This window comes from Apium graveolens, chromosome 3 (assembly GCF_009905375.1).
Source record: "Apium graveolens cultivar Ventura chromosome 3, ASM990537v1, whole genome shotgun sequence".
Taxonomy (NCBI): Eukaryota; Viridiplantae; Streptophyta; class Magnoliopsida; order Apiales; family Apiaceae; genus Apium; species Apium graveolens.
Window position 1 is genome coordinate 177,088,495 of NC_133649.1, and position 72,089 is coordinate 177,160,583.

Genomic DNA, 72,089 nt, shown 5'->3' on the forward strand with positions numbered 1-72,089 from the left:
AGTTAAAAACTTGAAAACACTATTCATTGTCTTCTTCTTTGATTAAATGAAGAAGATTGAGAAGGAATTGATGGCTTAAACTCATGATATAGCCCTAACTAAGCATGAAGATGATTAGGGAATTAACTCACCAATTTAAGAAGCTTGGATCTTTGATTTTGAATTTTCTTGCCTTTTGCAATAGTAAAAAGCCGAGAGCTCTCAAGAACAAAGCCTTGGTTTCTTTTTGATTTTGATGAAGAATGAATTTTCTTGGCTTGGTTGATTTATTTTTGTGTTTGATTTAGTCAATTACCTATTTGCCCTTGATTTTGTGTGGTTAAAAAGCCACCACATCTCCTTCCTTCCTGAAAGGCATATGTCATAGCCTACTCGTTTATTCGAGTATTTAACTCAACTCAAATAAGAATGTAATAAGTAAATAGTGGATCAAGCATCAGAGAGATCTCACAAAGTAACATCTGTCAAAGAATAAAGAAACATTGTTCATCTGCAGACTTGAAGATTCACTGGAAGAAGTTCAAGAATTTGATCATGCCTCAGTGATATAAATCAAGATCGTGGATTCAATCAAGTGACAGAGATCTCGTCAAGGTATCATTTATTACAAGGATTCAATCAGAACAACAGAGTCAAGACATGAAGAAACGTCACGAAAGTTAGTCACTCATGAACCAGACAGTACATCGAGTGTCAGCATTGAAGTGACGGAATTGATTCATAAGTCTCAGTGACTTTCAGAAGATTGTCAGAAGAATGGTTGCTGCTCAGCGTTAGTATTAATTCTCCATTAATTAATTAAGTCATATAATTTAATTAAGAAAATAAATTATATCTGCAAGGATTAATTTATTAATTAATTGAATTAAATTGATTAATTAATTTAGAATTAATATTAAGGAATTACAGAATTTTAATTGGTTTTAATCTAATAAAAATTCTAACAAGACAATTAAATGAATTAGCATGACTTTCGGTATGACTATTGATTGTCATACCGATTGTCATATTAATACAATCAGTTTGCCTTGTTTCAATTTAAATAGATTTAAACCAATTAAAATTCTGTAATTCCTTAATATTAATTCTAAATTAATTAATCAATTTAATTCAATTAATTAATAAATTAATCCTTGCAGATATAATTTATTTTCTTAATTAAATTATATGACTTAATTAATTAATGGAGAATTAATACTAACGCTGAGCAGCAACCATTCTTCTGACAATCTTCTGAAAGTCACTGAGACTTATGAATCAATTCCGTCACTTCAATGCTGACACTCGATGTACTGTCTGGTTCATGAGTGACTAACTTTCGTGACGTTTCTTCATGTCTTGACTCTGTTGTTCTGATTGAATCCTTGTAATAAATGATACCTTGACGAGATCTCTGTCACTTGATTGAATCCACGATCTTGATTTATATCACTGAGGCATGATCAAATTCTTGAACTTCTTCCAGTGAATCTTCAAGTCTGCAGATGAACAATGTTTCTTTATTCTTTGACAGATGTTACTTTGTGAGATCTCTCTGATGCTTGATCCACTATTTACTTATTACATTCTTATTTGAGTTGAGTTAAATACTCGAATAAACGAGTAGGCTATGACATATGCCTTTCAATCTCCCCCTATTTGCTTGTTAGACAATAACAACAAATACCTAGAGGATAACTCAACTAACAAATAAGAAAAAGATATAAATAGTAATGTAAAGTAAATAGCAGAAAAGTTCTGGATTATATTTAACATTTTCCAGATTCCAAATGAAATTTACAAGTGAATACAAGATAGATGTTCCTCTAGCCTGAACATATAACTACATTAGTCTATCTTGATTCATAACGCTCTAATCATATTACATTGAGTTTTGAGCTAATTGACTTTAGTTGTCTTCTCTTCTGACTTCACCTTCTTCTAAATCTTGAAGCAATTCCTTGTCAAAAACACGATCCTTTTCTGAAGTGAAGCTTGCAGGTCTGACTGGTTGAACTCCAACTGTCTTCAACTTATTCTTGAGTTGATTGTACCTTTTAACATTCTTCTCACAATAAGCTTGAATCAAGTCAGCAGCTTGAGTCTTCAACATGGATGAATATCCAGCAGTTCTCAAATGATGTTCCATCCAGACCAGATGCTTAGCTGAGTAGTCTTTAAGAGATTGTACATCTAGCTGACAGATTTGAAGGCAATCAGACTTAAAGAATCTCACCTGATGAGGATTGTTGACCACTTGAGGACTAGCCCTGCTGGCAAACTCTTTAAGCCTTTCCCGAAGAACTTCATTCAACTCTGAGCTTCTTTTCACTTTGTTTAAAAGAACCCAAATCTCTGACAACGAACGATTCTCAAATAGATGAAGTGACACTTTGAATGATCCTTCACTCTGACAATATACAAAAATGCTCATCTCATTTAGGGATCTATCAAAAGCAGCTGTGATCCTTGAGACTTCAGTCTTGATAGCATTCATGTACATGTCATTGTTAGGATTTGAGATTTCCAGCTTGTCAAGAAGATGTAAGAACTGCCTATCATTGTTAGTGCATAGCTGAGGCATATCGAGTACTCTCCTAGCTTCATCCCACTTTCCACCAATCTTCAGTCTGACATCTCTTCTCCTTTCTTGAGCTTTAATGTCATGAAGACGTTGCTTTTGAAGAGTTTCTGTTCTTTGTATGTCTTTTCTCCTATCAATGATCTGTGAGACCTTCTTGAGTTCAGCTTCTTTTCTTTGCATCTCTGACTGCTCTTTCTGAAATTCTTTCTCAAACCTAGGATCCACTGTATCTTCTTCTTCCCAATCTTCAAAATCACTTTCTTCTTCAGCTTCAAATAACCCATCTTTATCTTCCTGAACTGGTTCAGTGGGAATGTCAAAAATATCGAAGTCATCCTGTTCTCCACTGTAGTAGGCATCATCAGCCTTTCCTTTATCTCCAGCAGAAGTATCTTTTTCTTTCCCTTTGGAACTACTCCCTTTCTTCTCCCCCTTAGTTGAGGGATCCTCTAGTGACTTTCCTTTGAAACCTCCACCACTTCCAGAGCCTGATCCTCCACCAGACGGTCCTTCAAAATAAGCTCTTTGTTCTTCATTAGGGCAATGAGAATTCTTGATCATGTAATATAAGTGCTTCATGCCTTCATTTAGATGTTCCATGCCCGTCTCTATCTTTAGAAATCTTGAGTTGTCCAGTGAATGATTCATCTCAACGAGGTCTTCAAGAGAAGTCATTCTTGTATGTAGGGAGCAGAAGTTGGATATGTCATCAGCCGATAAATTTGGAGTGTCCTGAATAGAATTGAGCTTTGGTATTACAGTAGTCTTTAAATCTGAGATGTCATTCCTTATGATTGCAAGCTGATTGTCGACAGAGGTGGAAGAAGAAGACCGTTCAACCACCTGTGCTTTGAATGTTTGAGCTTCAGCTTGACTTTTAGCAAGTTCTTCTTTCAGGGCAGCAATCTGAGCTAACAGGTTGATAGTATCAGTGTCTGTGTGTGCTCTCACCTGAAGTTCACTCGTATTTGGTTCACTCATCTCACGTGCATGTGTTTCTCTCAATATGATTGCTCGTGAGGAGTCTTCCAATTGCTGTTCTTGTGTACCTGTATTAAAAATCACCCTAGCCTCTTCAAGAGAGGTCAGTGGTGGTGCAATGGGAATTCGCGAGTCCCGATCCTCAGTCAATGCTATCAAATCTTTTGGAATAGATGTCTGAATTGCTTCAGGGATAGATTGACCGAGTTGCCCTCCACTTTCTCCAGATAAATCTGCGAGTGGAGAATCCCATAAGGGAGCCAGAGTTGTTGGATCTGGGAGGGGAGAAAATGACTCTATTAAAGATGGCGGAGAGTCAGATTTTCCCTCTGAAGCATGTGACTGCTCTTCTGCCGTAACTATGGCAGGCACTGTAACCGACTCTACGTGCACTCCTCGCTGGGTGTCCTGAGTATTATCTGGGGAAGTGTATGGTTCCATTGTGAGTAATGGAATTGTGCTTGACTCAGTACAAGATGCCATGGCCCGATGGCGAATTTCAATAGATGCATCCTGTTGAGAGAATGCCTCTAGTAACTGTTCATTGGCCATTTCAAAGTCCATGTCCTGTTGGGAGGACAAGGATAAGCTTTCAGATGCCTCAGAATAGGTTTTTCTTTTCTTAGGAGGAGGCAGAGCTGAGGGTTCACTCATATTTGACATTGTACTACTTCCTAATAATCTTCTGGGTAACATTTTAGACAGTGGGGGAGAGGGTGAGATAGAATGAGACTCTGTGTTTGGCTCTATGACCTGGGATTGAAGCTGTGGTTCTACAACTTCATGGTCAGCCCTATCAACCACTGAGGGTCTGTTAACAGAAGTAGGAAGAGAGTGAGAGAGAGTGTGAGGAGTTACTACCTGTAATGGAAGAGCCTGGGTGGCTTGAACCACTGGAGGTTGAGGTTGCTGTTCATGGCCGGGAAGATTAAAAATAGGCAAGGGAATATAATTGGCCATGAAAGCAGATACAAGTACTGGTACTTGCATAAATTTGAAGGTTGTGTCTTGGCGAGTGTAAATCTTTTTGCTAACTGGTGGGGGTTCGGTTACAGCAGAGTTAGCAAAAAGTGCTTTGTGTTCAGGGGTGAGTAGATGATCTGCTATGAGCATAAGAAAACGAGCATAGTAACATGATACCCTACGATTTGTAGAATGATCACGTAAAGCAGAAGTTAGACGTCTCAAGAGAATGGGAAAAAGTAGTTTGCCAAAATTGATCCTTTGATTGAAAACAACCGCAAGACCAATATACTGCAGGGTGGAAGTAATGTTATGAAAATTAGATTTTGTGCAGTTGGCAAACACTTTGGAAAGTGTATCGAAGAATATATCCCATTCAGACACCAAATTTGATTTAGAAAGTTTGGTTAAATTGATCACCCCCTGATAGTGAATAGCATTGAAAAAATTTGTGATATCATTTTCAGAGGGTAAATTACAGAAATTGTCAAGTGGAAAATTTAGCGCACGATTGACGACTGTTTCATCAACTACATACTGTGTGTTTGCCACGGTGAATGAAAAAGATTTTGAATCATCGGCCACAGTAGAGGTTGTGCAAATCAGTCTAAGTAGATCGACGTTTAAAATCACATTTGATTTAATAGCAGAGCTAACAATCGAATGATCATTTAAAAATCTAATCCAAGGCTTAAATTTTTCAACATCACATTTTTCCGGATTGAAATAACCAACTAGATTATGCGCGACAATTTGGAAATTGAGAGCCATTGTTTTTTATAAAATAATAATAAGACACAAGCTTTTCAGAATTTTAAGAATAATATTAAGAAAATTCGAATTAATTAAATTAATTTAATAATTCGAATTAAATTAATTATAATCGAAAAATTTAGACAGAAATGTATCTCGTTAAAATTCTTAAATCACTAACACAGTTTTGACACACCAAAAGACACAAATAAGAAATTAAAATTAAAAAGGAATTGAAGGGGCAAACTGAATTTACAGAAAATTCAACAGCACTTGTTTATGTATATACTTATATGTATATATCACTAAAGTGATGATTAAGTAAGCTGAGTAAAAACTCGAGCAAGGAAGGAGACAGATTAATGGTTTTTGTTCGAGGAGAGAGAAGAGAGAAAAATTAGGAGAGAAAAACTGTTCAATTTTTTGAAATGAACTGTGCTGATGAAAATGGTTTAAAAAGAACAACACATGCCTTTATATAACAGCTGGTATGACAATCCGGGATTGTCATACCGATTGTCATACCAGGCAAAAGAAGGAAATGAAATACAATAGAATAAGTATTAAAAATTATAACTGGTATGACAATCTGATAGTCATACCGATTGTCATACCAGGCAAAATAAAAATAAAATAGATATATATAATGTTTATAACTGGTAAGACAATCAATAGTCATACCGATTGTCTTGCCAGTATAAAACTAAACTGAAATAATAATTATATTCGCAAATGACTTTCAGCAAGACAATTTCAATTGTCTTGCCGATTGTCATTCTGGAAATAAAAGGTTTTCACACAGAATTAATATGAAAATAAGTATATATATATATAAGTACTGAAATGATTTTCAGCAAGACAATTCAATTGTCTTGCCGATTGTCATTGCAGTAGAAAACAAAATAAAATAAAAGGAACAGACTTCTATTTATGTACTGAAACTTTATTACAAAATAGTAAAACTGAAATAAATACTTAAAAATTTTACAGAAAATAAAGACAATATTTCAGAATTAATTATTTTTATTCCAAAAATAGATTTCTGTTGAATTTTAGCAAATAAAATTCATAGAAAAATATTTTTAGAGGAAATAAAATATTCTGAGATATTTTAAATTAACAAGTAGAGTAAATAACATAGATAAGATAATATATATTACATAGAAATAAGCAAGAAATATGATAAAATGATAAAATAAATTTGCAAATGAATTTTTCATTTATGAAAAATTCATTTGTAAATTCATTCAAGAACAGATTCCAGATATTAATTAAATTAATCACAAAAACTATTTAACATGCCCAATTTACCAACTAATCTGGTAAATGTGGATTCGTCAAGTGGTTTAGTGAAAATATCTGCTATTTGTTCTTCTGTTGGAACAAAAAATAGTTCAACAGTACCATTCATGACGTGCTCTCTAATAAAATGATACCTGATGTCAATGTGCTTTGTCCTCGAGTGCTGCACAGGGTTGTTGGTGATGGCTATTGCACTTGTGTTGTCACATAAAATAGGAATCTTGTTCAATACAGAGCCATAGTCTCGTAGTTGGTTCCTAATCCACAAGATCTGAGCACAGCAGCTTCCAGCAGCAATATATTCAGCCTCGGCCGTTGAGTTGGAAATTGTTTGCTGTTTCTTGCTGTACCATGAGACTAGCCTGCTTCCTAAGAATTGACAACTTCCTGAGGTGCTTTTCCTATCAACAACACTTCCTGCATAATCTGAATCTGTATATCCGACAAGGTTAAAATCAGATTCTTTAGGGTACCAAATACCCAGATTTGGTGTTCCCTTAAGATATCTTAAGATTCGTTTAACAGCAACGAGATGAATATCTCTAGAATCCGCTTGGAACCTTGCACATAGGCATGTAGCATACATAATATCTGGTCTACTCGCAGTAAGATAGAGTAACGAGCCAATCATACCTCTGTAGCTTGTGACATCTACCTTAATGGAGTTTTCACATGGTCCAAGCTTGACAGCTGTAGTTGATGGAGTCCTTGCTGATGCAGAATCCTCTAGATTGTATTTTTTGAGGAGTTCCTTGAGATACTTGGATTGACAAATAAATGTTCCATCTAACCTTTGATTTACTTGTAATCCAAGAAAGAACTTCAGCTCTCCCATCATGCTCATTTCAAACTTGCTTGTGCATTAACTTAGCAAATCTCTTACAGAGATTATCATTAGTAGACCCAAATATTATATCATCCACATAGACTTGGACTAATATAGTATCATTCTTATGTTTTTTAGAAAAGAGAGTTTTGTCTATGACACCTCTAATAAAGCTATTTTCAATAAGAAATTCAGAGAGAGTGTCATACCATTTTCTTGGTGACTGTTTTAGCCCATAGATAGCCTTGAAAAGAAAGAAGACAAAATCCATATGATCTGGATCTTCAAAACCAGGAGGTTGCTCTACATATACCTCTTCATCCAGCTTTCCATTCAGAAAGGCGCTCTTGACATCCATTTGATAAACTTTAAAGTTTGAAAATGCTGCGAATGCCAGAAATATCCTGATGGCCTCAAGTCTAGCCACTGGAGCATAGGTTTCATCATAATCAATACCTTCAGCTTGAGAATACCCTTTAGCTACCAGTCTTGCCTTGTTTCTTGTAACCACACCATCTTCATCTAGTTTATTCCTGAATACCCACCTTGTACCAACAGCTTTCTTGTGTACAGGCCTAGGTACCAGTTTCCAGACTTGTTGACTTTCAAACTGATTGAGTTCATCTTGCATAGCAATCACCCAATCTGGATCAGTTAGTGCTTCTTCAATTTTCTTAGGTTCCATCTCAGAAAGAAATCCTGAGAACAGACACTCATTTTGAGTAGCACGTCTAGTTCTGACTCCAACATCTGGATCACCAATAATCAACTCAAAAGGGTGAGCTTTATTCCAGACAGTCTGTCTTGGAAGATTTGATCTTGATGATTCGCCTTGAAATTCATTGTGATGTTGTGTCCTACTAGATGATCCTTCAGCATCTCCCCCTGAGTTGTTGCCATGTTGACTTGAAGATTCTCCGTCAGTAGCAGTGGTATCTCCATTGTTTCCAGAGTTTCCATCACTATTACCTTGAGTATTATCAGGATTAACAGGTTCTTCAACAGCAACAACCTCAGGTTCTTGACCATGTTCTGACTCTGAATCTGACGTATCATCAAACTTCAGTTTCTCAGAAGGATCTTCAGTTTGGATACTAGGGAGTTTAGTGTCATCAAATGTAACATTGACACTTTCAGTTACTTTGTGTTGATCAATGATATACACTCTATATGATCTTCTTCCATATCCAACAAAAATACCCTCATATGCCTTTGCCTCGAACTTACCACGACGATCATCTCCATCCTTGAGCACGAAGCATCTGGCACCAAATACATGAAAGTATTTGATAGAAGGTTTCTGTTCATTCAAAATCTCATAAGGAGTTTTCATGAAGTCTTTGTTGATTAGAGTTCGATTCTGAGTATAACATGCAGTATTGACAGCTTCAGCCCAAAAGTACATTGGAAGACCTGATTCATTTAACATCGTTCTTGCAGCTTCAATCAATGTACGATTCTTCCTTTCTACCACTCCATTTTGCTGAGGGGTTCTAGGAGCTGAAAATTGTCTGGTAATCCCTTTGTCTGTACAGAATCCATTTAGAAGTGCATTCTTGAATTCTGTTCCATTATCTGACCTTATTGCTCTAACAGGGACGTTAGAATCTAACTCAATCATCTTGATATGATCAATCACAACTTGTGGTGTTTCATCCTTAGAGTGAAGAAATAAAACCCACGTATACTTGGAATAGTCATCAACTATCACAAGACAGTAACACTTCTTTGACATAGAAAGGATATTAACTGGACCAAATAAATCCATGTGCAATAATTGCAGAACACCAGTTATGGAAGATGTGTCAGTGCCTTTGTGACTTGCTTTCTTTGACTTTCCTTTCTGGCAAGCCTCACATAGTCCTTCTGGAGAGAATTCCAGCTGAGGCAGACCTCTTACCAATTCTCTTTTGACAAGAGAATTCATTGTCTTGAAATTGAGATGGGAAAGTCTCTTGTGCCATAGCCAACTCTCATTTGACGATGCTTTTGCATAGAAACAATTGACTTCAAGATTGCTTCCAGAGTTCATGTCAGCTACGAACAGATTTCCTTTCCGTATTCCCATTAAGGAGGGTTTTTCACTTTTCTTGTGCAGAATCTGACACTTCAGCTTGTCGAATAAAACATTGTAGCCGTTGTCACAGAACTGACTAATGCTAAGCAGATTATGTTCAAGTCCTTGCACAAGATATACATTTTCAATGATAACATTTCCAGCTTGCAAACAGCCATATCCCTCCGTTAAACCTTTGCTGTTATCTCCAAAGGTAACCACTGGGCCAGCTTTCTCAACCACATTTGATAGCAGGGCTCTATCTCCGGTCATATGTCTTGACGATCCACTGTCAAGAATCCACACTACCGGTTGTACCTGTTTAATGCCCTGCAATACAAATGGATTAGAACTTCTTCGGAACCCAAGCTTGGCTGGGTCCGGCATACTTGTAAAATTGGCCTTTATCAGGCAAAACAACATTCTTAATTTCACTATTCTCAACATTCTCAATGACTGAACATTTGACCTTTAAAACAGCCTTATCAGATTTATGTTTAGGCTTAGGCACAAATGTCTCCTTTCTAGCTTTAGGAGGACTAGCAGTCTTAGACCTATCATGCTTTCTATTATTCACATGCTGACGAGGAGTAGTCTTATCATTAGAAGCATGCTTACCATTAAAATAAGCAAACAACAGATTAAAAGCACAAGACATACAATCAGGAACACCACATGCTTTATGAGAAGGATTAACAATAGGCAACTTATGCATGGTAGACATGGCATTTGTGCTATCCAACTCATGTGTGTCTGAGTTAGTCTCAGTTGCTTTCACAACCTTGACTGGAACTTTTGACACACTTGACTTGGAGACAGCTTTCCCATTAGCATTATCTTCAGCACGGATTTCTTCTTGAATAATAAAAGAGGTCTCATCAAATGGTTCAGCAATTGATTCCTTATAGAGGGGTTCATCAACACCCTTAAGCACATGTGGTACTTCCCTGCCTTTAGCACATACATGAGGAGGGGAGTTTATGCCTAATTTTCCAATAGCAGCATTGTAATCATAACCTATTCCATGTGTTTGATTAACAGCTTGCTTATTGTAAAACTCTTTGGACTTCGAACAAGAATTAAAGTAAGCTTTAACCTTAGCCTCAAGACCGGTGATCTTGTCTTTGAGAATAGTTTCGAGTTGTCTATAACAGTCAACTCTATTCTCTAGAAAAGATACTTGGTCTTTAAGTTTATCTTGATTAATGTGCACAAGTCTTAATTCATTGACCTCTTTCTCAAGGTCTTTGATTTGTTGATTTAACAATTCATTATCACGACGAGCACAATCTAAGTTACCTCTTAGATGATAAACCATTTCAGCATCAGAAAGTTTTACCTCTTTTCTTGACGATGAGGTGCTTGCATCACTAGCCATGAGAGCAAGATTCCCAACTTCTTCATCTTCACTGTCAGTATCATCCCAGCTTCTTCCCTTTGCCAGGTACGCCCTTTCAGATTTACTCTTCTGATTAGAATCGTAAGAGTTCTTCCTTGCTTGTTTTGGCTTCCTGCATTCTGTGGCAAAGTGTCCCAACTCATTACAGTTGAAGCATCGAATGGTGCTTCGATCAACCATCCCTGTTTTATACCCACCACTGCTGGTGTTAGAGGATGAAGATCCACCTTTCTGGAATCTGTTGTAGTTGGACTTGTACTTGAACTTGGGATTCCTTTTGAATCTGACATTTGAGAATCTCTTGACAATCAGGGCCATTGACTCATCCTCCAATTGCTCCAGTTCTTCCAAGGAATAATAATCATCTCCTGATTGATTTGTAGTAGGTGTATCAAATTCTGCTACTATCACATTATCTTCAACCTTGGAAGACTGTACCATTCTATCTGACTGTTGAGATTGTTGTTGATATAGTGGTTGTTGTTGTTGTTGTTCATCAGCTACCAGAGCAGTAGACGTGCTGACCACTCTTCCTTTCCCGTAAACTTCCTTCTGCTGAATCTGCTCCAACTCATAAGTCTTTAACACACCATAGAGCCTTTCCAAAGAAATCTCACTCAGATCTCTTGCTTCTCGTATGGCAGTGATTCTATGTTCGAGATGAGTTGGCAGTGTTAAAAGGAACTTTTTATTGACCTCCCTGATGGAATAGTATTTACCATTAATGTTCAGGTTGTTGATCAATGCATTGTACCTCTCAAACACTTCAGTGATTCCTTCTCCTGGATTAGATTTGAAGTATTCATACTCAGAGGTTAGGATTTCTAGTTTGTTCTCCCTAACTTCCTCTGTGCCTTCATTAATAATCTCAATAGTTTCCCAAATATGTTTAGAATCTTTACAATTCATCACATGTCTGTTCATTAGGGGATTAAGGGAATCTACTAAGATTAATTGAAGGCTAGCATCCAGGGAAGCTTCTTCTATTTCAGCAGGAGAGAAGTCCTCAGGATCCTTCACATAAGTTCTCGCTTCGGTGATCACCACATCATTCTCTATTACCTCTGGTTCAACAACCATAGGAATTTTTGGACCCTTCTTCAACACTTGCAAATATTTGGGATTAGCAACCTGTAAAAACAGTAGCATCTTCTTCTTCCACATCACATAATTTTCTTTATCGAAAAGTGGAATTTTAACGGTTCCAACTTTTTGTGTAGTCATTATGAATTTTTGAGTGAATAAAAATTCAAGAAGTGAAAGAAACACAAAAGTCTAGGATCTTGATTTGTACGTTAATCAGAAGGCTCTGATACCAATTGTTAGGTCCCAATTTGTTTGTAGAAGGGGGGGGTTGAATGCAAACAATACCGTTTCGTCGAATAAAATGCGGAATAAAATTGTGAAACAAAATTCAAGTTAAATAAAACTTTTATTAAACTTGAAAGGTGTTACAACTACGGTATCGGTTACAAGGGATTAATCTCAAATCAATTATTACAAATTTAGAATAAATTCGACATGAACTTTTTCTATTTTTGTAATTAAAAGATCAAATGCTAAAAGCGATTTGAGATTAAGTTCTAGGGATTTTAATCCGCTAGATAGATATACAAGAACAAGATAAGTATTTCTAGTTGATTGGATTTAACTTTACAATCTAGAAAATTGATCTTGAAGTTGCAGAATAGATGAAATATTTTTCTGCTGCTTTTTCTTTTGTTCTTGTGGTGTGTTCTGTTTGATTGCTGAATAGTTGGATGATATTCACTTCTGCTTCTTTTGTTTCTTTTTAAGTAAACAGCCGAATGCAAATGAACTGCAATGACAATCCTTTGAACCAGCATGACTTTCGGTATGACAATTGATTGTCATACCGAAAGTCATATTAATATCGGTATGACAATTGATTGTCATACCGAAAGTCATATTAATATCGGTATGACAATCAATAGTCATACCGAAAGTCATGCTAATTCATTTAATTGTCTTGTTAGAATTTTTATTAGATTAAAAATCTGTTATTAATCTTTGCAAGACAATCTGGATTGTATTAATATGACAATCGGTATGACAATCAATAGTCATACCGAAAGTCATGCTAATTCATTTAATTGTCTTGTTAGAATTTTTATTAGATTAAAAATCTGTTATTAATCTTTGCAAGACAATCTGAATTGTACTTGTGTAACAATCGGTATGACAATCAATTGTCATACCGAAAGTCATGCTGGTTCAAAGGATTGTCATTGCAGTTCATTTGCATTCGGCTGTTTACTTAAAAAGAAACAAAAGAAGCAGAAGTGAATATCATCCAACTATTCAGCAATCAAACAGAACACACCACAAGAACAAAAGAAAAAGCAGCAGAAAAATATTTCATCTATTCTGCAACTTCAAGATCAATTTTCTAGATTGTAAAGTTAAATCCAATCAACTAGAAATACTTATCTTGTTCTTGTATATCTATCTAGCGGATTAAAATCCCTAGAACTTAATCTCAAATCGCTTTTAGCATTTGATCTTTTAATTACAAAAATAGAAAAAGTTCATGTCGAATTTATTCTAAATTTGTAATAATTGATTTGAGATTAATCCCTTGTAACCGATACCGTAGTTGTAACACCTTTCAAGTTTAATAAAAGTTTTATTTAACTTGAATTTTGTTTCACAATTTTATTCCGCATTTTATTCGACGAAACGGTATTGTTTGCATTCAACCCCCCCTTCTACAAACAAATTGGGACCTAACACTTCCCATGTCATGCCTATGTCATGTTGTGATGTCATCCTTCCCTCTTTGTCCTCCTCTCATTGGTTGGGTGACATCACTCACTCTAATCCCTTTGATTAACTTCCTAATTGTTTGCCTAATGACCGCTGATCTGTTATACGGTTCGCTTAACTTTCGTTTTTGTTTATGGTTTGAGGGATCATACCCGGGATCTTATTACTTAGGTTCCCTTAACCTTTCTCAATATATTATATTCCTTTTATGATCCTCTCTTATAATCCTTTAATTTAAATCCTTCTTATCTTGTTACCTTATACTCAATTCTTTTCGTATCTAGTGGATTTCCAGGAAAAATCAAAGTGTTCGTAATTGAATTCTGACGATCTTTGCATACACTTATATACCATATAAAGTACTAATAAAATCTCAGAATATCCATATCAGAACCCCTACATAGTGTGGCATGAAAAGTTTTCTCATTCAGCAAAAACACTATTCATAAGTGTTTCAAAAATTTCCCAAAAATTGGGGTTATTACAATGATCACCACGTAGCCCGTCGCTGGAACGATCTACGCCTTGAAGGTATCCACATGAATGATCGCCCAGTGGATGGTGTGTGTACTAGCACGTTCTTGAGGCCGCCTTTCTTGCTCTCTCTATCTCTTTTTAAGCTGCTAGAGTTTATGTTTTATTAAATAAAATGTGTAACCCTATTTCTATTCAAAAAAGATATTATATAGGCAAGAGCTATTGGGCCTCCAACCCTAAACTTAATTTTAGAGTTATTATTATTATTAAATTCAAAATTCTAATTATTGTATTATTAAGTCTCACTTAATCATCCAATAACTTAATTTCGGATTTATTATTAAATTCGAATTTCCTATTTATTTAATTAATTAAGTCACACTTAATTAATAACAAATAATTCGAATTACTTACATTCAATTTAAATCCGAATTTAAATTAAATAATCCTCCAATCATTCTTTGTGCGACCCTTTAGGTTATTATTACGTTGTCAACAATTTTAAATCTAATTTAAAATCATAAACAATGAGCGGAATCAAGTAATACATCATTATTACCCAAGTAATAACAATTAAATCGGTGATCGATTAAACCTTTTGTTTATAATGTACAATGTACTATAATCCTTTTAACCATATATTATAGATTAAACTCGAGGCATGTTATGTGTCATCCTCTTCATAGTTTAATCCAGGTTTCCTTGATCGATGAGTAGAATATAACATCAAATCTACATTTGAGCATGGCCATGCATTTCATAGTCTAACTCAAACAAGAGGCCAATAATATTACTCCTAAAATAGGAGGGTTAAATCCTTTCTAGATCATTCATATTTCTCATATGATTCATAATATACTCAATATACACTTTTATCATCACCCGGTCAAAGGTAACTTTTAATGCAACCAAAGTATATTAATTCTCATATAGAAATATAATGATTTAAAGTCTAAGGACCAATACATCATTATCACTGTGAGAATTACTTATGACACAATAAACATGTAGAATCTCATATTGGGTCTTCCAGCACCATGTATTTAATACATGTGCCTGTGTTTTTTACTTTAGTATCACTATACCTATGATCAATGAGATGTGATCATCAGTCAACATTCACACTAGTCTTAATGCATTATCATTGTCCCTTAATAATAATACTCGACTATTGATCTTTAGGAATATCGATACTATTCTCATTATCTCATTTCTAAGTCACGTACTTAGAGATATAAAATTACTTATCATATTCCAAGGACATTTATTAATCTAACATCTTATCGCAGAAAATAAAGATATAATAAATTACTAAAGAATAATCCATATAATCAGAATTAATAATCCAAATGTTTCATAATATAAACATAATATTGTTGTAATATCCGGGATATGTCGTGTAATTATTTTTGCTAATAAATAATTATTATATGTGTTCAGTATCTATTCTGTGAATTATTTGTTAAGTGTTAAATGTGTTTGGATGTTTAAAAATATTATTAATTGAGTATTTTAATTTTTATATGTCCAAAATAAAATATAGATAATTTTCATATCTTCCTAATTATTTTTATATTGATTTATGAATTTATAGGAAACATATGGATTTTATAAAATCTTTTTCCGAGTATTTAAAATCTATTTTATAAAAACGGGAACCAACCGACGTCATCCGTTTTTACGTTTTAATAACCCGAAACTCTTCCGAGAACTCCTTCCTAACCGAATTGTAATATTCCGAGCATTTTCCATGTTTCGACTTTTTCGATCCGGCGTACGATTTGTCCTGCGCGGGTCCCGGCGCAACATTTTCGATACAATATTCGTTTCGGTAAATCAATAAAACTCGTATTTTCGATAAACAGGAGCTTTTTATTAAACTATCACAATTATCACCTCGTAATATGTGTAACCAGGCGCTGAGACCAAGACCGCAGTACAAATTGTACTGATTTGGATAATTATCACGAAAACCGATACCGTTTGGATCATTTTTTATAAATAAACGTACCGTTTTATATCAGGAATGATGCAACGGGATGCTAATTTTCCGTAAATATAAATAGCCTTTTACCGTATTTTATTTCGTATCAAAACCATTTGCAGTCAGCTAAATATATAATTTTCCAGAGGAAAACCCTAAACTCATAAACCTTTCTAAGAATCAAACAGCAAAACGAAGGTGTTATTGATCTCTGTTTTCAAAGCTTGAGTAACCAAAACGAAGGATTTGAGGAGTACTATCAGATTCTGAGCTTCGTTTTACTGCAAAAACTAAGGTTATTTTTTTATATTTTTATTTATTTTCAAATTATTTTTATTAAAAATATGAATTTCTGTTCGGATGATTGTTTGTATGATTTGATGATTGCATGTTGTAGTGCTTATTTTCCTGATGATTTTCATATGTCATACGTCTGATTTGGAGTCCAATAACATGCTCAAAAGTGGGTTTAATTCTCGAATTTTGAAATTAGGGTTTATAACCCGTATGAATGTTTTCAATTGAAATTTGGGGCTTTTTGATTTAGGGGTTATTAGTTGTTGATTTATAGTAGATTATGTTCCTTATGAAATTTGCAATCGATTGGTATATAGCTCGTTAACAGAGGATGTCTGAATCGAAGGGAGTTGTGTTTTGAAACTTTTCGAAGTTCGCCGGAAACCGACGATGTTGTTGGCCAATTTTCGGCCAAGTGTGGGGTTATCTGTCAATTTTGATTGCATGAATAAGTTCCTAGTGTTGTGTAGATTAAATTTGGAGGTGATGGTGGGGGGAGGATGCCGGAGGCGAGTTCTCCAGCCACCCCCGACGTTTTCCGGCGACTGGACTACAAAATTGCAGTTTAGTCCCTGTACTTTTGAAGATGGTGAAGTTCAGTCCCTGAACTTTCCAGACTTTTCAAAAATAGGATTCATGTTTTAAAAATATTCAAAAATCATATTTCCTATTTATTTTTATTATAAAAATTTCATTTTTAATTTCTGCAAAAATTATTATTTTAATTCCAAAAATTATTTTTAATTCAAAAATAAATCTGAACTAATTAGTTAATTAATTTCAGTTAATTTTTAATTGATTAATTGGTCAATTAATTTAAAAATTAATTGATTAATTGATTTAATTAATTATTAATTGATTTTAATTAATTATTTAATTAGATTTAATTACTTAAAAATGATTTAAAAATTCTGAAAAATAGTTTCAAGCTTTAAAATATTATTTTAAATTGTTTTCAAGGCTCGATAATTATTATAAAATTGTTTCGAAGCCAGAATTAGCCAGCCGAACCCTGTTTATTACACCGAAATTGATACAATGACCCTTTTTAATTCCGAAAAATATTTTAAAAATCATTTTAAATACCCGAAAGCTTGTTTATGACCCGAGACTTCTTTATAAATGTTATATCATTGATTATGTGACGTGTTATGTGCTATATGTGACTTTTTTGTTAACTGTCGGTCTATATATTCGATGTTTACTTGTTTATTACGTAATTTTCAATCCGTTAATCAGATTTGGGTGAAACGAGGGGTAGATAGAAGTATGTTTCAAATAGAATCGTATGAGTTGAATATTGATAGATGTTTATGATATGTGAGCAGAAGTGGCGAGGCGTAGAAAAGGAAAACAGGTAGTCGAGGAGTAAGACAGTGGTGATTGAAGGCGAGTGCAGTATAGTAAGCTAGTACCAGGCAAGTGTTCTGAACTTTCTCGAGATATATTATAGTGGATTGATAGTACTGTTTTATATTGCAAGTGCTTTGATGCACTGAACCCAAACCCTGATTCCAGTTATTGATCTTGAACCGTAAACCTTATTATTTCTAAACCATTGATTGTTGTACATCCAGATACGAACCACAAATTTACGATACTACTCCACAAATACATACAAACTAAATATCAAGCACTGAACCAGATTGCTTACACATTCAAACCATTGTATCTTATGCTTTGAAAGACCAAGTTTTTGAAACCCTGAAACATTGATTCCTTTGTTATCCAATTCTTTCATTACCTAACAACCAAGCTTTGAAAATGCCCACCTTACGAAGATTAAAGCCATTTCATTAATGAGTATCCATTGTTCTTAACGATTCTGTTTATTGCTTTATATTGTTTATTCTGTTATTATGTTAGAATTGGATTGTTTTTTATAAAATTGTGGGCCAGATTCGTGGTCAGACCATATAATGGCCAAGTTAGGCCAATGTGTGCCTTGGATCCAGTAGTTAGAGCAGTGCTGTGTGCTTTGCCCGGGGTTAGTGCGTGACTGATCAGCAGCCTAACCTTGGTTTTTAAAATGAAAATATAATATCCAATTCTAAATAATAATCCATTGTTCACTTGATATCATAACCATATTCACCTGATGATCATTATTCTCAGTTTTGTCATTGTGACTTGCTGAGCTAGTTAGCTCATTTGTGCGATGTTATTTAACCGGTTGGTACCGAGGATCCCCAGTCCAGTGTGAGAGCTAGGGGTTTAGGTTGATCGAGTTGAGCTAGTAGGCTTCTTTTGGAATAATTTAAGTTTGTAAAAGTTTGTAATAATGTTTAATACTCAATTCTGAGTTGAAATAGTTGGGATTCGAATGTTTGTAATATAAGTAAGTGTGTTGGCTTCTGTGCATACTTTAACCTATTATGATCTGTGGTAGTTGGTAAGTAGGGGCACTGCATATTATTCTTATTTTCTCTATCATTGTTATAAGCAGGTTATAAATAAGGTGTGTGTGTGTGGACCCCAAACTTCTGACCCAGGTTTGGAGGGCGCCACAATTGTTGTCTCTAGGGAACAAACACTAACAACATAGACGTCATAAGCTTTTATCTACCCTTTGTTTCACCCAAATCCGATTTACGGATAAAAAGTTATGACTAAAATAGTCAAACCATAACCACATAGGCATATAACGCATCAATCAGTGAACACGTAGCACATAACACGTAAGGTATTCGATCAAAATAATTTTTCAAAGAAGATTCGGGGTCAAAAGAATTTTCCAGGTATTTATTACGAATTTTTGAACATTTTTCAGAATTAAAATTGGACTCCGAATCATTTTATAATTAAATAATAGGGTTTGAACACCCGAATCTGACTTTAAAATAATTTTATAATAATTATTGAGTCTTGAAAATAATTTAAAATAATATTTTAAAGCTCGATACTATTTTTCGGAATTTTTAAATTAATTTTAAATAATTAAATCTAATTAAATAATCAATTAAAATCAATTAAAAATAACTAAACTAATTAATCAATTAATATTTAAATTATTTGACTAATTAATTAATTATTAACTAAAATAAATTAAATAAATAATTTATATTTAATTTTGAATTAAAAATAATTTTTGGAATTTAAAATAACCATTTTTGAATTTTTTGGAAATTAAAAAGAATTTTCTGAAAATAATATAAAAAGAAAATACAATTTTTGTAATTATATAAATAGCAATCTGATTTTTGGAATTTTTATAAACAAAAATCTAAATTTTATAGATTTTAAAACCGAAATATTAAATATGCAAATCAGGGAAACTTCGGGGTACTAAACTGTAGTTTTCCCTGTCGTCTTCCCTGTTTACCGCTCCGGTGGCCGGCCGCCATTAACGGCGGCCACCAAGATTCTCCGGCCACCTTGCAAAGTGCCCCGAATAATACCAAAATCACAGGGATTGACGTACAGACTCCGGCGATTAACTGGAAAAAGACGCCGAAGTTTACGCCGCCGTTTCTCAGCTTTTTCCGGCGAACAGCTTCCAGGCATCCTCGAATCAACTTGTACACACCAATCGACTCATTTTTAAACAATCTATTCATTGGTACTACTCATTTATTCCCAGAATCAATAGAAATAAAACCCCCAAATTTCAATGGACTATGTTCTTGAACAAGAACCCTAATTCACAAATTCTAAAATCAAACTCAATTTTCTATATGTTATTGAACTCCAAATTAATCATATAATATACCAAAATGACCAGGAAGAAATAATCTACACGATTATGCCATCAAATCATATCAAAAATATCAAGAACAAAAATTCATATTTTAATTCATAATTAATTCGAATTTAAATGATTAAATCAGAAAAATACCTTGATTTCTGGACAAAAACAAATGGTTGATTCAGAAAGAAGATTTCGAGAGCTTCATTTTGATATATTACACGCCTGAATCGGAGTTCGATAACGCCTTCGTTCGTACGTTTGATTTTCAAGAATGTGGTTTTAATTTTACATTTTCTCTATATTTTACGGGGTTTACTGACTGATTGTGATTATACGAATAAAATGAAATAATAAAAGGGCTATATATATGTTTGGAATATTGGCTCATTTTGGATCATCTTGGATCGTTAAATTAGTTGCTTAGCCACTAAGTAACTGCATAAACGAGTATTGGATCGATAAATTAGTTACTTAGCCGCTAAGTAACTGCAAAAACTATCCAATTTAGTACCCGTACTGGATAATTATCCAAACCGGACTTCTTATGAAGCACTTTATATGAAAATAATGTAAGAATATCTCGTCTTTCGAAAATACGGGTTTTGTTGATTCACTGAAATGATTATCGTATCGAAAATCTTGCGCCGGGCCGCGCACGGGTCAAACGGTAATCCGGATTGAAAAAGTCAAAACACGGAAAATATCTGGAATTACCAGATTAGGTTAGGAAGGAGTTTTCGGAAGAGTTTCGGGTTGCAAAAACGTAAAAACGGTTGAAGTCGGACAATTCCCGACTTTATAAAATAATTTTGTAATTATTCAGAAAATAATTAATAAATTCATGAATCAATATAAAATCCTTTAACAGCCCAAAAATTACCAGAAAAATACCATAATTATCTATATTTTATTCTAGTCATAATAAAATTAACAAACTTATACTGTATCACATGTAAGCATTCACATATTCACACCAATCATCAGATAATTCACCAAAAATCACATAATAATCATATAAGAATTACTTATTAATAAAAATAATTACACGCGATATCTCGGATGTTACATCGTTCCCCCCTTAAAAGGATTCTGTCCCCAGAATCATATTAAGGATCACATAATGATATATTCAAGTATCTCACTTCCGTTTTCTTAGGTTGATCTTTCAACCCTACAACTTTTCATAAAATTTTATTCGCAGCATTACTCACTACTTTACAGCCTCTTATTGGCATCATAATCCATCTGATGCTCATATAATCCAACCCAAGTCTCCATTTTATATATAATGGAGCTAAATTATTCTTCCTGAGTGTACACGTATAAATACCTTATGAATCTGCTAAAAGTGTGGCGGTGAAGCCAACTTACTTACACTTATCCTGACTATTTTACTGTCTCAAAAGGACTAGCGTAATTCTTATTAATTATCCTTTCTTCGTAATTCTAGTAATTCGTGCTCATGAATGTTTGTAATAGCTACTGGTTATTGAACCCTATTCCCACATGTTTCTCTTTTCTGTTAACTTAGTTCATAATCGCTTCCAATCGCATTCCAGGCTCTTTAATCGTTCTTTTAATCTTCTCGTCCATCTGCAAATGATATACTGAACCATGGCGTATTCGATTTCTAACGTTCTCGATATTACTCCAGGGTTAAGAATTAACGAGAAAATCTCGACTGAATATGACTGACCCACAAACTTATCACCATATTTTATTTTCCTTGAATCACAATCGAGGATGTTTATCGAGCGAAGATCTCTTACCATTTTAAAGAAAGTACACTAACCTGGAGGCATCACCGGCATATTTTTAACCCATATCATTATTTATTTTGATTCTAAGGAGTTCTCATACGAAACTGATCGCAATGCTTTCCTTGACGTCTAATCACATATAACGTTTATTCTTTCCTTATGCCATACTATCAGAAAATTTTCTTTGACATCTATGTCTCGTATCATACCTTCGGAGTAGCTTGAATCTCTTGAGTTATCATTGTTCAACCAGATTCCTATCTTTTTAGTTTCGCTTTACTTAATATCCGTTCATCTAGGAGTAGTACATACCATTCTTGTTCGACATAATTTATCGTATTCTGAATACTCTCGTCAAATTTTAAATCACCCCATATTGATTATCTACAATTAGTTTCTGGATCTGATGACATATCGCCATTTCTTCAAGCAGCGACTAACCCACTTAAGGGATAAACTGTTTATTACTAAATGAGAATGATCAGGTTTAAACACCCTATCAATAATAATGCATTTAACGCTTTCCTCACCTTTGGTTCTCATGTGACATCACCATAACGTTTCTTGGAGAAATATACTCATCTAGTCTTTGATGTCTCACCTTAACTCCTTGATACGTGTAACATTTGCTAATCTATCCCACTATTTCTTTCTTTATATCTGGCCACCAATAATTTTCCTCTAAATCTCTATATTGGAACTTCATGGATGGACCGAATGTCTTGAGTTGTAAGCTTTTTGTAAAGTTCCATCCTTCAATTCCGTCACTAGTGGAATCTCAAATTCTGAAATAAAATCTGGGAATGCCTTGATCATCTTTTTGAGTATATATATATATCTTTTAACGGTTAATATCTTAATCTATTATTTTCCCTTGGCATTTCTTTACCTTTTCTAGCAATTCTGGCTGAAAAGTCATACTATACATCTTTGCATCGTTAGGTTTGCAAACTCTGGCTTCCAATTTTCAACTTTTGAAATTCCTTGTATAATTCTTCTGACACTGTCAACATGTTCGGTCTTTCCTTTCTGATTAATGCATCTATTACTACGTTTACTTTTCCTGAAATCTTATGAAATTTCTTTATCACACTTTTTGATTCCACTTCCCTTTCCATTTCCGTTCTTCATTCTCATAGCTTATCCAAAACCAAACTCTTGACATTAATACTCATTTTGTTGTCATATCAAATTAGATATTAATACGAACTTTGATGCTCACAACATCCCATTCTGAAGTAAACATCAATCATCTGTATTAATACCACTTTCGATATTAAAAACAACCTAAGTATCAAAATCAATCGGAAACTGAATTAAAATTGTATCTCACACTTTATCCCAAAACAGAAATACTTGACAAATCATTATTGTATGATTATCAGAAACAAGATGTCCTTTGATAAAACTTTGTTGCAGATGATAACATCTCCCTGACTATCTACTGAAATCCATACCGGTGTAGTTATTAATTTCTGCTTTATTCCATCTCCCTTCTTCCTTTCTTCTCGTTGTTTCATCTTAAATCTTTAGCTCCTGAAAACATGCTCCTCACTTGTCCATACAAATGACTTTTTATTTATCTTGTTCATTATGACAGGCGTATTCACCCGCGCAAAAACTCATACATTTGCGACAATTTCTGAATTCTGCCAGCATCCTTACTTCTCCCCAATTCCTCCTTATTTTGATTTCGAATTTGAAAGTCACATCAAAATTTGACTTAATCTACTTGGAATCGATTTCCATCTAACTGACCATTAATTGATAAAATTAACCAATTAACTTACATAATTGATCAATTGTACCAAGTGATGACTAGCTAAATGAAATCAAAAACCAATTACATATAGTCGGATTGGATGTAACAACCTCCCTCGAGAACTAAGATCACAATTATTTGGAGTATCATAGGAATATCAATAACATACGAAAGTTTACTTTCTATCTTTAAAAGCAGGGTAATCTCTGAAAATTTGGGCAGCATCTCCTTTATATTATTGACTACCAGTCGGACTCAAGCCGACACCAACAATCAATTAAACAACCAACAATCAATCCTCACGTGTACCAATCCACTACCATTTTCTAAACTCACCATTTCACCATCTCATGTAATGTTAATCAGCACAATCCATATTTTAGTTCAGCCTAGGATTATAGCGAACGATTCTGATGATACCATGTCCTTTCTCATATCTTCTAATTATAACAGAATATCAATACTGAGTATAATTAAAAATTATTCTAGAATTCTTCTAGTTCATGTTTTAAGTAAAGCTCTTTACTTAACAATTCGTCCATTCTTGGCAATACACACTTGTTCTTATTAATTAACTTGTTCAACCTCTGATGACCAACACCTGGTCTCAACCAACACTCTAAAAATCTTGTGAATGAGTTCATTTGGTTTTAGTGCTTCACATCTTAAAAATTATTGTAGTCAACCGACCATACCTTCATCTCCCCTTATGTCTTTCCATATTGAACCTTCTTTGCTGACCCTGCTACAAGCGTAAATTTTACCACAACTCATTTTCTTGAGTGGGAAAGCCCAACCATCCCTTGATGCACACACTTAAAGTTTATCCGTATCTAGCATTTCTTTGATCTTGAATCTTCATGATAAATATCTCCCACATGATTAAGGTATGCTTCATTTTCACAATGTATTACTTGATTATCTGGTTATTGTTAAGAGTTTCTTCATTCGCCTTCACTGTCCAATCGATCATTTGCCTCATCTGATACATGGAGCTTTACTTTCGTGTTTCTCTAGTTAATTTACCTCATACAGTTTGCTAATTACTCCAATTCATGCCAAAATCTCAGACTCGAAACGTATCATGTATATAGATTTTCCACCTTTGATTTGATGCTCTCACAACTGTCCCGTTATCGGTATAATGATTCTTCTCTGCACGTAAATGTCCACCATTCATCGGCTTGCAATTGTCCACACTTGTTACGTAACTCCGTCTGCTACACGGGTTCATTTCGCTTCCTTTTTAAAACATTCAAAGAGTAGACCATACACAAGAAGGAATTTGTGTAAATGATTCCGATTGAAAACTTTTTGTAAAGGATAAGAGTACAAGGAAACAATTGGAAAATTCATGAATCAACAAATCAGGTTTTAAGAAGAAAGAATGAATAATGATTTGAATAGGAATGAGACAACCATATTAGTACTCAAGATGGCCAGTCTTTCATACCATATGGCACACAACACATGATTAGGTGGCGTCCCACCAGACTTTTTATCATTTCGACAGATCGTCACACCATAACAATGCTTGTCCCAATTAAGAAACAATGTTTTGAAGAAAGAATGATTTGAAAGGGATTCAAAACTCACCTTATAAAGCTGATTATGAAAGAAGTTTATACTTTAATCGAGATTTATAAGAATGATAAGAAAGAATGATATCATTGGTCGCCATTCGCATTTTATCTGTTTACAGCTTCAACGCTTGTCAGATCAATAGATCCCATGCCGAGTCGTGTATTAATTTTAGAAAGTTCTCTGAAATGCTTTCTTGAATCGATTGTTAAAATAATTTTGCCATTTATTAGATTTTGTATCTTTAGCATCATGCTTACACGTTCTTATACAAATTTATTTGCAATCGTACGAGGTTCATAACTTCAAATTTCACTTATGCTGCTAATCGTTCAACTTGTCGCCTATTTTGCTAGTAACATGCTTCCTTTAGAAGGTCTAGAGATTTCCTTAATCTTCTTTGCTCGTACTCAGCTTCTCGTGAATCGACATATTCCTCGTGCTCTAATCGTCTCAGCAATTGGATAAACAGTTTCTCCGTAATAGCGGGTCCACTTGTCCTTCTAAACGAACCATACTAATTTTTAAAACAAGTATTCGTCTGGATTATCTGAATCAAACAAGAAACTCAAGTAGTATTTGGACAACCAAGTTTTCAAAACTTATTTTGTTCCAAGGAATTTTAGAAAATTTTTGTGAAGAAAATCTCTTTGGTAAACTGGTTAAAAATTTTGAAAATAATACACATGGTCGTCATTACTATATGAGTTGATTGTCGTTCTCCTCAACTATCCCAAGGAATCTAATTAGGAAAATAATCAGATAAGAGCCCATTCCTTTCCATATATCTTCTACCCCTTATTGGGTCCATTTTGCCTTCATTGGTCAACAAAACTCCAGTTACAGTTGCATACTATCTTATTCGTAACTTCACTTCTAGTTTTCCATACTGGTAACATTCCCATCCTCATCTTTTACGGTTACTAAGTATAACAAATCTATCTGGTAATCATCAGATTTATTTTATAACACAAGGTTGATTTATATCACATTACTTCTATACGTATCATGTTTGATCATATCATTATCATATAATTTCAGGAAAACTCTCGATTTCCAATCCTCTCAAATTTCTTTAAAGATTCATCTAGCTCACTCCACAAGATAATCGTGGGTGACATACTCATTAGTAGCTCCCTATAACCTAATAGCGGCTATCTTCCGAAGCACACGTATCTTCACTCTAGGTTCTTCTAACATTTCTTAATGCCTTGTATACTCACCATATGTTATAGCTTTCGAATCCATCCTTCTAGGTGTTGTCACTTCATAAGACGAGTTTTGAACGGATGTTATAGAACAGAATGTAGAGTAGATAGAAAAGATGCACACACGACTGAATATCTGGTAGAACTAGAATAAGCGTGTGGGGGAAATTCTCGAATAGATAGTCTCGCATCAGGGGATGATGTAATAATGTTAAAAGGTATAATCGTCACAACAGGAGGTGACATGCCGGATACCGGTGGACGAGCAAGGCGAGAATCAGATGATAGTCTTCCGAATGAAGGCTCTGAATGATAAGACGATTCAGGGATAAAAGAATCTTCCATCACCGCCATCTGAAAATCGCGTCGCTAGATAAGGATGTCGAATTTCATCATAAATCCCACTAAAACCTACTATTTGATCGCACCCAACCTTTCGACGTTCCATCTTTCTATTTTCTAATCTTAATCCTAACCCTCTATCTATTCCCGACAATCTAGGCTTGTTTCAGTGACTTATAACCTGTAGCTCTGATACCAACTTGTGACGCCTTCCAAACCCGGGTTAGAAGTTTGGGGCTCACAACACACACCATAATATTTAAACTTGTATATAAAGTATTATATGCATTGTCGCTTCTGTACACAACCACGAATTGCAACAGGTTAAAGTATGAAAACAAGCCATAATCTTAACTTTTATTACATCATACAAAATCCCAACTAATTCAACTTACGATGGCTAAGGATATCGTATTTACAATCTTACACAACTCATCGATAATATAAGCTCCAGCTAGCTCGATCCAACTTAACCGGAAATCCTAGCTTGCACACTGGACAAGGAATCCTCGTTACCAACAATTTCCTTTCCCACTATTAAAAACATAAAAATTTTGCAAGAATGAGCTTACTAGCTCAGCAAGTAATAATAGCAGCAATTGAGGTTAAACAATCACCAATTGGAATAATTCAGAAGAATCAAGTTTCTGAATAAGCAATGATTACAATTGGATATTCAATTTTCATTTTAAAAACCAAGGTTAAGCTGCTGATCAGTCACGCACTAACCCCGAGCAAGGCTCCCAGCTTTGCTCTATATACTGGATCCAAGGCACGCATTGGCCTATTATGACCACGAATCTGGTCCGACCATGAATCTGGTCCACATTTATAAAACCATCCAATTCTAAAACAATTCAAAATGATAACCAATATAATCAATAAGCTGAATCATAAACAACATTTATCTTGAAGCATAGGGTTATTCACAATACTATGTCGGTATAACAAGGAATTCAAAAAGATTGCCTTTCAATCAAGGAAAGAATCAGAAAGTAGAAGACCAAGGGTTCAAGGATTCTAAGAATTGGTCTTCTGTTAAACAAGGGATAAGGGTTGGTATGTTAAGAAATTAAATATCAGAATCAGTATATGGTAGATATGTATTTGTGGAGTAGTATCGTATGTGTATGGCTCATATCTGGGAATTCAACAATCAATGGTTTATGAAGAATAAGGCTTATGGCTCAAGATCAAAAGGAATCAGGGTTCAAGGTTAAATAGTTTAAAGCACTTGCAATATAAAACATGAATTATTTTGAATTATAGCGACATATTATGAAAACAGTTCGAAAATATTTGCAATATATCTTGAAGAGAAGTTCAGAATTACTTGCATTATTATCGACGATTTCCACTTTACTTGTACTCATCTAACAGTTTTACTCATCAACCACTTTTCTTCTCTTTCTATGCCTTGCTTCTATTTATCAATCACTTTTCTTCTCTTTCTATGATTTGATTCTAGTTATAGATCACTGGTTTCCTTTTCTATGCCTCGCTGACTCTGTTAGGCATCACAAGTATCTATCAATTATTCATACTCATATTATTTTAATCGTCACATAGACGTCAAAAGCTTTTTACTACCCTTCGTTTCACCCAAATCCGATTTACGGATTAAAAGTTATGACTAAAACAGTCAAACCATAACCACATAGGTATATAACGCATCATTCAATGAACACGTAGCACATGACACGTAAGGTACTCGATCAAAATAATTTTTCAAAGAAGATTCGGGGACAAAATGATTTCCAGGTATTTATTACGAATTTTTGAACATTTTTCAGAATTAAAATTGGATTCCGAATTATTTTATAATTAAATAATAGGGTTTGAACACCCGAATCAGACTTTAAAGTAATTTTATAATAATTATCGAGCCTTCAAAATAATTTAAAATTATATTTTAAAGCTCGATACTATTTTTCGGAATTTTTAAATCAATTTTAAATAATTAAATCTAATTAAATAATTAATTAAAATCAATTAATAAATAATTAAACTAATTAATCAATTAATATTTAAATTAATTGACTAATTAATTAATTAATTATTAACTCAAATTAATTAAATAAATAACTTAGATTTAATTTTGAATTAAAAATAATTTTTTGAAATTTAAAATAACCATTTTTAGAATTTTTGGAAATTCAAAACAATTTTCTGAAAATAATATAAAAAGAAAATACAATTTTTGTAATTATATAAATAGCAATCTGATTTTTGGAATTTTTATAAAAAAAATAATAATTTTATAGATTTTAAAACCGAAATATTAAATATACAAATGAGGGAAACTTCGGGGTACTAAACTATAGTTTCCCCCGTCGTCTTCCCTGTTTACCGCTCCGGTGGCCGGCCGCCGTGGCCGCCATTAACGGCGGCCACCAAGCTTTTTCGGCCACCTTGCAAAGTGCCCCGATCGATACCAAAATCACAGCGATTGACGTACAAACTCCCAGAAACACAACCCCTACTTCAAATCATTCAAAACTTCGGCGATTAACCGGAAAGAGACGCTGAAGTTTACACTGCCGTTTCTCGGCTTTTTCCGGCGAACAGCTTCCAGGCATCCTCGAATCAACTTGTACACACCAATCGACTCATTTTCAAACGATCTATTCATTGGTACTACTCATTCATTCCCAGATGCAATAAAAATAAAACCCCCAAATTTCAATTGACTATGTTCTTGAACAAGAACCCTAATTCACAAATTCGAAGATCAAACTCAATTTTCTATATGTTATTGAACTCCAAATTAATCATATAATATACCAAAATGACCAGGAAGAAATAATCTACACGATTATGCCATCAAATCATATGAAAAACATCAAGAATAAAAATTCATATTTTAATCCATAATTAATTCCAATTTAAATGATTAAATCAGAAAAATACCTTGATTTCTGGGCAAAAACAAATGGTTGATTCAGAAAGAAGATTTCGAGAGCTTCGTTTTGATATATTACACGCCCGAATCGGAGTTCGATAACGCCTTCGTTCATATGTTTGATTTTCAAGAACGCGGTTTTAATTTGACATTTTCTCTGTATTTTATGGGGTTTTACTGACTGATTGTGATTATACGAATAAAATGAAATAATAAAAGGGCTATATAAATTTTTGGAATATTGGCTCGTTTTGGATCGTCTTGGATCGTTAAATTAGTTGCTTAGCCACTATGTAACTGCATAAATGAGTATTGGATCGATAAATTAGTTACTTAGCCGCTAAGTAACTGCAAAAATGATCCAATTTAGTACCCATACTGGATAATTGTCCAAACCGGGCTTCTTATAAAACACTTTATACGAAAATAATGTAAAAATGTCCGGAATTACCAGATTAGGTTAGGAAGGAGTTTTTGGAAGAGTTTCGGGTTGTAAAAACGTAAAAACGTTTGAAGTCGGACGATTCCCGGCTTTATAAAATAATTTTGTAAATATTTAGAAAATAATTTATAAATACATAAATCAATATAAAAATTACTTATTAATAAAAATAATTACACACGATATCCCGGATGTTACAAATACCATAATTATCTATATTTTATTCTTGTCATAATAAAATTAACAAACTTAAACTGTATCGCATATAAGCATTCACATATTCACACCAATCATCAGATAATTCACCAAAAATCCCATAATAATCATATAAGAATTATTTATTAATAAAAATAATTACACACGATATCCCGAATGTTACAAATAGCATCAAAATTTGAGCATTTATTCGCAAAGGCTTTGCTAATACAATCGAAAAAGAAGCTCCACTCCCTCCTGATGTAGGGCCTCTTCAGTTGTCCCAGCTTGGACAAGGACTTCTAATAGCCAAGATTTGCCATCATGTTTTGAAGAACTGACTCCCCAACTTGTGAATTGTATGTACAGTTTTCTGGCAGATGCAATGCTTGTCGAACAGTGGACAAGGTTACCAAGTGCTCATCTTCCCCTGTTGTAAAAATGATGCTTGGGGACCCACTTTCACCACCATTATCATAGAATCCAGTCCTCCAAAACTCCACAATTTGCTTGCCTGAGAGAGTTTGTGGTTGGGTCAGAGCATGCCCAATTTCACTTCGAGCGAGAAAATCTTGAATGAAGTGAATTTCTGAAGGAGCCTCGTCCTTGTTGAGAATAGCCAGATAGTTGTTGGGGACAAACTTGGCACCATCATAGATAAGATCCTTTGGTGCCATTTCTGTGAAAATTAAGTGAATAGTTGTGTGTTTATAGAGTGTTTGATAAAATGCGTGTGAGAAAATAGCTTCAGAGAATAATAGAGAGTGAGAGAAAATAAGAGATATTAGAAAAGAGTAAGAAAGTAGGTAAAAGATTGTAAAATCTTTTATCTCTCGTATATATATTCTCTCCACTAATTACAACGGCTAATTTCTGAAGCTGAGCCGATATTTGACACCTGGCATGTTAGGTCACACACACTGTAGAAGGGGGTTGAATACAGTGTATAGCACAATCAAATCCAATTCAAAGAACACAAGTAACAAAAAACAAACTTTATTAAACTCTGTTACAATGTGGAACTGTCCTCTCTCAGTGATGAACAAATATCACGATAGCTGCTAGAGTTCCAATAAATAATATTCTCGATAATGATAACACATATAGTGTAAACCCTATTTCTGTGTTTATATACTACACAGTTACAAGATAATCACAAATTGATATGGAATATAATTCTGCTTCCTAAAATATATCAATTAGTTATCTTTTCTTCCAAGTATTCCATTCTTCACAGAATTCCTTCTTCATGCATATCTCTTCTTACGTTTGTCTTGATCTTCTTTCCTTTCAATCAGCCGCCTTCCTTATCGGAAAGTTTCCTTTAAGTCCTGATATTATCTCCTGATAAATATCTCCTGAACCTTAAGTACTGATAACTTAAGTTCTGACTTCAGTATAAGTGTTGATTTCAGTTAAGTACTGATTTGTCCTGTTTAAGTAAGATCTGAAAACTAAACACAAATCATATTAGACATGACATTATCAAATATATCTAACAATCTCCCCCAACTTGTAAATTAGCATAATATACAAGTTTAACAGATATTTGATGATGTCAAAAACATTAAGTACAAATGCATGAGAATTTGACTAGATAACTATAACTTACAGTCCTTAAACCTTTACCAACTTTAACTTTTGATAACAACTTCAGTCTGTATACACATCAGAATTTGAGCAGTTGTAGATCTTGACTTGGCTTCACTTTCTGATCTCATCAATGTCAGGAGTTGTTCGGAGATAGTTCTTTAACACACATCTCTCAGTATATCTGAGTTCATCAATCATTCTCCTTTTAGCATCTTTGAGTTCTGCAGTATCTTCACCAGTTTGGAAGATAGCATATCTTCACTCTAGGTTCTTCTAATATTTCTTAATGCCTTGTATACTCACCATATGTTATAGCTTTCGAATCCATCCTTCTAGGTGTTGTCACTTCATAAGACGAGTTTTGAACGGATGTTATAGAACAGAATGTAGAGTAGATAGAAAAGATGCACACACGACTGAATATCTGGTAGAACTAGAATCAGCGTGTGGAGGAAATTCTCGAATAGATAGTCTCGCATCAGGGGATGAGATAATAATATGAAAAGGTACAACCGTCGTAATAGGAGGTGACATGGCGGATACCGGTGGACGAGCAATGCGTGAATCAGATGATAGTCTTCCGAATGAAGGCTCTGAATGATCAGATGATTCAGGGATAAAAGAATCTTCCATCATCGCCATCTGAAAATCGCGTCGCTAGATAAGGATGTCGAATTTCATCACGAATCCCACTAAAACCTACTATTTGATCCCACTCAACCTTTCGACGTTCCATCTTTCTATTTTCTAATCTTAATCCTAACCCTTGATCCATTACCGACAATCTAGGCTTGTTTCAGTGACTTATAACCTGTAGCTCTGATACCAACTTGTGACGCCCTCCAAACCCGGGTCAGAAGTTTGGGGCTCACAACACACACCATAATATTTAAACTTGTATATAAAGTATTATATGCATTGATGCTTCTGTACACAACCACGGATCGCAACAGGTTAAATTATGAAAACAAGCCATAATCTTAACTTTTAGTACATCGTACCAAATCCCAAATAATTCAACTTACAATTACTAAAGATATCGTATTTACAATCTTACACAACTCATCGATAATATAAAGCTCCTGCTAGCTCGATCAAACTTAACCGGAAATCCTCGCTCGCACACTGAACAAGGAATCCTCGTTACCAATAATTTCCTTTCCCACTATTAAAAACATAAAAATTTTGCAAGATTGAGCTTACTAGCTCAACAAGTAATAATAGCAGCAATTGAGGTTAAACAATCACCAATTGGAATGATTCAGAAGAATCAAGTTTCTGAATAAGCAATGATGAGAATTGGATATTCAATTTTCATTTTAAAACCAAGGTTAGGCTGCTGATCAGTCACGCACTAACCCCGAGCAAGGCTCCCAGCTTTGCTCTATATACTGGATCCAAGGCACGCATTGGCCTATTATGACCACGAATCTGGTCCGACCACGAATCTAGTCCACATTTATAAAACCATCCAATTCTAATACAATTCAAAATGATAACCAATATAATCAATAAGCTGAATCATAAACAACATTTATCTTGAAGCATAGGGTTATTCACAATACTATGTCGGTATAACAAGGAATTCAAAAAGATTGGCTTTCAATCAAGGAAAGAATCAGAAAGTAGAAGACCAAGGGTTCAAGGGTTCCAAGAATTGGTCTTCTGTTAAACAGTGGATAAGAGTTGGTATGTTAAGAAATTCAATATCAGAATCAGTATGTGGTAGATATGTATTTGTGGAGTAGTATCGTATGTGTATGGCTCATATCTGGGAATTCAACAATCAATGGTTTATGAAGAATAAGGCTTATGGCTCAAGATCAACAGGAATCAGGGTTCAAGGTTAAATAATTTAAAGCACTTGCACTATAAAACATGAATTATTTTGAATTATAGCGATATATTATGAAAACAGTTCGAAAGTATTTGCAATATATCTTGAAGAGAAGTTCAAAAGTACTTGCATTATCATCGAAGATTTCCACTTTACTTGTATCCATCTAACAGTTTTACTCATCAACCACTTTTCTTCTCTTTCTATGCCTTGCTTCTATTTATCAATCACTTTTCTTCTCTTTCTATGATTTGATTTTATTTATAGATCATTGGTTTCCTTTTATATGCCTCGCTGACTCTGCTAGGCATCACAAGTATCTATCAATTATTCATACTTATATTATTCTAATCGTCACATAGACGTCAAAAGCTTTTTACTACCCTTCGTTTCACCCAAATCCGATTTACGGATTAAAAATTATGACTAAAACAGTCAAACCATAACCACATAGGCATATAACGCATCATTCAGTGAACACGTAGCACATAACACGTAAGGTATTCGATCAAAATAATTTTTCAAAGAAGATTCGGGGTCAAAATGATTTTTCAGGTATTTATTACGAATTTTTGAACAATTTTCGGAATTAAAATTGGATTCCGAATCATTTTATAATTAAATAATAGGGTTTGAACACCCGAATCTGACTTCAAAATAATTTTATAATAATTATCGAGCCTTCAAAATAATTTAAAATAATATTTTAAAGCTCGATACTGTTTTTCGGAATTTTTAAATCAGTTTTAAATAATTAAATCTAATTAAATAATTAATTAAAATCAATTAATAAATAATTAAATTAATTAATCAATTAATATTTAAAATAATTAACTAATTAATTAATTAATTATTAACTAAAATTAATTAAATAAATAATTTAGATTTAATTTTGAATTAAAAACAATTTTTTGGAATTTAAAATAACCATTTTTAGAATTTTTGGAAATTAAAAACAATTTTCTGAAAATAATATAAAAAGAAAATACAATTTTTGTAATTATATAAATAGAAATCTGATTTTTGAAATGTCCATAAAAAAATCTAAATTTTATAGATTTTAAAACCGAAATATTAAATATGCAAATCAGGGAAACTTCGGGGTACTAAACTGTAGTTTCCCCCGTCGTCTTCCCTGTTTACCGCTTCAGTGGCCGGCCGCCATTAACGGCGGCCACCAAGCTTTTTCGGCCACCTTGCAAAGTGCCCCGAACGATACCAAAATCACAGCGATTGACGTACAGACTCCCAGAAACACAACCGCCTACTTCAAATCTTTCAAAACTTCGGCGATTAACCGGAAAAAGACGCCGAAGTTTACGCCGCCGTTTCTCAGCTTTTTCCGGCGAACAGCTTCCAGGCATCCTCGAATCAACTTGTACACACCAGTCGACTCATTTTCAAACGATCTATTCATTGGTACTACTCATTCATTCCCAGAATCAATAAAAATAAAACCCCCAAATTTCAATTGACTATGTTCTTGAACAAAACCCTAATTCACAAATTCGAAGATCAAACTCCATTTTCTATATGTTATTGAACTCCAAATTAATCATCTAATATACCAAAATGACCAGGAAGAAATAATCTACACTATTATGCCATCAAATCATATCAAAAACATCAAGAATAAAAATTCATATTTTAATTCATAATTAATTCGAATTTAAATGATTAAATCAGAAAAATACCTTGATTTCTGGGAAAAATCAAATGGTTGATTCAGAAAGAAGATTTCGAGAGCTTCGTTTTGATATATTACACGCCCGAATCGGAGTTCGATAACGCTTTCGTTCATATGTTTGATTTTCAAGAACGCGGTTTTAATTTGACATTTTCTTTGTATTTTTCGGGGTTTTACTGACTGATTGTGATTATACGAATAAAATGAAATAATAAAAGGGCTATATATATCTTTGGAATATTGGCTCGTTTTGGCTCGTCTTGGATCGTCTTGGATCTTTAAATTAGTTGCTTAGCCACTATCTAACTGCATAAATGAGTATTGGATCGATAAATTAGTTACTTAGCCGCTAAGTAACTGCAAAAATGATCCAATTTAGTACCCGTACTGGATAATTATTCAAACTGGGCTTCTTATAAAACACTTTATACGAAAATAATGTAAAAATGTCCGGAATTACCATATTAGGTTAGGAAGGAGTTTTTGGAAGAGTTTCGGGTTGTAAAAACGTAAAAACGGTTGAAGTCGGACGATTCCCGGCTTTATAAAATAATTTTTTATTTATTCAGAAAATAATTTATAAATTCATAAATCAATATAAAAATTACTTATTAATAAAAATAATTACACACGATATCCCAGATGTTAAAAATACCATAATTATCTATATTTTATTCTTGTCATAATAAAATTAACAAACTTATACTGTATCACATATAAGCATTCACATATTCACACAAATCATCAGATAATTCACCAAAAATCACATAATAATCATATAAGAATTACTTATTAATAAAAATAATTACACACGATATCCCGAATGTTACAAATAGCATCAAAATTTGAGCATTTGTTCGCAAAGGCTTTGCTAATACAATCGAAAAAGAAGCTCCACTCCCTCCTGATGTAGGGCTTCTTCAGTTGTCCCAGCTTGGACAAAGACTTCTAATAGCCAAGATTTGCCATAATGTTTTGAAGAACTGACTCCCCAACTTGTGAATTGTAGTTTTCTAGCAGATGCAATGCTTGTCGAGCAGTGGACAAGGTTACCAAGTGCTAATCTTCCCCTGTTGTAAAAATGATGCTTGGGGACCCACTTTCACCACCATTATCATAGACTCCAGACCTCTAAAACTCCACAATTTGCTTGCCTGAGAGAGTCTGTGGTTGGGTCAGAGCATGCCCAATTTCACTTCGAGCGAGAAAATCTTGAATGAAGTGAATTTCTGAAGGAGCCTCGTCCTTGTTGAGAATAGCCATATAGTTGTTGGGGACAAACTTGGCTCCATCATAGATAAGATCCTTTGGTGCCATTTCTGTGAAAATTAAGTGAAAAGTTGCGTGTGTATAGAGTGTTTGATAAAATGCGTGTGAGAAAATAGCTTCAGAGAATAATAGAGAGTGAAAGAAAATAAGAGAGATTAGAAAAGAGAAAGAAAGTAGGTAAAAGATTGTAAAATCTTTTATCTCTCGTATATATATTCTCTCCACTAATTACAACGGCTAATTTCTGAAGCAGAACCGACATTTGACACCTGGCATGTTAGGTCACCCACACTGTAGAAGGGGGTTGAATACAGTGTATAGCACAATCAAATCCAATTCAAAGAACACTAGTAACAGAAAACAAACTTTATTAAACTCTGCTACAATGTGGAACTGTCATCTCTCAGTGATGAACAAATATCACGAGAGCTGCTAGGGTTACAATGAATAATATTCTCAATAATGATAACACATATAGTGTAAACCCTATGTCTGTGTTTATATACTACACAGTTATAAATAATCGCTAATTGATATGGAATATAATTATGCTTCCTAAAATATATCAATCAGTTATCTTTTCTTCCAAGTTGATAGAGATAAATAAATCCTGATTGTATAATTAAATATTGCAAGGTGTGGGCTGCTAGGCCCAATAAGAAGATGTATGACATTCAGACCAAGAAGGTCAACACATTGATCAGGCCTGATGGACCAGATCGGGCCTGATGGAACAAAGAAGGCCCAAAAACCCTGATTATTTATTAATTTCGTAATTAATAAATAAAGGAGGAAAACAACTATTAAGATAAGTCCTAATGGGGATATAAATCCTTGTAGATTGGCCTCAAGGGGACCTAAAAGGATAAGGAATCAGTTTCCTACTATCTAGGACTCCAAAGTCCATTCTAATTATGAGACTTGCCCACCAAGTCTCCTATACCAAGTCCAATTCAAGGACTCTCAACATCTATATAAGGGGTCTCGCCCCACAAATCAGAACTACATTTTTTGGCTTGATTCTCTAATTCACAGAGATACGTAGGCATCTCGTAAAGGCAGAATTAAGCTACGAAACACGAGAGCAGCCATTAAAGGCCTTGAGCTCCCAAATCTTAGTAATAAATACAGCAAATAATAACCTTAGTTTTTTATCCATAACATTTGGCGCCGACTGTGGGGAGTGAACAACAACCATGGTGAGAATACGGAGAACAACTAGCGCTCTGGAGGAGGGAACACCATCAGGGACAACTCAGGTGATTTCGTCAACCGTGGAGATTCCTCCCCACTCAACTTATGCATCTACTCAAGCGGAAACCCAGATAGGGGCAACTCAACCTCAGCCACAAGGGACGACTCCCCCGACTATTCAAGGTACGAATCCTCAAGTTCAACAAGTACATATACCTGTGAATTCTCGACCCGTCGGGTATGAATATTCAACTGTTGTTACTACTAACCCCCCTTATGGGATGCCCCTTTACCCCGAGGTTGAAGGAAGTGGATATGCTGGGCGAAGTGAAGCACGAGGGCAATCGTCCCCTTATATACGAGGTTTGGCTCCTATCCCCGAGGATCGGGAATTTTCTGGTCCTTACACTGAGAGAGATTCCGAATCTTCGGATTATGAAGTGGCCCCAAGAAGGAGACGTCCAGGCAAGGAGCCGATGGCCGATGGAAGGCAACGCCCTCGAAGCACCCAAGGGGCGAATCCCCAGGAAGTGCAGGAAATGATAAGGGATCATGAGGCTGAGATCCAAAGGCTGAGGCGTGACTTGGAAGCTCACCAGGCCACCAGACCCTAGATACCTCCTAGGGGGAGAAATCCTCCTCCTGTCATAGATCTGGATGGTCCGGTATGAAGAAGGGCTGTCTTCCCAAGAACTGATCCAAGCAATCTCCTTCCCCTTGGAGATCCTGATTATCCAACTCCACCCTTCACAGAAGAAATAATGAATGCCCATATCTCAAGGAAATTCAAGATGCCCACTATCAAAGCCTATGATGACACCGGAGACCCCGCTAACCATGTCAAGACATTCTCTAATGCACTGCTGCTGCAACCCGTGAATGACGCTATTAAGTGTCGGGCCTTCCCTCAAACCCTGTCGGGTATGGCTCAAAGATGGTACAGTCGCTTACCCCCAAACTCTATTGGATCGTTCAGAGAGTTAAGTCAGGCTTTTATTAAGCAATTCATCAGCGGGAGAGTCCATGAGAAAAGTTCAGCATCTCTTATGAGTATTGTGCAGGGAGCTAAGGAATCCTTGAGAGATTACCTGAATCGTTTCACAAAAGAGGCTTTAAAAGTCCCGGACCTTGATGATAAGGTAGCCATGATAGCACTGCAACAAGGAACTAGGGACGAGTTTTTCAAGATGTCTTTGGCCAAACGTCCCCCTGAAAGCATGTTGCAGCTCCAAGAGAGGGCAGGGAAGTATATCAAGGTTGAAGAAAGTATGAGGAAGACCGTAATAAGTAATGAGCCCACTGGAGGCAAGAAGCGGAAAACTGATCTAGAATATATTGCAAAGGAGAAATATCCTAGAACCGAACAAAACCCTGATTCAACCCCCAAGAAGGGAGGACCTGGGCAAAAGTTCACTGAATACGCTAAGCTGAATGCTCCTAGAAGTCAAATTTTAATGGAGATTGAGAAAGATAGAGATATTCGCTGGCCTAAGCCCTTGAAGTCTGATCCTGCCAAGCTAGATAAGAGCAAGTATTGCAGGTTTCACAAGGATGTTGGCCATGACACCAATGAGTGTAGGTAATTGAAAGATAAAATTGAGTTTTTGATTCGAAAAGGAAGATTGAACAAGTATACTGGAGATGGAGGGGACAGAAATAATAGTGGAAGGAAGAATTTTGAAGATCGTAGGAGGGATCAAGACGATCAGGGGCGGAATCCCCAACCTAGAGGGCCGGTTATAAATGCAATTTTTGGAGGACTACGACGCCCTCGAGGACCTGTGATAAACATGATCTTTGGAGGTCCGACTGCTGCTGGATTGTCCAAAAATTCAAGAAAGGCATATACTAGAGAGGTTATGCATATTGTTGGAGAAGCCCCGAAGAGGGCCAGGACAGAAGTAACATTGGCTTTTGATGATTCTGACCTAGAGGGCGTAAAGTTTCCTCATGACGACCCGTAGGTCATAACACCAATAATAGGAAATAGCCCGGTTAAGAGGGTTCTTGTGGATAATGGTGCTTCTATGGATATATTGCTCCACGACACCTTTCTAAGGATGGGGTATAACGATTCCCAGTTGACACCAACCGACATGCCGATATATGGATTTGCTGGAGTAGAATGTCCTGTGGAAGGAATAATCAAACTGCCAACCACCATAGGTACAGAACCATGACAAGCAACGCAGATATTGGATTTCGTGGTAGTAAAGGCTAGTTCAACTTATAATGCTATCATGGGGAGAACAGGGATACATGCCTTTAAGGCAGTCCCCTCTTCCTACCATTCAGTTATGAAGTTTCCCACCCGAAACGGGATTAGAGAAGAGAAAGGAGATCAAAAAATGGCTAGAAGCTGTTATGTGGCCTCTTTGAGGGCAGATGGAGTCGGGGGGCAGGTTCTTCCTATTGAAGATATGGATGTCCGAGAAAATGACGAGAAGAGAGGAAAGCCAGCAGAAGACTTGGTTTCGGTTCTTTTAGACCCCGAGAATCCTGAGAGGATGACTTTCATTGGAGCCACACTAGAGGAGCCCCTTAGAGGGAAGTTGGTGAAATGTTTGCAAGAAAATAGTGATGTATTTGCATGATCAGCAGAGATATGCCAGGCATAGACCCGGAGTTGATTACTCACAAGCTAAATGTGGATCCAAGCCGGAAGACAGTGAAACAAAAGAAAAGAAATTTTGCCCCGGAAAGACATGAGGCTATAAAACAGGAAGTAGAGAAGCTCCTAGAGGCTGGTTTCATTGAGGAGATTCAATTTCCGGAGTGGTTAGCAAACCCTGTAATGGTGAAGAAGGCTAATGGAAAGTGGAGGATGTGTATAGACTTCACTGATCTGAATGATGCATGCCCTAAAGACTATTTTCCATTGCCAAGGATTGATACTTTGATTGATGCCACTGCTGGGCATGAGATGCTGAGTTTCATGGATGGATTTAGCGGATATAATCAAATTAAGATGCACAAGGATGACATTCCAAAGGTATCATTTATCACTGACTTTGGTGTTTATTGTTATCTTGTTATGGCATTTGGTCTTAAGAATGCGGGAGCCACCTATCAAAGGTTGGTAAATAAAATTTTTAAGGATCTTATTGGTAAGACTATGGAAGTCTATGTTGATGACATGTTAGTCAAGAGTCTAGTATAGACTGATCATATAACCCATTTGAGGGAAGCTTTTGAGATCCTGAGGTACCACAAGATGATGTTGAATCCTACGAAGTGCGCTTTCGGAGTAGGATCTGGAAAATTCTTGGGATTAATGGTCTCAAAGAGAGGAATTGAGGCTAACCCCGATAAAATAAAGGCAATCCTGGACATGGAACCACCAAAAACTGTCAAGGATGTTCAGAAGCTCACAGGAAGGGTCGCTGCGCTAGGACGATTCATCTCCAAGTCAGGAGACAAGTGCTTATCATTCTTCAAGTCACTAAAGAATATCAAAGACTTTGTATGGAATGAGGAAGCCAGAAGGCATTCGAAGAGTTAAAGAAGTATATGGCTCAGGCCCCGTTGTTGACCAAACCATCTTTGAATGAAGTTTTATTCTTATACTTGGCCGTTTCAGAGAGCGCCTTGAGCGCGGTGTTGGTTAAGGAGGAGCTAAAAGTCCAGAAACCTGTATATTATGTCAGCAAAATTCTGCATGGTGCTGAATTGAATTATTCAACTATTGAGAAATTTGCTCTAGCCTTGGTAATGGCTTCGAGAAAACTGCGTCCTTACTTTCAGGGTCATCAGATTGAGGTGCTAACGAATCAGCCACTGAGAAATATCATTCACAGTCCCAAGGCAAGTGGGAGATTGATTAAGTGGGCAATAGAGTTGGGAGAGTTCGATCTCAAGTATAAGCCACGTACGGCCATAAAAGCCCAGGCACTAGCTGACTTCGTGGTGGAATGTACCATACCCAACCAAGAAGTCGGGGGGGCAGGAAGATACCATACCTCAAGACAAGGGAGTCGATAATGGGGACAGAGAGAAGGATGAAAAGGAGAAAGAATATTGGGTTCTCTATTTTGATGGAGCATCAAAAACAAATTCCAGTGGAGCAGGGTTGGTTTTGCAAAGCCCTGATGGATTCTTAATTGAGTATGCTATGAAGCTAGACTTCCCAACCACAAACAATGAGGTAGAGTATGAAGCCCTGATTGCTGGCCTTGGTCTAGCTGGGACACTTAGAGTCAAAAACTTAAAGGTCCGTGGAGACTCGAAGCTGATCATATCCCAGGTAAAGGGAGAATTTGAGGCAAGGGATGATACGATGGCTAAGTTTGTCCGCCTAGTAAGGGCTGTGATGACCCAATTTAATGAATGCCATGTTGAACACATTCCAAGGGAAGAAAATGCTAAGGCAGATGCGCTATCAAAGTTTGCTTCATCTGAGATAGAAGAAAGTTCGGGAAGTGTGTACTTCCGTATTTTGAAGACACGAAGTATAGATATTAAGCTTGTGGCTCCTATAGGCCTGGGGACGTCATGGATTGATCCTATCAAGGCTCACATTCAAACCAGTTGGTTGCCAAGTGATGCAACTGAAGCACGGAAGTTAACTGTTTGAGAACTAAGGTACTCTTTGATAGATGGGATTCTTTACAAAAGATCTTTCGTGGTTCCCTACTTGAGGTGTCTCAGGCCCGATGAGGCACGCTTGGCTCTTGAAGAAGTTCATGAAGGTATTTGTGGACAACACTTGGGGGGCAGGGCCTTGGCTCATAAGATAACTCGTCTAGGCTTTTATTGGCCGGAAATGATGGCTGATGCCAAAGAATATGTGAAGAAGTGCGACCGCTGTCAGAAGTATGCACCTGTTGTTAGACAACCTCTCGAGATGCTGACATCTATCAACTCGCCTATTCCCTTTGCTATGTGGGGGATGGATATTCTAGGGCCTTTCCCTATGGCCACGACATAAAGGAAGTTCCTGATTGTAGCCATTGATTATTTCACTAAGTGGATTGAAGCCAAACCCTTGGCCAAAATCACAACTAAACAAGTTGCACAATTCCTGTGGGAAAACATTATGTGCCGATATGGAATTTCCCGTGTCCTAGTCACCGACAATGGAACGCAGTTTAACAACGAGGAATTCAAGAAGTATTGTGAAGAAAATGAAATTGAGTTACGGTTCACCTCCGTGGCTCACCCACAAGCCAATGGGCAAGCAGAAGTAGCAAATTGAATAATCATGGATGGACTAAAGAAGAGGATCGAGAAGTCAAGAAATAATTGGGTGGATGAGATACTTCCCATATTGTGGGCCTATAGGACTACTTGTAGAGTCACGACAAGAGCAACTCCCTTCATGTTGGCGTATGGGGCAGAAGCAGTAGTTCCAGTGGAGATATCACATTCCTCTCCAAGGATTCAGGCTTTCAATGCTGAGGAAAATGAGGAAGGACAAAGGTTGGCTCTAGACTTAATCGATGAAGTGCGAGATGAAGCACATGCAAAGATAGTAGAGTATCAGAAGAAGGCTTCATTCTACTACAACTTAAGGGTTAAAGAAAGGTTCTTTAAACAAGGTGACCTAGTCTTGAGGAAGATAGAAGCTTCTGGGGTAGGACAGAAAGGGAAACTTGCCCCAAATTGGGAAGGGCCGTACAAAGTCAAGAGCGTTCAGGGTAGAGGAACCTACAAGCTGGAGACTATGGATGGTTTTGAAGTCCCGAGAACCCGGCACGCATAAAACCTGAAGGTTTACTATGTGTAAGATATTCGAAGTACGATTCTCACTTGTCATTGTGACAAGTAGGTTTAAAAGCACCTTTAAGCTTTGTTTACGTAGGATTTTTATTTTCTAGCTATTATTGATCAGGGTCGAACCCATATTATGTAAGGTTTTGGAAAACCAGACTTGAAATTGAAGAGTTCGAAATTATTTCAACCTATGGATGTTTGAGTTGTGATAATACTTGTAATAAGTTTTAATACAAACAAAAGTCCAGACATAGGATAAAATTACAGAATAGAAAAACTACTCCTCCATGCGGGAGCCTTCATTCTCTTGCTCCTTATCAGTGCCTTCAGCATCCTTCGCAGGAGAAGCGGGAGGAGAAGCAGTGTTAGGATCCAAGATGCAATCATCTGGCTGAGGGGAGTTGAAGAGGGCATCTATGCTGTCCTCTGACTCAGCCTGCTCAGGACTTACAAAGTCCTTAGGGTCGACTAAGCCCGGGTGCTTCTCAGAAACTGCCTTTACGGCCGCATCCCATCCCTGAGTAAACTGTAGGGAATAAAGACCCTCATCATGAATCTCCATGAGATTCTTAAACTTGTCAGAATCCATGTAGTCATCAATGAGCTTATCCTTATCGCTCCTAAGTTTCACTAGCTCGGAATGAGCCTTAGCCAGCTCCTCTTTCTTCGTGTCCAGCTTCTTCTCCAGGACCTTGGCTCTCTCCTCCCATTTCTTCATCTCCTTCTCAAACCCATCTGAGTTACCCTTCCAGGACCTAGCCTGGTGGAGGGCCGCCTGGAAGTAGGTATTACTCTGCAAAGAAATATGTATGAGTTAGCACAAGTTCGTTGAAATACGAGAAAGTTGGGATTCAAAGAAAAAGAGAAAAAAGAAAGTTACCGCAGCTTGGGCTTGAGAACCCAGAAGCTCAATAGTCTCGATATCACTCCCCGTAACAATGTCAGTAAAGTCATGGGGAGTGATGAAATGGTACGACCAATCCTTAGCATGTTTGGTGGATCCAAACACCGTATCACTCCTCCTGAAGCCCCAGTTAGGCCTGAAGGAATGTGCCTTAAGTGGAGGATCCACATCGTCCCCCAACTCGACCACCGGGACGTGGGGCTTAAGAAAAGAAGGACCGTCAGGTTTGCTCTTGGGGTCCTTGTTTAGCTTGGCCCTTTTCTGGCGGCCTGACTCCCCTTCCTTGGGCCTGTTGACATTATTGATGGCCTCGCAAGCTGAAAAAGAAAGATAGAAAGAATATTAAATTACAGGAGAGATAAAATGTTATAATTAAAGGGAAGGAAAAATGGTTATCCAGTTATAAATTTACCCTTATCACTGGCCTGAGAGAGACCGACTTTCTTTAAGGAAAACTCCTCTAAGAGGGTCCAGGTGTATGTTTTCCCATCATCTGAAATTAAGGCTTGGTAGGCCACCTCCTCCTCATCAGATAATCTGATGCTACCTGGACTCCCATCTGACACTTTGCAAAAGGGCTTACGAAAGAGTGTGGCCCAATCACCCCCAGCCTAGGTCAGCCTCACAAACTTGTCCCTCCATTTGGGGTTGTTCTCAACTATGGAATTACTATCAAAGATATGAGGGATTTTGGGCCGTTGACGAATTAAAACCCAACCTGGTTGACTCATGGCGCTATTATAGAATTGGAAAACTTTCCTAAAGACAGCTACGGAAAGAGGAAAATTGTTTCTAAGACAAAGGACCATAAAACAGATAATGTTCCTCCAAGTGTTAGGAGGGAGTTGACAAGGGTTAATTTGTACATCGGCAAGCAAGCGAGGAATAAATTCATAGAATGGAAACCTAAGACCCGCGGTCAGGGCTCCTCGATAGATAAACAAAGTATCCCCCTCCCAATTACAAGTCCTATCCCCAGGGGCGGCTGGAGTGATCCTAAGGTGGGGTGGAAGTCTGTACAGGGTGTTCATGGACTCTATCCTACCATCTAACTCATGAAAGGTGTTACCATGGTTATACGAATCTAACTCAGATAGAGAGGGATATTCATCACCTCTCGAGTTAATCATATCAAGTAGGGAAGTATATGGAGATTGAATTTGAATGTTTGTACCTCTCTTAGAGACATTCATCTTCTGCAAACGAGCCAAATCACGATCCGCCATTGATATGCTTCGATTGAAGGCTTGAAACCCAGAAAAACCTGAGAAAGGTGGAGATGCGGTGGCTGAGGACGCCGGAAATCGCCTTCTCAAAGGGAGAACTCTAGAGAGATTTATGAGAGAAAATGAGAAATATGAAGTGAAGTGAGGATTCTCACTTCACACTACACTTATATAGGAGAAAAGCTCGGAATACAAGGCGTTTCTAGGACCATTTAGCCAGGCCCAGCCTAAAAGCCCATCTACCAGAAATATCAGGAATAATCTAGAAGCTACTGTGGAAAATGAAGGGTCGAAAATTGACCAGAATTTTAAAATGGTTCGATCAGAGTCCTAATCGACAAAGAAAAAAATCCTAATCGATACTTCAATCGATCAAGAGGGAAGAAACCTATTAAGTTCGATCAGAGTCCTGATCGACGCCAAACAGGATCCTGATCGATACTTTATTCGAACAGAAGGAAAGAAATCCCCTAAGTTCGATCAGAGTCCTGATCGACCCCAAAAAGGATCCTGATCGATATCTCATTCGACCAAGAAGGAAGAAAAACACTAAGATCGATCAGAGTCCTGATCGACACAGAAGAGAATCCATATCGATATTTTATTCAATCAGAACGGTAGAAAGCCACCTAGTTCGATCAGAATCTTGATCGAAATTGATCAGGAATTCTGGTCGATTAAGCCCATGTTTCAGTCGACTAGAGTGTCACTTTGAAGGCTAGTTCGATCAGAATCCTGATCGATTCCGCATAGATCCTGATCGAAGATCACGTCGACCAGAATGTTAGTTCCTGAGCTAGTTCGATCAGGATCCTGATCGAAATCGGTCAGGAATCCTGATCGATTTTTTATACATCCTGATCGATTTTAAGCCAGAAAAGTAGGGAAAATCCAGAAATTAAGGATAAATCCCAGAAAATTAGGGGAAAATCCAGAAATTAAGGATAAATCCCAGAAAATTAAGGATAAATCCCAGAAAATAAGGAAAAGTCCAGAAAATTAGGGAAAAATCTAGAAATTAAGGATATATCCCAGAAAATTAGGGAAAAATCCAAATTAAGGATAAATCCCAGAAAATTAGGGAAAAATCCAGAAATTAAGGATAAATCCCAGAAAATTAGGGAAAAACCCAGAAATTAAGGGAAAAATCCCAGAAAATTAGGAAAAAATCCAGAAAATAAGGGAAAAGTCCAGAAAAGTAGGGAAAAATCCAAAAATTAAAGATAAATCCCAGAAAATTAGGGAAAAATCCAGAAATTAAGGATAAATCCCAGAAAATTAAGGATAAATCCCAGAAAATAAGGAAAAGTCCAGAAAATTAGGGGAAAAATCCAGAAATTAAGGATAAATCCCAGAAAATTAGGGAAAATCCAGAAATTAAGGATAAATCCCAGAAAATTAGGGAAAAATCCAGAAATTAAGGATAAATCCCAGAAAATTAGGGAAAAACCCAGAAATTAAGGGAAAAATCCAGAAAATTAGGGAAAAATTCCTGGAAATTACAATAATTCCTGAATTAAAGGAAAAGTCGTTGTAAATGTGTAGGTCGCTCCACACTTTACGCAAAAATGAAACCCAGTAAGGGAATGAATAGACTTAACTTCTGCGAAACCTAATCAATGTTCCCAAAAGCTGGGGGGGAAATGATAGGGATAAATAAATCCTGATTGTATAATTAAATATTGCAAGGTGTGGGCTGGTAGGCCCAATAAGAAGATGTATGACATTCAGACCAAGAAGGTCAACACATTGATCAGGCCTGATGGACCAGATCAGGCCTGATGGAACAAAGAAGGCCCAAAAACCCTGATTATTTATTAATTTCGTAATTAATAAATAAACGAGGAAAATAGCTATTAAGATAAGTCCTAGTGGGGATATAAATCCTTGTAGATTGGCCTCAAGGGGACCTAAAAGGATAAGGAATCAGTTTCCTACTATATAGGACTCCAAAGTCCATTCTAATTATGAGACTTGCCCACCAAGTCTCCTATACCAAGTCCAATTCAAGGACTCTCAACATCTATATAAGGGGTCTCGCCCCACAAATCAGAACTACGTTTTTTGGCTTGATTCTCTAATTCACAGAGATACGTAGGCATCTCGTAAAGGCAGAATTAAGCTACGAAACACGAGAGCAGCCATTAAAGGCCTTGAGCTCCCGAATCTTAGTAATAAATACAACAAATAATAACCTTAGTTTTTTATCCATAACACAAGTATTCCATTTTTCACAGAATTCCTTCTTCATGCATATCTCTTCTTACGTTTGTCATGATCTTCTTTCCTTTCAATCAGCCGCCTTGCTTATCAGAAAGTTTCCTTTAAGTCCTGATATTATCTCCTGATAAATATCTCCTGAACCTTAAGTACTGATAACTTAAGTTCTGACTTCAGTATAAGTGTTGATTTCAGTTAAGTACTGATTTGTCCTGTTTAAGTAAGATCTGAAAACTAAACACAAATCATATTAGACATGACATTATCAAATATATATAACAATCTCCCCCAACTTGTAAATTAGCGTAATATACAAGTTTAACAGATATTTGATGATGTCAAAAACATTAAGTACAAATGCATGAGAATTTGACTAGATAACTACAACTTACAGTCCTTAAAGCTTTACCAACTTTAACTTTTGATAACAACTTCAGTATGTATACACATCAGAATTTGAGCAGTTGTAGATCATGACTTGGCTTCACTTTCTGATCTCTTCAATGTCAGGAGTTGTTCTGAGATAGTTCTTTAACAAACATCTCTCAGCATATTTGAGTTCATCAATCATTCTCCTTTTAGCATCTTTGAGTTCTGCAGTATCTTCACCAGTTTGGAAGATAGCATATCTGAGATCATTAATTTTTGCTTTTCTCAACTTCTGATCTAGTCTTATGACATAGGTTTTGTCAGACTCTAGATTGAATTCAAGTCCCTTAATACCAAGATATGTTCTGATCTTTGCAGTATTAGGCTTCATATCAACAATATCACCCTTGTGATCTCTGTACTTGGGACAATATTTGTTGTCAGACTTTACAGAATAAAGCCTTTTCTGTCTCTGAATTTGAGTCTTCAAATAATTTGCAGCACTTTCTGTTATTCTATCATTCACTTGAAGTAAGAATAAAACATGTTCTAGTTCCTCAAAATACTTCAGTGGTATAGCATTTTTCCCTTATATGGTAAACCCTTCCATCTGTCATGAAATATAACAAGATGTGTTCTTTCAAGAAGGTATGGTAGACCATCTGTACAGATTCAAGTTGATTCAATCTTTCAGGAGTTGCTCCAATACCTGGTTCACTTAAAGAAGTTGGATCATTGGTTGTGTTTTGCACTCTTCTTTCATCAGCACTACCCAATCCAGATTTATCTCTTGCTTCCTTTCCAGTAACCACTCTTGCTTCAAAACCACTTGTTGCAGTCTTCAAAGGTTGAGTCTGTTTGGCTTTAGTGAATCCTGGTAGGAGTAACTTTGAGGATTTAACATGAGCAATGTCAGAGGTTTCCTTTGACTAATCTTCTGATATCAAGCCAACTTGAGCTATATCAGAGGTAGCTTGCTTCATTGTTATATCGGAACTAACTATATCTTGACTCTGAACAACTTGAGCCATGTCAGAGGTTGTTTTAGAAATCTTCCTTGAAGTCAGAGTAAGATCAGCATCTTCAACATAAATTTCTTCATCCATAGGAGGAACATAAACCTTTACAGGTTCACCAACTTTTTCTTTTCCCTTGGACCTTGGATCTATCTGCAATTGTGATTTGGCCTTGGTTGTCACAGGATTTGTCCTTTCTTTTATCACAATGCCTTTAGCCGTAGGAAGTTTCTTTTTAACAACAGAAGCTTCATATTTGGAGTTGACCTTTTCTAACTTAAGTCTAGTTCTTCTTCCATTAGACTCTCAAAGTCCATTCCTGGATTTTCTTTCAGAAATATCTGTCTTGAAATTTCTTCATCAAGTTCCAAAAATTCATCAGAACTTATCCTTTTACCAGTATCAGAAGTTATTCTTCTCCCAGTATTAGAACTTGTTCTATGACTTGTAGTTCCAGCTCTACTTGATGAAAGACCTCCACCTTGACCATAACCTCCACCCATTCCAGAGTTTCCTGGGTCATTACCATCATCCTTTTTCTTCAGTGTCTTATCAGGTTTGCATTTGGACTTAATTACTTTCTCCCCCTTTTTGGCATCAGCAGGTAAAAGAAGAGAGACAAGCAATTCCACTGAGGATTGGATTTCATTGAGTTGATTTTGATGAGAAGCTTGATTCTTCAAAATTTCATCAATCTGAGACTGTTGCTACTCTTGGGTTTTCTCAATGTAGGCAATTCTGTCAAAGGTAGGTTTGAAAAAGTTTTTCTTTTCCAGTTTCATAGTCATTTCTTGCTTGAGTAAAGCTTCTTGAATTTTATGCACCTCGACATGAGTTGTTGAGTGTTGACCTTGAAGGTATCTAGTACTCAATGCAGTAACTCTCAGCTGTGTCTTGAGATCATCATTAATTAGCATCTCATCAGCTTTTGCCAAGTGCTCAGCAAGAATCTTTTCAGTTGGAACAAAGGTAACTGTGTTCCACTCCTTAGTCCACTCATGTCCTCTAAGAGTTTCACGCCAAGGTACTGGTGCTTCTCCTGTAACAAACTTTTTGACTATCTCAGCTTTTGAAGGAGCTTGTAGAGGTGCATGTCCAGAAGGACCAGCTGCATTAGCATCTAAATTTATAGCAGCATTACCAGTAGCATCAACATTTACAGCATCAGAACTTACAGAGTCAACAGCTTCAGCATCCTCTAATAAAAGTACAGTATGAGAGGCTATGGATGCTTCAACATCATCCTCTAAGGGCTGATCTCCAACTAAGTTCTGATCAACATCCATATTCTGATGTTCACCTAAACTCTGATCTTCAGTATTTAGATGCAGAGAAGGTGTTGTAGGCAATTCTGGATTGAAATCAGCATCAGGAATTGGTGTTGTTGGTGGAGTGACTTGAGTTGTTGGAGCTTCTAGATGCAAAACTTGAGGCACTTCCAAGTTATGAATGTCAATTTCATCACTTGGCCCCTGGGTATCAGCATTTACTGGAGATACTGGAGGTGTAGGAATGTAGTAGATTCTGGCTCATGTAGTGTGAGTGTTGAGTAGCATGAGGGTCAGAATCAGCACTAGGAGAATTGTGAGTGTCAACAGGGTCTTGTGAGATCAGAGATTCCCGATCCCCTTCCTTAGCTGCTGCTTCCATTCCTTTACCAGAATCTTCAGGCCTTTTTGCCAATGTTTTAAATCTTTTAGCTTTTAAGGTGACTTTAGGAGTTGTATCATTAGTATTATGGTTTCTAAGCCTTTTTATAGGCCTAGAACTCCCAATATCATCCTCCTTATGAGAAGAGACCTTCTCAGCTTCTTTAACAACAGGTTCTGATACAGGAACCTATTCCTCATCATCTGATTCATCTCGCAGAATGAATCACTTTCTCTTTTGTTGTGTCTGAGGTACTTTCTTAGTCCTCTTAGGTTTGGAAGATGAAGGTTGCACTGTAGGTTCTGATGATTGAGGTTGAGAAGTTTGTGGTGGTTGAGTAGAGGTGGTAGGTGCTGATGGATGAGGTTCAGATGATTGAACATCAGGATATAATGTAGTGTACTTAACAGGATCATAGCTATTCTGAATGATGAAATTAATTCACTATAACCTTGGGACTTATTATCACAACAGAAACTATAAATAAGCTGACAGAATCCAGCAAAATAAACAGTAGATGTATATTCATTCATTATGTCCCCAATAAAACCTAAAACATCACTTACATAGTCAAAATCAGTTCGATTTATAAGAGCATACCCGATTTGTTGGCTGAATATGGGAATTGCATCAAAATTGGAATATTTGTTTGCAAAAGCTTTAGTTATGAAATCAAAGAAGAAACTCCATTCCCTCCTTATGAAAGATCTCTTCAACTGGCCTAGCTTTGCCAATGTTCTTTCATATCCCAAACTGGCCATCATGTTTTGAAGAACTGGCTCATCAACAGTAGAATAAACACAGTTCTCAGGTAGCTGCAAGGCTTGTCGAACCGTAGACAACGTCACAACATAATCATCCTCCCCAGATGAAAAAATAATACTTGGGGACCCTTGAGCACCACCATCAACATACACACTGCTTCTCCAGAATTCCAATACTTGAGTACCAGAAACTGCTTCCGGTACAGTCAGAGCATACCCAATATCAGAGCTAGCAAGAAAGTCCTGAATGAAGTAAAGTTCAGAGGGTGCTTCCGACTTGCTAAGAATAGCAGAGAAGTTAATAGGAACAAACGTTGCTCCATCGAAGATTATGTCCTTGGGTGCCATGAGAATTTGTGAGAAAGAGAATTGCCTGTAAGGTGTTTGAGAAAATGTCTGTATTAAAAATCGTCAGTAGATGAGAGAGAATAGAAGTAAAAAGAGAGAGAGAAAATATGAAAGTAAATAAAAGATTTTACAATCTTTTCTCTCTTTTACTTATACATGGTAGAAAAAGTAACCGTTGAGACACCTGCCAAACATGCAACAGTAAAGGATATTTAATCGGCACGGGTATTCAGTAATCATTACTTATCACATGCAATTTTTCTAGGAAAAACCGTTCGACTTACAAAGTAATCCCATTAATCAAGGGTGTTTAGTTTTATTTTAAATTTTAAAACTATTCCCACTTAAAATTATTACTGCCTTACCAATATTCTGTAAAATTATAACCAATGAGAAAATGACCATTAATAAACCAAGTAAACAAATAGTGCCACGTCAGAATCAAAACTTGATTTGTATCAGAGCTAAAAAAAAAGGTCATCAGAATATGGTTAGTATTAGGATTTAAAATGTTATCAGAATATCAAACGACTCAGAGACAAAATCTTGCAAAAATATAAAATTTCATTAATATATTGAGCAAATACATTTCATGAAATTTAAATTACAAGCTTTAAAAGTACAAGATTGTCCTAAGCTACAAATCCTAACATCGACAGCTTTTGTCCTAAGCTAAGAAGCCAGACAAAGCTGACGGTGAAGAGAAACAGGGAGCATAAATTATTTCTTCTTCCTACTCTCAACAAAAAGAACAGCAAGACGAATAATACGCTCCTGCTGTTGGAGAGCTTCCAGCCATTCCTTCTCCAATTGCTCAAGATGGCGATGGTAGTCCATGTAGAAGAACCAGAGGTCTGTGAGGACCTCTTGGGGAACTGAGTCCCAAATTTCATCAGGAATGGCAGTGACATGCCATTCCTGCTGCCATTCTGTACACCTCATATTGATAGTGAAGGTGTCATAGTTCAGAACTAAGTTGTAATGAACCATGGTTGTGATGAGTGAAAAAGAAATGAGTTTGAGAGTTTGAGAGAAACTGAGAGATGTGTTGGCTGGAATGAGGTGTTGGTTTATAAAGCCAATAGAATGCCAAGAGACGCAAGGAAAATTAAATGGTTATAGGTAGAAATAATTCTACCTCGTCTCCCTAGACTGATGAGAATAAAAACAGCCATTTGAAGTTTAAAATAGGATTTAATGCGCACATGAAACAAGTAAAAATTATTGTGCATAGACGTGTACCATTAACCCAAATTATATTGACTGTTAATATCTCACCCAAACATATTCTGATTTTAAATAAGACTGTTTCAGATTTTAACCACAAATAAGTCAAGTAGAGAATCAGAGTTTAATATCAGAACTTAAACTTATATCAGAACTTAACAGTCATCAGAACATGATTTCTTAACTCGAAAAGTGAATGCCTATTTCTGTAATTCTTCACACAAATTCTGATTTCGTTTCTTCAGAACTTAATCATCAGAACTTCCATCATAACTTGTCCCCAGAATTTATGTAACTAACACTTAAACGTTCATCTAAAACAACATTATCACCACAGTAATTTTCATCATTCATATGGAGTGTATGTGTGTGCAGTAAGCTAAATATCAGATAAAGATTAAAGTCTGATTCACTTCAGTACATCTTAGAAATAAGGCATAACTAAGAACTTTGCTCAAAATCTGTCATGATTCTGAAGTCTACCTTAGAATGAATGCATGCATGAGTCCACCTCAACTATTTTTTGCTTATTTAATCCATCTTTTGAAATTCCATTTTACAGTGGCTTCTCATTGTAAGTGAGTCACGACTGCTTATCAGAATTTATGCTATTATCAGAGTATTTCTCCAGTAATCATAGAGTGTGAAAAGTCACCAACAAAAATATTTATTTTTGCTTTTATGATGCATATTACTTAATACCAGCAATGCACTTAGGTCGTCCCTTCCACAATTGTTACTCTAGATCTCAAAGGAGTACCTGATTTTTATTTCTTTTTCTTTTCCTTTTCTTTTGATAAGTGAGGCTTATCAGCACTTAGTACATTCACAAAATTTACTAACATCAGAACTTAACCGATGAGAAGCATTATTCTAGTTTTTGACTTAGTAATAAGATAGACAAAGTAAACTTAACTAAGCTCAATATCAGAATTTGCTTGTGTCAACAGATATCCACATAAACAATTACTTCAAACATGGGATTTGTTAGTATATTAAAGACTACTAGGCTAGTATCTAGCATATTTATCCTCATTGGATTGAATAATCACATAAACATTCAAATCACTATCAGAGTTTAGAAATTCACATCAGACAACAATCAGTACTAAAACAATTTTCAATTAAGCACAGAATACACAAAGATAATAATATCTGTAAATACTGATCATAAAGCCTGATGCATCAGAACAAAAACTAAGCAGATTTAGAGAATGAACCTGAAACCATTCCAAGTTCATTTACCAATCTTGTAAAAGTAGCTTCACACAGTGGTTTTATGAAGATATCTGCTAGTTGTTGATCTGCTGGAACAAAGTGCAATTCCACTGTACCTTCATCCACATGTTCCCTTATGAAGTGGTACCTTATGCTGTTGTGCTTTGTTATTGAGTGTTGAACTGGATTACCTGTCATAGTAATAGCACTTTGATTATCACAGTAAATAGGGATTTTAAAATATGTTAACCCATCAGTAACTGATTCTTCATCCAAAGAATTTGTGCACAACAGCTTCCTGCAGCAATGTACTCTACTTCTACAGTTGATGTGGAAATTGACTTTTGTTTCTTGCTAAACCAAAAAACCAATCTGCCTCCAAGAAATTGGCAGCTTCCACTTGTGTTTTTCCTGTCAATTTTGCAACCTTTAAAATCTGCATCAGAGTAACCTATTAGTTTAAAGTCTGATTCTCTAGGATACCACAATCCCAGATCAGCTGTTCCTTTAAGATACTTGAAAATTTGTTTCACAGCTGTTAAGTGAGGTTCTCTTGGATCTGCTTAAAATCTTGCACAAAGACAGGTAGCATACATGATATCAGGTCTACTAGCAGTTAGATAGAGTAGAGAGCCAATCATACCTCTATAATCAGTAATTATCCAATTTTGTTGCAGTGGCCATGGGAGTGGATGCACTTGAACAATCTTGCATTCCAAATTTCTTCAGCAAATTTCTGGTGTACTTGGTTTGACAAATAAAAGTGCCTTTTTCATTTTTCTTGACTTGAAGGCCCAGAAAATAGCTAAGTTCCCCCATCATACTCATTTGATATCTTGACTGCATCAGTTTGGCAAACTTCTTGCAAAGTCTGTCATTTGTAGAACCAAAGATGATATCATCAACATATATCTGAACCAAAAGTAAGTCCTTTCCATGGTTGAGGTAGAACAGAGTTTTGTCAATAGTTCCCCTTTTAAATCCACTTTCCAGAAAAAACTCAGCTAAAGTCTCATACCATGCTCTTGGAGCTTGCTTAAGGCCATAAAGTGCTTTATCAAGCCTGTAGACATGATTTGGAAATTTGGAATCTACAAAGCCTAGAGGTTGTTCAACATATACTTCCTCTTCCAATTCTCCATTGAGAAAAGCACTTTTTACATCCATTTAAAAGACAGTAAACTTTTTGTGAGCAGCATAATCCAAAAATATCCTTATGGCTTCCAATCTAGCAACTGGTGCAAATGTTTCATCATAATCAATTCCCTTCTGTTGAGAATATCCTTTTGCAACCAGCCTTGCTTTATTCCTTGTAATTATGCCATCACTATCAGTTTTGTTTCTGAACACCCACTTTGTACCAACAACAGATCTGTTCTTTGGTCTTGGCACTAGGGTCCAGACTTTGTTTCTTTCAAATTCATTTAACTCTTCCTGCATTTCTTGCACCCAATCAGCATCTTGAAGAGCTTTTTCCACTTTCTTTGGTTCAGTCTGAGAAAGAAAAGAATTATAGAGACATTCACTTGAAGTAGTTGTTCTAGTTCTGACACATGCATCAGGATTTCCAATAATTAAGTCAGGTGTATGTGATTTAGTCCACTTCCTTACAGATGGAAGGTTTTCTCTAGAACTGGATGCTCCCCCATGATCCATGTTATCTTCATCAACATTTTCAGATGCTCCCCCTGAAACTATGCTCTCTGAGTTGGATCCTTCAGAAATTGAGTTTTCAGAATTATCAGAACTTGGCTTATCAGAACTTGAAGAGCCAGTTGTATGTTCTGATGCTTCTTGAGATGTGGTTGTATCTTCAGTATGCTCCCCCTGCACAGGTGCATCTTTCTTTGGCATAGTCACCACAGTTTCAATAACATCAGAGTTTAATCCATCAGAGTTTACAGTATCAGGATTTAGACTGTCAGGATTTTTAGTATCAGAATTTAAGTCTTTATTTTCAAATCTCAGCTGATCATGATCATTGAAATCTTCAAGTCCAGTAATCTTCTTATCATCAAAGGAGACATTGATAGATTCCATGACAACCCTTGTTCTTAAATTGTAGACTCTGAAGGCTTTTGTGGAAAGTGGATATCTAACAAAAATTCCTTCATCAGCTTTTAAATCAAATTTGGATAGCTGTTCAGGGTGAGTCTTAAGAACAAAACACTTGCATCCAAATACATGAAAATATTTCAGATTTGGCTTCTTTTTCTTCACCATCTCATATGGTGTCTTTCCATGCTTGTTAATGAGTGTTGCATTCTGAGTAAAACAAGCAGTCTGCACAGCTTCAGCCCAAAAATAGGTTGGTAGCTTTACTTCATCAAGCATATTTCGTGCAGCTTCAATAAGAGTTCTATTCTTTCTTTCAACAACTCCATTTTACAGTGGAGTTCCAGGAACAGAAAATTCCTACTTTATTCCATGGTCTTTGCAGAACTCTTCCATGATCAAATTCTTGAACTCAGTGCCATTATCACTTCTTATGATCTTCACATAATCTTTGACCAATTTATCCAGTTGCTTGACATGATCAATCAAGATAGATGCAGTTTCACTTTTTGTGTGCAAGAAATACACCCATGTGTATCTGGAGAACTCATCCACTATGACCATAATATATTTCTTCTTTGAAATAGACATGACATTCACTGGACCAAATAGATCTACATGTAGTAGGATATAAGGCTCAAGAATTGATGATTCAGTCTTGCTCTTGAATGAAGATTTTCTTTGTTTTGCCTTCTGACATGAATCACAAAGGCCATCAGTAGCAAACACTGATTTTGGCAGTCCTCTCACAAGATCTTTCTTGACTAATTCATTTATATTGTTGAAATTTAAATGAGAGAGTTTTTGTACCAATTCCAGCTTTCTTCAATTGATACTCTACTCAAAAGACAGATTGCAGAACCATCAGTAATTGTTGAAAGCTTGGCTTCATAAATGTTACCATGCCTGTATCCTTTCAGAAAAACTTTGCCTGTAGATTTGCTTACAACTTCATAGTGTTCTTCAAAGAAATTCACATGATAACCTCTGTCACAGATTTGACTAACACTCAGCAGATTGTGTTTAAGTCCTGAGACCACAACTACTTCTTTAATGATGACATTCCCAAGATTGATGTTGCCATATCCCAGTGTTTTTCCAATGTTTCCATCTCCATAAGACACACTTGGGCCAGTTTTCCCCATAAAGTCTGATAGCAGGGCTTTATTTCCAGTCATATATCCTGAGCATCCGCTGTCCAGAACTAGGATGTTTTTCCTGTTGCCCTGCAATCACAAAGACCACTAATGATTAATTTTAAGGACCCAGACTTGCTTGGATCCTTTGGCCTTATTAAGTTTGTTAACATTTGCAGTGGATTTAGCATCAGAGTTTATGTTAACATTTTTCTTATCAGCATTTACACTATCAGACTTTGTATCAGAACTTACACTAGAAGGAACAATGCTAACTTTCTTTAAAGAAGGTTTTATTTGATAATAATCATAGTACAAACTATGATATTCCTTACAAGTATAAATGGAATGCCATAAACTACCATAATGAAAACAAGGATTTTATGGCCTATATCTAAAAGACTGACTCTTAACTCCTGACTTTGAAGGTAAGGAGTTTATGTTCTTATTCTTCCTGTAAAAAGGAGCCAGATGGTTAGAACTTCCATAGTTATGACATGTTTTTCTAGGAGCATTAGGAACAGGCTTATAATCATTGCTTTTATTCACACCTTCCTTTCCATTCCTATTTTTCCTAGGCGACTTTACCTTGTTTACATTCTTAACATCTTTCAGCTTATGCTTAAGTTGTTTTTTTGTCATTAAGCCTACGTTTACTTCAGTTGTCTTTTCCTGTTTTAGTTTGTCAGAAGTTAATTCCTCTTTAACTTCTGATTTCTCAGTATCAGACTTTACAGCTACAAACTTAACAGGTTTTAACTTTGGCTTTTGTTTAACAACTATAGGCTTAATTTCTACAGTTCATTTATCATTCTTATGATCTCCATAACCTAAGCCCTCTTTCCAGTTTCCACTACTTAACAAATTCTGAGTTGTTCTTCCAGAGTTAGTCCAAGTCCTGATAATTTCTCTTTCCTTTTCTAACTCAGTTTTTAGAGATTCATTCATTTTAAGTACTTCATCCCTAACATAAAAAAGCATCATCTCTATCTTTCTGAGTTTGATGGAACATGACTAACTCTTTTTCTAAATAATCATTCCTCTTTTTACAAGCAAGATTTTCAGAAGTTAATCTTTCATATGTTAAAGTTTGATCTCTATAACTAATGAACATGGTTTTAAGATATCTTCTCAACTCATTAATATCATCAGTATGAAAGGCATAAGTAGTTTGAGGTACCTTTAACTCATCAGCTTCAGAACTGCTATCAGCATTTTCCATATCAGCATTTGCCATCAAGGCATAGTTCTCCTCACTTTCAGAATCCGAAGAGTCTATCCAGCTTTTCTTCTTTGTGACAAGAGCCTTGCCTTTGTCACTCTTCACTTTCTTGCAATCAGGAGATATGTGGCCTTTCTCACCACAGTTGTAGCATTTGACATTTGTGTAATCTCCTCTGTCAGACTTCCCTTATTTGCCTTCAGATTTTCTGAAACTCTTCTTATCAGAACTTGCACCTTTTTTGGAAAACTTCTTTCCCTTTCTGAATTTCCTGTATGCAATCCTTGTGATTCCTTTCACCATAAGAGCACACGGCTTCATCATCTCTTTATCAACATCCATCTCAGGCAAGTTTTCAGTTTCTGAGTCATCATCACTATCAGAACTTGATGACTCAGTATCAGACTTTGTGATGAGCGCTTTTCCCTTGCCTTTCCTTGAGGTAGCTGCCTTGGGGGATTCTTCTTCAGCCTTAAGAGCAACTGTCATTGACTTTCCTCCTTTCCTCTTGCTTCTTTATTCCATCTCAAGTTCATGAGTCTTGAGCATCCCATAAATTTCATCAAGAGTTGTTTCTTCAAGATTATATTTATCTCTTATAATTGTTGCCTTCAAATCCCAACTTTCAGGAAGAGCTAACAGGAATTTAAGGTTTGAATCTTCAAGATCATACTCCTTATCAACTAGTGACAAATCATTCAAGAGTTTGACAAATCTGTCATATAAATCAGTCAATGACTTATTAGGCTTTGAGTCAAAGTGTTCATACTCTTGAGTGAATATTGTCTTCCTGTTCTTCTTAAACGAATCAGTTCCCTGGCACCTTGTCTCCAAGGCATCCCATATCTCCTTTGCAGTCTTGCAGTTAATTACCCTATTTGACATTACATTATCAATGGCACTATGCAGCAAGTGTCGTACCTTAGCATCCTTAGCAATTGATGCGATATCTTCAGCAGTGTAATCACTCTTCTCCTTTGTTACAGACTTTGCTGCTTCACCTGCAACTACAACAGCGAGTTTTGTTGGCTTGTGAGGTCCTTCATTGATTCTGTCAAGATATTCCGGATCTGTAGCTTCCAGAAACATGGTCATCCTCACCTTCCATATGGGATATTCAGATGGTTTCAGTATGGGAAGTCTAATAGCCTCATATCGACTAGAGTCTTTGGAGGTTCTTCAGTTTTGGTGGGCTTGGTTGGAGTTTCTGCTTCAGACATGATTTTTTTTGGATCTTAAACTGTTTGTATGTTAACAGATAGGCTCTGATACCACTTGTTAGGTCACACACACTGTAGAAGGGGGTTGAATACAGTGTATAGCACAATCAAATCGAATTCAAAGAACACAAGTAACAAAAAACAAACTTTATTAAACTCTGTTACAATGTGGAACTGTCCTCTCTCAGTGATGAAAAAATTTCACGAGAGCTGCTAGGGTTACAATGAATAATATTCTCGATAATGATAACACATATAGTGTAAACCCTATGTTTGTGTTTATATACTACAAAGTTACAAGATAATCGCTAATTGATATAGAATATAATTCTGCTTCCTAAAATATATCAATCAGTTATCTTTTCTTCCAAGTATTCCATTCTTCAAAGAATTCCTTCTTCATGCATATTTCTTCTTACGTTTGTCTTGATCTTCTTTCCTTTCAATCAGCCGCCTTCCTTATCTGAAATTTTCCTTTAAGTCTTGATATTATCTCCTGATAAATATCTCCTGAACCTTAAGTACTGATAACTTAAGTTCTGACTTCAGTATAAGTGCTGATTTCAGTTAAGTACTGATTTATCCTGTTTAAGTAAGATCTGAAAACTAAACACAAATCATATTAGACATGACATTATCAAATATATTTAACATGGCAACATGTAAACAGTCAAAACATTATTAGTGGGCACGGTAAACGTGCAGTAATTATTGCTCACATGCGTTACCAAAACAAACACGCAACCCATTAACCAAATGATTATCACTGTTTTGATCTCACTTAATTATTTTTTGATAAAATGACCATTATAGTAAAAACTAATAATGAATCAACCAATTAAAATATGATACGTAAGCATCAGAGTTTGTATCAGAACTTAACTATTATCAGAATTTAACGGTCATCAGAACATGGCTTCTGTACTAAAAAATGACTGTTTCTGTGTTTCTTCACACAAATACTGACTGGTTTCTTCAGAGTTTAATCATCAGAACATAATCAGAACTTGTCCTCAGAATTTATGCAAATAATACTTAACTGTTTATCAGAAACAACTTAATCACCAAAGTAATTTTCATCATTCATATGGAGTGATAGTGTGTGTATGTGCAAATGATCAGATATAACGACTCGTGTATTTTTCTTTTTATTCTAATATTTATAAGTGTAATAAAGGTTTAAATAATTAAACAAATGTGCGTATTGATTTTTGCAGCAGTTATTGATTGTTATTTATTTATTTGTGATCTGTTGATATGTGAGATTGGATTGTGTGATTATTTATTGAGTTATACGATTTTATTTTGCTTGTAAAAGTGATTTTATTGCAGTTTTAATTCCATAAATATTTGGATTATTTTTAAAATTGGTTTTATAATTTTATAATTTCAATAATTATTTTTAGGACTTTATAAAATTGAGAAATCAATATTTCATTAATTATTTATTTTTAAATGATTTTCTGATTGTGTTTATGTGTAAAATCCATATTAAATTCAGGAAATCTTCAAAAAAAATAAAATTCATATTTCATCAAGTTTGTATTATTCTGAGAATTTTAAAATTATTTTAGCAATTTTTGGGATTAATCTCACCTGCATGTTACTTCATTTATTTCGTTAAATGCGGGTACAGTTGTATTTCAAATACAGCTTAAAAATTTTAAAAATTTTATTTTAGCACCTTCAAATTATTTGTAATATTTTAAAACTATTTAGGGGTTTTCTGATTAATTTTGTTCACAGGAATAATCGGTAATACCGCGTATTGGAATCGAGCAGAGGGCTACCGGGAATAAATAAACACCACGTGTCCCTTAATTGGACACGCGGTTGTGCTGTAGAGAAGTGGGGGCTGACTCATTTCTCTTTCTTCCCTGTGTTTACTCGGCTGCACATCAATCTCTCTTCTCAGCCTCCCTACTCTTCATCAATTCTTTCTCCATAAGAACAGATATATACACTTATATTTATATATATCCTCATGTTTCTTCCTCTTGGTGCTTCTGGTCGCCGTTGTTCCTATTTTTCGGCTTGTTTCCAGTGAGCCGCCACTGTTCTTTGGTTTGGCTTGGTTCTATCATTATTCCGTTGATATGTATATGTATATACTTGGGTATATGTGTGTGCTTTGTGCTCGATTGTGTGTGTGTTGTGTGTATCTCTGTGTGTGCAGGTGTGTGTTGGTTGTGTCCATGTGTGTGTGTGCGGCACGTCCGCGCGTGTTGTGGCTATGTGACCTTCGTTTCAATCCTGTCAAGTTTTTACAGATTATAAATTGAAGTATTGAAATAATAATTTTAATGATTTTTGCAGGATTTTATTCGAGTGATTTCGTGAGATGCATATTAATTACGTGCGGGAAATTGTTAATAATTAATCGGTGAAATTTTTTGTTGGAATCCGAGTTACCGGGTACCCTGAGAATTTTGCCGCCATACCGCGATGACTCGTTACAAGCGGACGGTGGACAGTGATGACGATGTTCTGAGTCCTAAATTTTATAAATAAATAAAATGATTTGTATAAAATGTTTTCAAAAATAAATCGTATATTGGGATTGTACGTAAATAAATACGTGAATGTGGAACTGGTATTGGAATGAAAATTGGGGATTGTTGTGATTGATGGCGTCGATTGTAATCGACGGGTAGTCTTATAAACAAAGGAGTTGCTGCCAAAATTTTCTAAAAATGTATTTGTAAACGTACGTATTTATATTATACGTGTTACCCTTATTTGTGTTCGGATTACGTGATTACGTGACTATGTGTATAATAACTATACAAGTCGGGTTATCGGATTTGGGTTATTAGGAATTGAGGATATCAAGCATGTCGGTATAACTGATTAGGGTACTCTGTATTTGTAGATCCCAGTCGAGTTTCCCCAGGACCGAAGTCAGCGTGAAAGCTACTTAGGGTTTTGTAAAGTGTTGCAAGGCAAGTACCCCTGACCATTCTTTTATGGTTCAGTACGTATGAATAGCTAAATGCTTTATTCTCGTAATGGAACATAAATGTTTTAAGTAACGTATCCCCTGTAGTTATAAATCACTGTTTTCAATTTGTTTTGGGGAAAAGTAACTTCGAAAGGTACCTATCTCGAATGAAATGATTTGCGGAATGGATTTTATATGTGTTCTAGTAAAATGAATGGTTTTGAAATGAGATAGGTACAAGTGTTTGAAAATTGGATAAAACGATCAGATATGGGATACACAGGGGCCAGAGTAGGCCTATTGAGGTGGCGTAAGAGGCTAATTCGGTTGCGCGCACTATATAACCGATTAGTCCAGCAGGTCAGAGACCTAGCTAGTCTCTGAGTTCCGGAACAGGTAAATGGGATGGCAGTTAGAGCCGTCTGGTGTTGATAGCCTGATCAGCTGTCTTCACATATCCGTTACATATCTGATTTGGATTTTTGATTCCCATAAGGGTATAAGTAGTTGATACAGCGGTTTTATAAATGTGAATAGCATGCTAAAATTGGACTCTGGTACTTACACAGCACACTACTACGTCATTTTGATAAAGCATGCTAGTTAGTGATATCCAGTTATCCTCAATTTTCATTATATATTGTTGATATCATGATTACAGCTCTGTTCCTACTATTGTTACATTACTATTTTTATTTCGTTATTCATATGTTGGTACTGCTGAGCGATTATGCTCACCCTTGCAAACTATTATGTATATCTCGCAGATGCCTAGAAGTCCAGTCAGACATACCCATGTTCCCGCCCCTTCAGGACTCGGCTCCTCTGAGGTAGTTTGTATCAGACCATGAGGTCTGATGAGTTGCTGAATAAAGTTAGAATGTGTTAGATGTTGAATACATGGTTTGTAATAATGTGAGCCTAAATCATACTTGAACCTGGATCGGATCTTGGTTTGGGGGTTCAAGTTAGTATATTTTGGTAATTGTGTTTGGTGACGTCATCTCCTGACCCCGGGGTTGATGCTGTCACAGTTGGTAGCAGAGCTACAGGTTCAAGTCCCTGATCGAGGTTAGGGATTGTGTCTAATAGGTGATAAAGTGAGTCTTAAGGTGTGAGTCAGCAACTCATATAGAGGAGCAAACCTTTAGAGTCAGTCGAGGGTTCCGACGGTGTTACCCTGGCATCTATTAAATGTTTTTATAGAATTGCCTTGACCTGGTGGTGTCTTCCCTGTATATTTATTATATTGACAGTGGCCTATTGCGATTTCGAGTTCTCCATCTCGAGAGAATCCTTCTGACCCGGATAGTTCAGATTCTGAGAGGACCCTGGATGTTGTTGCTAAGGAGACCCCTATGCCTCCTCCACCAGTCCCTTCCTTTGTGCCGAGAGACATCCCTGGACCTGGTACTCGTCCCTGTTGGGTACATAGATCTGTGTCTGCAGTTAGGGATTTTCCTCCCGGTTGTGGTCCCGGTTCTTCCTCGATGAGACCTCTAGTTCCCCCTGTGGCCCCTAGTGGTACTTCTTCACTAATCCCTTACCATGTTCACCGAGCGGTGAATACTTCCTTTATTAGAGATCGGAGTCCGGGATTGGCTACTCAGTTTGATCGGATACCTATTGCACCTTTCTAGGGCATTTCTGCCCTTTCCCCTGAGGTGTGGGCCCATGTGCGAGCATTGACCCAGATGGCTGTTGAGAGGGCTAGATCCGTTGACCCTTTCATTAGCTCAGAGTTCAGAGTTGTGCAGTATCAGGACCTAGTGAACTGGCTAGTGTTTGAGCTAGGTTCCATCGGTGGCAGTGGTTAGACCAGATTTGCAGCAGAGAGATACAGAGCTCAAAGTTGACTTCCAGGAGTTTTGTAGTTGTTTACTTTGTATATGTATATTATGTTGTGATAGTTTGTAGTAGGCAGGGCTGCTATGACAGCTAATTTTGGTGTGTATTCGGATGGTTTCTTTTATTTTGGATTTTCAGTTGTACTAGTTGGGTTCGTGTTGGTTATTGTATTGTAGCTGCTTTATTTCATTGTTCAGCTTTTATATATTGTGCGTTGCTATTATTGTTGTTATTATTATTGTTGCTTCTGTTGCTGGCATTTTTAGCTTATAATCATTCACTCAAGATGGATCCAATTAAACTGGGGATGAGGATATTGTCTTAGTGGCAACGCTCTCCTGATGCATAAATATAAACTGCTTGGAGCAATCCATTTTCTTATATATGACTGTTATGTTTCAGGATCTCATGCCACTAAAGAGAAACTCTCAACCCAATAACCGATCTGCTGGGGATCCTTTCATGAGTGAATTGATGAACTTGTTGCGTCAGCAGTCTACACAGCTGGCCCAACAGCAACAACAATTCCAGCAGTAGCAACAACAATTGCAGCAACAATAACAACAACAACAACAACAGCTCATACAGCAACAACAACAGCAAATCCAACAATAGCAACTACAAATCCACAAGCAGCATGAGATGAGGGGGACAATTCAGGGTGTTAGTTTCAAGTCTTTTCAGGCAGTAAAGCCCCTAGAGTTTAAAGGAGAGGTGGATCTTGTTATTGCCAGGATATGGTTAAAGGAGATGGAAAAGGCGTTTGCGCTCACCAAGGTGGGTGAGGATTTAAAGACGGATTATGCTAGTTATTTTCTGAAGAATGATTCGAATTATTGGTGGGAATCTACGTGAGCCCTAGAAGGATAAGGTCCTGTTCCATGGGCCAGATTTATACAGTTATTTTTGGAAAAATACTTTCCGGACTGTATCCAGAGTCAAATGGAGATGGAATTTTTGGAATTAAAACAAGGAGATAGGAGTGTTACAGAATATGAAGCGAAGTTTACGGAGTTGGGCCGTATAGCACCGGAATATGTGAGTTCGGAAGCTCAACGAGCGAAGTGGTTTCAACAAGGGTTGAAGCCAAAAATAAGGAGTGGAGTTGTAGCTTTACAACTCAAGACATATACTTCGGTAGTTCAGGCTGCCCTAGTGATAGAAAGTGATCAAAGGTTAGCTGCAAAGGAGCAGGGTGAGAAGAAAAGGAAGTTTGAAAGTGGACCTGCTAAGTCAGAATCAGGAATAGCAAGTCGGAAGCTCCAGTGTTGGTATGGAAAGAATAAGAATAAAAGGTTCAAGAGGCAGAATTTTCCCCAGGTTAGACCCAGTACTCTTTCAGTTAACTCTGCCCTGACGAGGGTTAGTAAGATAGTGGTTGATTGTAAGACGTGTGGGAAGAAGCACAGTGGACAGTGCCGAGAAAATATCAACTGTTTTAAGTGTGGATAGAAGGGTCATTATTCCACGGAGTGTAAGTCTGAGATTCAAGGAGTAACTTATTTTAGTTGCGGCAAAGTGGGACACATAGCTAGGAATTGCAAGTCGGGAACCCAAGGTAATGTTGTAAGGAGCGTGTCCCAAGGACCAGCAACCAGTACTGCTAGAGCTAGGACTTTTAATATGACCAAGAAATCTCCAATTCATGATTTCGATGTGGTTGCAGGTACGCTTTCCCTTAATTCCGTACCTGTTAATGTTATGTTTGATTCGGGAGCATCCAAATCTTTTATATCTGTGAATTGTGTGAATAAAATGCAATTGATGTTGGAAGATTTAGACGAACCTTTGATCATAGAAGTGGCTAATAAAGATAAAGTGCCCGTAAGTCAATTTTTTCCTAGATGTTCCCTAGAGATTTCAGGATATATGTTCCCTGTTGACTTAATACCCTTCGAGTTGGGAGACTTTGATGTTATTTTAGGTATGGATTGGTTGTCTTTATATAAGGCAAATATTGACTGTAAGAAAAAGAGAGTTGTTATGTATACCCCAGATAATAAAAGGATCAGCTACCAAGGGCAGAGGTAGGATAAAAAGTTCCTTTCAGTAATTCAAGCAAAGAGATTGTTGTGGCAAGGATGTGAGGTATATTTGGCTCATGTGGTGGATACGAAGAAAGAGACCCCTATTTTGGATGAGATTCCCATAGTGAGAGAATTCCCTGATGTTTTCCCAGAAGAGTTACTAGGATTGCCACCTGATCAAGAGATAGAGTTCTTCATTGATTTGATACCTGGAGCTGAACCAGTTTCTAAGGCTCCATACAGGATGGCCCCAATGGAAATGAAAGAATTGGCTAAGCAACTTCAGGAACTATTGGATAAGGGAGTCATTCGACCCAGTATTTCCCCGTGGGGTGCTCCAGTGCTATTTGTGAAGAAAAAGGATGGAAGTATGAGATTGTGCATTGACTACAGAGAGTTGAACAAGTTGATGATAAAGAATAAGTATCCTTTGCCACGCATCGACGATTTGTTTGATCAGCTTAAGGGAGCATGTTACTTCTCAAAGATTGACTTAAGATCTGGCTACCACCAATTGAAGATAAAGCCTGAAGATATCCCTAAGACTGCATTCAGAACAAGGTATGGCCGTTATGAGTTTCTAGTGATGTCGTTTGGATTAACGAATGCGCCAGCGACTTTTATGGATTTAATGAATATGGTGTATAAGGAGTATTTGGATAAGTTTGTTATTGTATTTATTGATGACATCCTCATATATTCAAGGAATCCAGAAGATCATGCAACGTATCTACGGATTGCTCTTTATAAGTTAAAAGAAAAGCAATTATATGCAAAGTTATCCAAGTGTGAGTTTTGGTTGATAGAAGTGCAGTTTCTTGGACATGTGGTGAGTAAGGAAGGTATCAAAATAGACCTAGTAAAGATTGAAGTTGTATCCAAGTGGGAGCAACCGAAGTCACCGACGGAAATAAGAAGTTTTCTTGGGTTAACAGGATATTATCGGAGGTTTGTGAAAGATTTCTCGAAGATTGCATCCCCATTAACCAAGTTGACTAGAAAGAATGAAAAGTTCGTTTGGACGGAAAATTGTGAAGAAAGTTTCCGGGAATCAAAATGGAGATTAGTGACGGCTCCAGTATTAGCATTGCCAGATGAGACGGGAAACTTTGTGATCTATAGTGATGCTTCTTTGAAAGGATTGGGTTATGTGCTAATGCAGCATGTAAAAGTTATTAATTATGCCTCCAGACAATTAAAGTCTCACGAGCAGAAATATCCAGTTCATGACCTTGCGTTGGCGACTATAGTGTTTGCTCTGAAGTTATGGCGTCACTACTTGTATGGAGAGAAATGTGATATTTATACAGATCATAAGAACCTGAAGTACATATTCACGTAGAAGGATTTGAACATGAGACAGAGAAGGTGGTTAGAGTTGATCAAGGACTACGATTGTTCGATTAATTATCACCCAGGTAAAACCAATGTGGTGGCTGATGCCTTGAGCAGAAAAGAAAGGTTGAATATGATTAAGATTGTGGAAGAACTAGCCCAAGACTTGGAAAGAAAGGAGATTGAGGTTCGAATACCTAGTGAAAGTCAAGAGCAATTATATGAAGTTACTTTCCAGCCAGCATTGATGAAAAAGATCAAAAGGTGTCAAGAAGAAGTTATGGAACAAGAGTCAGATATTTTGACGGGAGAAGAGTTGTGTACTCAAAAAGATAATCAAGGTTTGTATAGATTTTCATCCAGAGTTTGGATTCCTAATGTAATGGAATTGAAGAATGAAGTATTACACGAAGCGCATAACTCTAGGTTTTCTATCCACCCTGGTAGTACTAAGATGTACCAAGACTTGAAGAGAAACTTTTTTTGGCCAGGAATGAAGAAGGATATTGCCAATTGGGTTAGTAAGTGTCATGTGTGTCCAACGGTGAAAGCGGAGCATCAACGACCAAGCGGATTGTTACAACCTTTGGAGATTCCCTAATGGAAGTGGGAAGAGATTGCTATGGATTTTGTAGTGGGACTGCCAAGGACGAGAGCAAATCACGACTGCTATTTGGGTAATCATTGACAGATTGACTAAGTCAGCGCATTTTCTTCCGTTCAATGAAAGGTATTCCCTGGAAAAGCTAGTTAAGTTATATTTGGATGAGATAGTTACCAAACATGGAGTGCCTGTGTCTATAATGTCAGATCGAGACCCGAGATTTAATTCCAGGTATTGGACTAAATTCCAAGAGTGCCTAGGAACAAAGTTGAATATGAGCACCGCTTATCATCCTCGGATGGACGACCAAAGTGAAAGAACGATTCAGACCATAGAGGATATGATGAGGGTTTGTGTTTTGGATTTTAAGGGTATTTGGGATGAACACCTACCTTTGATTGAGTTCTCGTATAATAACAGTTACCATGCCAGTATTGGGATGTCGCCTTACGAAGCTTTGTATGGGCGTAAGTGTAGATCACCGTTGTATTGGGATGAAGTAGGACAGAAGAAAATGTTAGGTCCAGAGTTGGTTCAGCAAACCAGAGATGCAATAGTATTGATTCAAAAAAGGTTAGAAGCAGCCCAAGATAGACAGATAAAGTATGTGGAATTGCATAGGAAGGATATGGACTTCGAGATAGGAGCTCTGGTGTTACTAAAGGTATCACATTGGAAAGGGTTAGTGCGTTTTGGTCAGAAAGGAAAACTTAGCCCCAGATTTATAGGACCCTTTGAGGTTTTGAAGAAAGTGGGAAAGTTTGCTTACGAGATAGCATTACCACCGCAGTTGCAGCACATTCATAATGTGTTCCGCGTATCTATGTTTAAGCCCAATATCCCTAGTTCGAATCTAGCCATACAATATGAACCGATTGAACTACAGCCAGATTTGTCCTATGTGGAACAACCGATCCGAATCCTAGACCGTAAAGAGCGAGTCCTTAGGAATAAGTCGATCCCCATAGTGAAAGTCTTGTGGAGAAATCCTCGAGTAAAAGAGTCTACTTAGGAATTAGAGTCAGACATGCTTGATAAATATCCTCATTTGTTTAGCTAAGTCAGATTCTGAGGACAGAATCTTTTTAAGGAGGAAAGGATATAACGACTCGTGTATTTTTCTTTTTATTCTAATATTTAAAAGTGTAATAAAGGTCTAAATAATTAAATAAATGTGCGTATTGATTTTGGCAACAGGTATTGATTGTTATTTATTTATTTGTGATATGTTGGTATGTGAGATTGGATTGTGTGATTATTTATTGAGTTATACGATTTTATTTTACTTGTAAAATTGATTTTATTGCAGTTTTAATTCCATAAATATTTAGATTGTTTTTAAAATTGGTTTTATAATTTTATAATTTCAATAATTATTTTTAGGACTTTATAAAATTGAGAAATCAATATTTCATTAATTATTTATTTTTAAATAAAATTATGATTGTGTTTATGTGTAAAATCCATATTTAATTCAGAAAATCTTCAAAAATCATGAAATTCATATTTCATCAAGTTTGTATTATTCTGAGAATTTTAAAAATATTTTAGCAATTTTCGGGATTAATCTCACCTGCACGTTACTTCGTTTATTTCGTTAAATGCGGGTACAGTTGTATTTCAAATACAACTTAAAAATTTTAAAAATTTTATTTTAGCACCTTCAAATTATTTGTAATATTTTAATACTATTTAGGGGTTTTTCTGATTAATTTTGTTTGTGGGAATAATCGGTAATACCGCGTATTGGAATCGAGCAGAGGGCTACCGGAAATAAATAAACACCACGTGTCCCTTAATTGGACATGTGTCTGTGCTACAGAGAAGTGGGGGGGGGTGACTCATTTCTTTTTCTTCCTTGTGTTTACTCGGCTGCACATCAATCTCTCTTCTCAGCCTCTCTACTCTTCATCAATTCTTTCTCCATAAGAACAGATATATACACTTATATTTATATATATCCTCATGTTTCTTCCTCTTGGTGCTTCTGGTCACCGTTGTTCCTGTTTTCCGGGTTCTTTCCGGTGAGCCACCACTGTTCTTCGGTTTGGTTTGGTTCTATCATTATTCCGTTGATATGCATATGTATATACTTGGGTATATGTGTGTGTGCTTTATGCTCGATTATGTGTGTGTTGTGTGTGTCTCTGTGTGTGCAGGTGTGTGTTGGTTGTGTCCGTGTGTGTGTGCGGCGCGTCCACGCGTGTTGTGGCTGTGTGACCTTCATTTCAATCTTGTCCAGTTTTTGCAGATTATAAATTGAAGTATTGAAATAATAATTTTAATAATTTCTGCAGGATTTTATTCGAGTAATTTCGTGAGATGAATATTAATTACGTGCGCGAAATTGTTAATAATTAATCGGTGAAATGTTTGGTTGGAATCCGAGTTATCAGGTACCCCAAGAATTTTGACGCCGTACCGCGATTACTCGTTACGAGCGGACGGTGGACGGTGATGAAGATGTTTTGAGTCCTAAATTTTATAAATAAATAAAATGATTTGTGATAGGGATAAATAAATTATGATTGTATAATTAAATACTGCATTAATTGTACAAGCTGTGGGCTGCTAGGCCCAATAAAAAGATATATGATACTCAGACCAGAAAGGTTAAGCCTGATGGACCAGATCAGGCCTGATGGAATAAAAAAGGCCCAAAAGCCCTAATTATTAATTAATTTCATAATTAATTAATAAGGGAAAAATCAGCTATTGAGAAGAGTCCCGATAAGGATATAAATCCTTATAGATTAGCCTCAAGGGGACCTAAAAGGATAAGGAATCAGCTTCCTACTTCCTAGGACTCCTAAGTCTATCCTAATTCAGAGGCTTGTCCACCAAGTCTCTTATACCAAGTCCAATTCAAGGACTCCCACATCTATATAAGGGGCCTCACCCCACAAATCGGAACTACGTTTTTTGGCTTGATTCTCTAATTCACAGAGATACGTAGGCATCTCGTAAAGGCAGAATTAAGCTACGATAAACGAGAGCAGCCATTAAAGGCCTTGAGCTCCCGAATCTTAGTAATAAATACAGCAAATAATAACCTTAGTTTTTTATCTATAACATTTGGCGCCGTCTGTGGGAAAGCACAACAACAACCATGGCGAGAACACGGAGAACAATTGGAGCTCTAGAGGAAGGAACACCATCATAGACAACCCAGGTGATTTCATCAACCGTGGAGGTTCCT